The sequence below is a fragment of the Stomoxys calcitrans genome, chromosome 4, assembly GCF_963082655.1.
Source record: "Stomoxys calcitrans chromosome 4, idStoCalc2.1, whole genome shotgun sequence".
NCBI lineage: Eukaryota > Metazoa > Arthropoda > Insecta > Diptera > Muscidae > Stomoxys > Stomoxys calcitrans.
In genome coordinates, this window is record NC_081555.1 from 81,811,993 (window position 1) to 81,884,081 (window position 72,089).

The 72,089-nt window shown below is 37.0% G+C and overlaps 1 protein-coding gene and 1 long non-coding RNA gene across 3 annotated transcripts; one reads left to right on the plus strand and one right to left on the minus strand.

Moving 5' to 3' along the window:
• Positions 1-9,110: 9,110 nt before the first annotated feature.
• LOC106089021 (protein disconnected) lies at positions 9,111-20,206 on the minus strand. Its single transcript, XM_013254764.2, has 2 exons — positions 19,209-20,206; positions 9,111-11,411 (listed from the first exon to the last, which is right to left on the minus strand). Exon 2 carries the CDS (start codon positions 11,354-11,356, stop codon positions 9,926-9,928), a length of 1,431 nt encoding a protein of 476 aa, XP_013110218.2. The 5' UTR covers positions 11,357-11,411; positions 19,209-20,206; the 3' UTR covers positions 9,111-9,925.
• A 29,067-nt stretch (positions 20,207-49,273) lies between these two features.
• Positions 49,274-50,056, plus strand: LOC106089022 (uncharacterized). 2 transcript variants are annotated; one of them, XR_001221545.1, is made up of 3 exons: positions 49,274-49,441; positions 49,502-49,624; positions 49,687-50,056. It is a non-coding gene; the product is annotated as an uncharacterized LOC106089022 (long non-coding RNA). The 2 variants fall into 2 exon arrangements; XR_001221546.1 differs by having other exon boundaries at positions 49,535-49,624.
• Positions 50,057-72,089: the final 22,033 nt, after the last annotated feature.

Below are 72,089 nucleotides of genomic sequence, written 5' to 3' on the forward strand. Positions count from 1 at the left end.
AGTAGAAAACGGATTTGATATCCAATTTTTGAAGATGGTCTCCCCCCATAAACTCCCCCCAAACCAATGGAAACGGTGACTCAAATAAAAGGAATTTCAGAGTAGAGCACGATGCGGATATTTTTTCAGGGTAACTGCATGGTTGGCCACCCCACCCTACATACCCCTCAAACTGGACCTATTTATGGACAATGGTAAAAAGAGGCTCAGATCTAATATTTGTTTTATGGAAAAGTGTTCCAGGGACGCTTCACCTTACACTTATATATCGATTATAGCAAGATGTAGCTCAAATGTGGTTTTTGGGAGTAGAGCATGAATCTGATATCCACTTTCGGGACAAAGGGTTTTGCTACTATAATCCACTACCAAAGCCGAGAGAGTGAATAGATCTAGCACAAAAGATTTAATAGGTGGACAATCCCCTTACCCTTTTTTCAAAAACGCTAGATCTCGGAATGGGGTTATTTAAGCGAAATTTGGTTTGTTTATAATAACTCAAAAATATAAATTTGGTATCCTTATTTATGGTGGGATATCTTCCTCCACCTTCAAAGCCCGTCAAATGGAAATATTGACCATTAATGACAATAAGGGCGTCAAATGAAATGTATTTGAGACTAGAGCACGAACCTGATATATGGGGGTCCGCCTCATCACCAAAAATACCCCAATACCGGACATACTTACCGACCATATAGCAGTATAAGGTTCAAATGAAAGGTATTTATGAGTTGAGCACCAATAAGATATCTACCTTAGGGCGAAATATCTGAAAGGCAGTAGTAGCCCTGCCATAGAGGACTTATTTCTTGACAGTGCCAGTATAGGGCTCTGATAAAATAAGATAGTGAAAGAAGGCGCAGCGGATCGGGTCCTGCCCTGTTAGTAGTTAATAACCCGTTAAAAATTGTTCGGATGTTGGTCTTCAAATGTGAACTTCACATTACAACGTTAACTTCTATGGCCTCAAATTTTAAATTGGGGAGCAGATCAAGGAGTCTATACAAAACTTTAAGCAGTTTATTTGAACGCTATCGTAATTTCGACAGAGGTACAGATATTTCCATAGGGAATCCAAGGGGATCAAATATATTTAAATGTACTTTGAAGGGTTGCAGATCGACTTTAAGAAGACTAGATTATACCCATAATTTAGTTACAATTTTCTATCTGCCAGTGCATTGTTAGCCAAAGACAACTTCTAGCAGTGCGGTAATCCACATATTCTTCTTATACACCCTAAAAACTATTCGAAGTTTAAATCCCTACAGAACCAATTTGTAATGTAATGCAGCATTTTTTTATTCATTTCAGTACATAAGAGATCTGGTCGAAATGTCCACGTAGCAAATGTCTTAATCGGCATACATTTTGATATTGCTGCATTCATCAGCTTTCGAAACGAAAATACATATTGAGGCGACCAAAATTAAAAGTGAACAAAAACAAAATTGTATAAAGAATTTCATTGTTGCTGTCGTTTGGCTTTTGTGCTCTATTAATAAACGTCCTGTATACGTTACAGTTTTTTTTTCTTGGCTTCACTCATTTCGATACTGTTCACATATTTCAATAAATGAAATATTGAAATGAATATGATTTTCAAAAATCTCAACACTTTACATCCATTGATTACTGGACGATCGGTGAAGCAACCGCCCTCCCCCTTATAATTTGGATTGAAATGGAAGGCAGTTCGATTGTTTGGGGGATACTTGTATTGCGGATATGGTGGCATTCGATTCTATTTGATTTCTTTGCTTGGACGTTCTAATTTTATATCGTTTTGTAATTGTGGTGCTTGTGTTTGATATTTCACAGTCCTCGGTTTTAATGGTTGATTGACAATTTGAAAATGTGCACATACATATGTGGCCGAGCATGCACTTTTCCCATGGAAGTTAGTCGGTATTTGACTGCGGATTATTCCGTTTGCAAAGAAATATAAATTCCCTCAAATATAGGTCAATAATTCTTTTCATTCGGACAGTTGGAAAAGAAAAAAGTGTAAATAATTTGTTGAATGTTGCATAGAATGGCATTTTGAATGATTTCCTTTGGTGTCGTAAATGAGATATAATGTGGGTCTTTCAGCTGTTCAGGAAGTTAGTTGAAAGCAATTGACACACTGTATACAAAACTAGCTCTGGAGGCTTCGTTTGTATTTCAGCCAAGATGTTACACTTTACGGCATGCTGACGGTAATGGGCTTCAAAAGGAGCATCGTTGTCAGAGAAGATTCGTCTTTTCCATCAGGTGGTCAGCTCAGATTTTTGGTTTATTGTTTTTCGAACTTGTTAAATCACACCAAATATATACTACGATACACAAAGCGACGGAGCGACATGCAAAAAAAAAAAAAATGGGGACAAGCAAAATACCTTTATAACAAAGTTCTCCTTTTATTGTAACCGAATTAATCGTTAGCCATAAATATAGTATTATTGAACGTAACAAAATTTGTTTATTGTAAACACTTAAGCAGCCCCTTAGCAGCTTCGCTTTCGGTAAAAGGAACTTTCTTTCGTTGTAAAACCAAAAACTCCTTAATTGCAAAAGTGCTTCGAAAGCCGCAAACTATTATTCCTGTACCGGACCAAAAATGTTTCTCTTTTGTCTCTCTTACTAGAGAGAGAGAGAGGGTGAGTATTTGAGCGTATAGACAAGTGGTTGGCAAAAATATTACACTATTGCACATTACTTTGTACGCACAAAGAAAATAATCCCCAGCAAGCCCATTCGCTTGCAAATATTTGCAATTGTTTGCCAGTCACTGGTATAGACATATTCTCAAACACAACACTTTTCCTTTTCATACCCACCGCCATAGGGTAATAATTTTGTCATTGCGTTTGTAACACACCAAAATATCCATTTCCGATCCTACAAAGTATATATATTTCTGATCGTCATCAAATTCTATGACGATTCAATAGTGTCTGCGTGTCTGTCCGTCGGGGTGTCCGTTAGTTGGAATCGCGCTGCAGTCTTTAAAAATTGAGATATTGAGTTGAAATTTTTCACAGACTCGTATTTTTTCTATACGCAGTTAAAGTTCTTGAATGGGCCAAATCGGAGTATGTTTAGGGTCTTAAGCCAGTAAAAGCCGCTTTTTGTCCGATTCCGCTGAAATTTGAAACAAGAAGTTGTACTAGGGGCCTTACTATTCCAACCGAATATGGCCCATATGGGGCCATATTTACATATGGGTGCCATATAGACCGATATGCTTGTTTAGGGTCCTAAGCCCGTAACAGGCGCATTTGTTATCCGATTTTGACGAAATTAAAAAAAAAAAATATGTGTTTTTAAGCCTCCCGACAAAATGTTCAAATCGGTCTATATTCAGATATAGCAGTCATTTAGAGCGATCTGTCGATTGAAGGTTTTGCGCTCATAAAAGCTGCTTTTATAACCTTATTTCGCTGAAACTTGAAAAGTGAGTTGTTTTAAGCCCTTAATCATCACACCTTAATATGGTACAGATCGGAAAATATTTAGAATTAACATATAGACCGATCTGCCGTTATGGGGTCTTAAGCCTATAAAAGCCGCAATTATTATCCAAATTCGCAGAAATTTGAACTAGTGAGTTTATTAAAGCCTACCGATATCCGACTGAATATGAATATTAAGCCTATAAATGCCGCAATTATTATCCAATTTCGCAGAAATTTGAACTAGTGAGTTTATTAAAGCCTACCGATATCCGACTGAATATGGTTCAAATTGGTCTTTATTCAGATATAGCTGTCATATTGACCGATTAAGGGTCTTAAGCTCATAAAAGCTGCATTTATAACGCAATTTCGATGGAACTTGACACCTACCAGCATATGGTCTAGATCAGACTATATTTAGATATGCCTGCTATATAGACCGATCTGGTTTTCATCTTATAAAAAGCGGATGTGTAGCACGATTTCGCTGAAACTGTGACTTGTATAAGAGTTATCGGGACCTAAATCAAATATGATCTAGACCAAGGGTGGTACTATATAGGTACGAAATAGAGTCTGATCTTGACCATATGCTGGTCGGATGACGAAAGTCTTAATACAAGTCACAGTGTCAAATTCCAGCTTAAGACCCTTAATCGGCAGATCGGTCTATATGACAGCTATATCTCAAGAAAGACCAATCTGAACCATATTTGAGTAGGATATTAGGATACTTAAATCACCTCCCAATTAAAAATTTCATCGAAATCGAATAATGTAAATAAGGTCCGATATGGACAGTATTTTATTTCAATATCGGGCCCTTTGGTAAAACTTCTTGTTTTAAATTTCACCGAAATCGGAAAAAAATGCACACGAAAAGTTTCTTTGCGAACAGCTTCTACATTCTAAACTTATTGCTTCTGCGAGGCGAAGCAAGGGCTTTTGGTCATTCATAAAAAGAGTAAAGAGTAAAGGGTAAGCCATCGGCAATTCTAACTCTTGTTAAAATTAACAGCTACTCACTGACCCTGTTGATAGGCTAATCTCTCCGCTTTGTGAGGTTGCGAACGTTCAGCCCATCCACAAAAAGGTGTGAGGCGAACAACAATGCGAATACCGGCCAATTTCGATATGCTCTGCACTATCCACGAATACGAAGAGTATGATTAGCCACCGTCTTATGATATACTTAGAGTCCAACGGACTTCTTAGCGATAGACAGCATGGGTTCCGCAGAAATCGCTCTACGGGAGATTTAATGACATCTCTGTCGCAACGTTGGAGTCGCTCTATTCAACATTTTGATGTGAGCAAAAATTCTTTTTTGGTCCATAGACAGGTTAAGTTCGAAGATGGGCTATATCGGAATATACCTTGATATAGCCCCCATATAGACCAACCTGCGGATTTAAGGCCTTCGTCCCATTAAAACAACATATATTATCCGATTTAGCTGAAATTTGGGACAATTGTGTTATACTTCTCGACATTCTTATTAAATGCGGCCTAGATCGGTCCAGATTTAGATATAGCTGCCATATAAACCGATTTCTCGATTTAAGGTCTTGGGCCCATAAAAGACACTTTTATTGTCCGATTTCGCTTAAATTTGGGACAGTATGTTGTATAAGGCCCTTCGAAATCCTTGTTTGATGTGTCGCATTTCTTGTCCGATTTCACTAAAATTTGGCATATCTAGTTATTTAAGGCCCCTCGACATCTCCGTCCAATACGGCCAAGATCGGTCCAGAGTTGGATATAGCTGTCATATATACCGATCTCCCGATTTAAGGTTTAGAGCCATTAAAAAGCACATTTATTTACCAATTTTGCTGAAATTCGACTCAATGAGTTGCGTTAAGCCCCTCGACATTCGTATCGGGAATGGTTAAGATCGGTCTATATTCCGATATAACTGTTTTCATAAGCGTAGAATGTCTTCTGAGGGTGGGCTAAGCATCTCCAGCAAAATTAGCAAAAAAAAAGTTGTGTAAGGCTCCTCGACATCCCAGCTCAATACGGCCCAGGTCGATCTAGATTTGAATATATCTGCCGTATATACCGATCTCTTGATTTAAGTTCTTGGGCCATAAAAGTTCGTTTAATGGGCTATGTTTATATATAGCTGCCATATAGAAAAACCTCCCGATTTAAGGTCTTGGACCTATAAAAGGTGCATTTATTACACGATTTCGCTGAGATTTGACACAGTGAGCCCATGTTAAACATCATGGGTGAAGACATAGCCAATGATGTGATGTCTTCATACTTCTCATCATGCTCCTCCTTCTCTTCATCCTAAATTTTGGATAAAAATGAAAACTTTAAAAAAGCGCCGTAGTCTACTCCTTAATATCTTTAATTTTGTACACATATTGCATAGGGTTAAAGGGCGTCCAAAATACACAAGATATCGTAGGTCCTTCCCAGGTCGTATTTTTATTTTTTGTTTTTACATATGAGTAATCTAAACGCTAATACATTTCATATTGCCTAGGTTGGGTATGACCCCCATTCTTTAGTGTTGGTTATAAAATATAGCATTTTTAAGTGCCCGGAGCCGACTCCTGAGTCTGAGGCGAGCAATTTGCCTGGAATCGGAGGCGAGTCAAAATTGCTCGAATCCGCTGTCCTGGTTTTAATAAAAATAAATAATTGATATTGTTCACATTTAACTAAAACTGTTTATTTCATCAGACTAAACTGCGGGTAAAACAGGCTTCTAAAAATGAAAGATAGATTGTCGTTTCCATAGGGATCCTCTCTTCGTTGTCGGAGACACCGTCTGTCAAGAGTTATACAAGTAAAATAATCTATATACTTATGTAAAATGAGTCCTAATACATACCAATTTAAGCATTTTGTGTACAAAACCACGAAGTCTAGATACACATGTTTTATCTTCCAAGTCAATAGAATTTTTCCAAGTCAATATAATATCTACACTGATAAAAATAATTTAGAAAAAAACAACTTTTGCCGCAAAAGCGACGACGAATTTTTTTAATTTTCCTGCAACAATTTAGTTTGAATCTCAACGACCCAAAGTACAAATTTGTTGTTGAAAGACACTCGCCTTGCATATAACAACAACAACAACACTATTATTCGAAAGCAAAAAAAAAAACAAGTAAAAAGGCATTAAGTTCGCCCGGGCCGAACTTTGGATACCCACCACCCACCTTTGGATACCCAAAATTGGATAACTTATGGAACCAATATTCGACACGGATATTGAGTGGTGTAATAAGTATAAGTTACTGTTCAATTTTCATTAAAAATTTCAACAAAATCTGGTAGTAAATAAAGCTTTTATGAGCTTCAGATCCTTAATCGGCACATCGGTCTATATGACAGCTATATTTATATAGTTTATACAGTCCGATCTGTACCATATTTGGGTCGGATGGCGGGTGGCCTAAAATTACTAAATGTTTCAAATTTCATCGAAATGAGATAAAAAATAAAGCTTTGATTCGCTTCAGACCCTTTATCGGGATATCGGTCTGTATGGCAGCTATATCTAAATATAGTCCGAGTCGAACCATATTTAGAATGAATTTCGGGAGAACTAAGACTACCCACTGCTTCAAATTTCAGCGAAATCGGGTAATAAATAGAGCTTTAATGGGCTTCAGATCCTTTATCGGCATTCGGTCTATATGGCAGCTATATCTTAATATAGTCCGATCTGAACCACATTTGGCTACTATTTTAGGAGGATTAAAACTACTTAATGTTTCAAATTTCAGCAAAATCGTTTAAAAATAAAAGCTTTTATGGCCTTTAGACCCCTTATCAGGAGATCGGTCTATATGGTAGTTATACCTAAATATAGTCCGATTTGATTGATATTTAGGTCAGATAACAGGAGGCTTAAAATAACCTTCTGTTTAAAATTTCGGCCAAATTGGGTAATAAATAAAACTTTTATGGGCTTCAGACCTTTAATCGACTGATCGGTATATATGGCAGCTATATCTAAATATAGTCCAATCTGAACCATATTCGGTTCCTATGTTAAGAGGCGTAAAACTACTCAATGTTTTAAATTTCAGCGAAATCAGGTAAAAAATAAAGCTTTAATGGGCATTGGACCCTTTATCTGGGAATCGGTCTATATAGCAATGCAAATTGCAAATTTTTCCCATGAACATTCCATTAAGGAACAGGGGCAAACTTCTCACATATCAATGAGTGCAGTCCGATTCAAGTTTTAAGCTCAATGATAAGGGGTCTCCTTTTTATAGCCGAGTCCGAATGGCGTGCCGCAGTGCGACACCTCTTTGGAGAGAAGTTTTACATGGCATTGCACCTCACAAATGTTGCCAGCATTAGGAGAGGAAAACCACCGCTGAAAATTTTTTTCTGATGGTCTCGCCAGGATTTGAAGCCAGGCTTTCAGCGTCATAAGCGGACATGCTAACCTCTGCGCTACGGTGTCCTAACCTAACTATAGTCCACTTGGATCCATATTTAGGTGAGATATCAGGAGATAACTCTCTGTTTCAAATTTCTGCAAAATCGGGTATTAAATAAAGCTTTTATGGGCATCAGACCCTTTATCGACAGATCGGTATATATGGCAGCTTTATATAAATATAGTCCATTAGGGACCATATTTTGGTCAGATGCCGGGTGGCCTAAACTACTCTCTGTTTTGAAATCGGATGAAAAATAAAGCCTTTATGGGCATTTGACCCTTTACCGGAAAATCGGTCTATATAGCAGCTATATCCAAATATATTCCGATCTGGCCCGTTCAAGAACTTAACCAGCGTGCATTAAAAAGACGTATCTGTGCCAAATTTCAGCTCAAAATCTCAATTTTTGAAGGCTATGGAGCGATTACAACAGACGGATTGACAGATGGGCATCGTTAAATCATCTTAGAATTTTACAACGATCCGAAATATATATACTTTGTAGGGTCGGAAATTGATATTTCGATGTGTTGCAAATGGAATGACTAAATGAATGTACACCCTATCTTACAGTGGTGGGTATAAAGACCATTTTACCAACGACACCACACATGTGCTTGATGTGCTGTTCAGCTTTGGTGTATGTGGTTGGTGGTAGTTTTATTTTCTTAGTTCGTCTCGCGCTACTTGCTGTCGTTCGTTTACTGCCGGACTCGGGGTTTTCTCTGCCGCTCTCATTACTTTCTCTTAAAAACAAATATTAATCATTTTGCCTCTGCTGAGGATTGATCTCATTATCTCATGTTTGGCCTGTGTTTGCAAGTCTTGAATGGCATGGGAGTTTGGTGCGCTACAAGGTAGTATGCCTTTTTTACAACTAATTCAATTAATTTTCTGCAATTTTGGTGATTTTAGTTTTAGTTATTCAAGATTATCGTTGTCTTCAAGGATTTCTGGCCAACCCAGAAACAATGTGCGGTGTGCATAGGGAATACCTGTTATACAATAAAAGTGTTTATACATGTAACTGCATGAGAACAGAATAAAGTGGTCCGCGGCAATAATAGGCACATTTGCCAACCCAGGCATCACATTATCCCCAACACAATCCTAACCGTCATTATATTTAGTAAAAAAAAACAACTTTCAAATTAATTTTTTAAATTTATGATTTTTTATAATTTATTTGATTTGATTTTTTATGTAAACAATTTCGTTCTTGTTTAATTTTTTTTTTAATTTTCGTTATTAATTTATAAAATTGGCTAAAATTATTTGTTTTGTTGATTTTTGTTTTTCACAATATTAATAATAATAGTAAAGCATTTGTAATACTAATTTATACTAAAATAAAAACACATTTGCATTTTGTTTTCTTCTTCTTTGTAGAAATTAGCGATTGAACGCATATTCATGTGTATGTGTATTTGTGTTGATGTTAAAACTATTAAACAAATTTTTTAATATATTTTAAATAGAAGATATATGTTACACATTTCAAAAATAATTAGAGGAGGCGCACAATGAAATAACTGAAAGTAATACAGGTGATAATAATAGTAGTGGTAATAATTTACATTAATAAGAGAAATAATATCATGAGTAGAAACATTTTGTTGTTTCTTTTTTTTTTAATTTTGAATAAAAACGTATACACTTTGTTTAAAGGAAAATAAAAGCAAAAACTAGGAAACAATTGTGACAAACATGAGGAAACATAATATACACAAGATATTGCACAAAGGCTATAAAGAGGAAGGGGAATTTACACTTTTTTAATTTAAAGCAAGTTTTGAGAGAACGTAGATTTGTTGCATTTTTGTAAAATATTGCTGAATACTTTCGTAGGTAAAATGATGATTTGGCTTAAATCTAGAGAATTGTTTATGTACACACAAGTATCGCTTAAAGAGTTTTCTTCCTAGCTATTTACAACTATCATTAAGTTTTCGCACACTTTACAACAAATTAACATTTAAGTAATACACATTTGAGGTAACAACCTAAAGCGAGTTTTGTAATCTTCGTCTTGACCACTCATCCGAGCATGTCCATCTACACCGATATCGCATTTGTGGACATTTCATTGTACTGCTGAGCTTGTTGTTGCTGCTGTTGTTGTTGGCTTTTGGCCTGAGAGTTTAAAAGCATAGAGCGGTATACCTCGGAAAGCAAATTCCACATGGGAGGTGGTGAAGTGGCATCAGCACTGACTGAGCTATCGGAAGATTCTATACTTTGGCTTTGTGCTGCGGCGGCCGCCGCTGCTGCCGCAAACATTTGTGATTGCAACAGTCTCAATTGTTGTTCTTCGGCGGTGAGGGGTGAATTTTCAATTTGAGATTTTTTACTAGGCTGCGAGGCGGAGAGATCCAGACAGTTCGATGCTTCTTCATCCTGTTCCATTTTGATGGTCACTGGTGAGGTGTGGCCGCAGGACATTTCAGATTCACTGCAGGATCTTTTGCGTTTACCCAACAAATTGTCCATGGAAAAGCTATGCGAAGTTTTGGCTGCAGTCGAGGTGGAAGACGAGGCGGAAGGGCTGGCCGAAAGTCTTTCGTGGGAGCTATGGATATGGGCGGAACGTTTGTGCAGACTAAAATCTAGCGGCTCATTGGAATCCTCCGAAAACGTAGAGACAGGTTTGACTTCCTCATCTTCAATGGACACTGAGATCAGTTCTTCCTCCTCTTCCTCTACATCGTGCCCTTCTTCATCGACTTCGCGGCAATAATCATCAACATCACTGTGACTACCTTGACTAGCACTGGAGCCTTGCACATCTAGGACGTAGCCCTCATCATCATCATTGTCGGAGTTATTGGAAGCACCGCTTGAATGATAGGCTGGAAGTCTTTCGTTGCCATGGCCCAACATATGCTGGAAGTTTGGAACAGCTGAGGCCGAGGAGAAATCACCAAACATTGCAGAGGGATGAGGAGCACCCGGGAAGGCCGAGGAAGGCATAAGACCTGGGAAGGCTGAAGACATACCCGGTCCTCCAGGTAATAAACCTGCTGGGCCAATGGGGAAGACGGGGAACTGTTGAGCGGTGCGGCCATCATGAGGTGAAATTTTACGCCTGATATGAGGAGAATGTAGCTTGGGATTGGGATTTGCACTGTGCCGATTACGAGAACGTCGCGATGAAAACACCATGTTGCAACCTTCAACGGTGCATTTGTGCATTTCTCTTAAATGGACCGCAGAGAAATGAATCTTCAGAGCTCCTTTATCGCAGAAAGTCTTGAAGCAAATGGAGCATTGTACACGTTTTTTACCGGTGGCGGGATTAATATATTGACCACCCATATTGACGGGAGGCGAACCCCAGCGTTTGGGTTTCATCAACGAGTTGGCTCCCATGGTGGGTGATGTGGCTGGCGAGGTGGTGGCTGAGGATGAGGATAAAGCTGCAGCGGCAGGTGGATGATGACCCAACAAATATGCAGGTGGCATAAAGGCTGTCATTAAATGTTCCATTTTTGGTAGAGTTTTCAAAGGGTGTGAAGTTCCTAAAAGACTGTGTTGAGAATATCTGAAAAACAAAATTAAAAAAAATGGGATTAAAATTTGTTCTATGTTTTGAAAAACAAAAAAACAAGAATAAAAAAAATCAAACCAAGTATATTTCCTTAAACCAGGCAAGTCTTCTATTCAATGTCATAAAACACTGGGAACCTTTTTAAATGACCATAAAAAGTTTCCCCTATAACGCATAAAACCTCAGCTTTTATATCAAACTCAGTAGCTGTAAAACTCCAGATTTAGATTTTCCCTGTTTATTTTTAAAGATTCCCATTCATGTCCATGTCTGCAACTAAACATCAGATAATTAAAATTTACATGCTGACTTGCTGTGCTACAAACATCAAGATGCATGTTGAGGTTCCAGAATCTCGGTATCAGTACGTAAAATAACATGGAAATCAATATAAATGTTAATGATCTACTACTGCGGGATTGTAAACGATAATAAATCATTAAAGTCAAACGATACATAAATGGTCATCTTTATTCTGGGTTTGACAACTACAGAGGCAACAGAGCAGACTGTGCGTCAGTGTGGTAAGGAAAGTAAACGGTTGTCATTAAAGGTGACAAAAAAGACTATGAGCACCCCAAGGCAAGGGAAATGTTTAAGCCACTGTAAAATTTCTTGGGGAGCCATAAAAGTGAGCCTCCAAAAACCCATATACCCCGAAAGGTTTGAGGTCGGCTCTCATTTACAAGGGATTAAAGATTATTTTTCTCAACTCCTGCAGGAAAACGGATTTTTATAACTTTTGATTTAATTACTATTTAGCAACAGTTGAAGATCGATGTTGTTCAGATTTAACGATCAACACGCAAGTGAGCAAAAGAAAAGAAACTGACTGAAGATGATGAAAACGAAGACAGAAAAAAATGTCATTAAATCAAAACGTCACTGGGAACAGGAAATCCATACAACACAATGTGTGAACTTTCAATAAGACGACAAAACACAACAAAATAACGCAACGCACAAAAAAATCATAAATCGAACTATCTTTTTGTCCGTCCACTCCTCTGGCGATCGGTCATATCTTTGGGTGACGGTTACCTGCCTGTCTGCCTGGCTATTTTTCGCTCCAACACGATTTTTTTTTAATAACTATAATTATTGGCCGTTGTATGGGGACGCGCCGTGGAGACATCAACATCTACCAAGTCCATATACCTATATGAAGTAAAAAAAAAATCAAACTTGTTTTCTTCTTTTCATCTCTATCTGTAAAGCAAATGACAATCAATACATCAAGAGGTAAATATAATTACAGCATATCTTTTTGGCCTGCTGCAAGTCTTGGGAGTGTGAGTTGATGTGAAGACAGATATCATAAAAAGCAAAAACCAGACTCTAGACAACAAGCTGAGGGTGAGAGATGCTTTGGGTGGTTGTGAACACGAAACTAAAAATTGAACAGACATTGACATGTCGTGAAAGAGTTGAAGTGAAACCATGTAGAAAAAATGTCCCAACTTTAATGGCCGCATTGTCAATAAAACGTCAAGGAGATTTTTATAATAGCCTTAAGGCCTATATAAATGACACAAGGAGAAAGGCAACATAAAATTTGTAAAGAAATATATTATACATGTTGAATGAGAAGGATTTGTATAAAAATTGAGTTTTTTTTATTAAGGCACTTAAAAAGTAAGGATACTTTTTGAAAATTAAGCTAAACTCAAAAGAAAGGTAAAGGCGAACAAAAAGTTTACATATACACTCAAAATATTTTGTTGATAGCAAATAAGTTTGCTGCGTTGGAACAATCAGTTTTTACCATTATCAGATGTATCCAATATAGCCTAGTCTAGAGCCAGATCAATGAAATTCAAAGTTTGCCACGAACAGGCTAAGAAATGTCTCTTCCCAAGATAGGATAAACATCGAATCCAACGATAAACTGAAATTGAAATGAGACCCCAGCCCAACCACATTGTAATATTTCTACAGAGGCATGTTTAGATCGATCTTAACTTAGACCACAATAATAAAGGGTGATTTTTTAAGAGCTATAGGAAAGTTAAAAAAAGCATATAAGATTCAGAAATATGTATGAAATCTTTAATTGAATTGATAGTACGGTCCATATAATTCAATGTTTGAAGATTGTTTCAAGCAAATGTTCAACGTGACTGCGCCTTAAATGCTCCATCCGCTTAGTCTAATTTTGGCATACTCTTTCCAACATTTCGGTCAGTATCTCACGAATAAATGATTCAATGTTGTCTTCCAATGCATCAATTGAAGCGGGCTTGTCTATATCGCACGATCTAGGCCGCCAATTGACTGGCCCTGAACGTGAAATAAAATGTGTACCGATCTCGCCTCTCAAAAAGTTTATTATTACGCGTGCTGTGTGGCACCATCTTGTTGTAACCACATGTCATGCAAGTCAAGCTCTTCCATTTTGGGTAAAAAAAAGTTGGATATCATCTCACGGTAGCCCTCACCGTTCACAGTTACGTTACGACTCGCATCATCTTTAAAGAAGTACGGTCCAATGAACCCACCACCCCATAGAACGCACCAAACTGTAACTTTTTCTGGATTCATTGGTAGCTCTTGCAATGCTTCTGGCTGATATTCACTCCAAAATGAACAATTCTGCTTATTTACGTACCCATTGAGCCACAAATGAGCTTTGTCGCTGAAGAAGAAGAAGAAGCGGGCAATGAACTTTCTAAGCCAAGCACGCATTTTGATAATAAAATTCAAAAATTTGCAATCGTTGTTAGTTTTTTGACCATTCATGATTAAATTATAGCCCAAACTGAACTGAAACTGAAAATCACCCTTTATTTTGAAAATCATAAGACATATTGGTCCGGAAAAACTGTGAAATTGCAGAAAATGCTATGAATATGTTTATTAAGGATAAACATTGTTGTAAGAATAGCATCATACATGTCATTTTCCAAATTTTCACATTCTATTAAGGGATACTTCTTTCATATCAAAGTATACTAGGACTGCATTTATTGATAAGAAAGATGTATCCCTAGTTCAATAATATTGGTTTAATAATATTGGGTCTCCTTTTTTATGTCGAGTTCTAATGGCGTACCGCTTAGCGACACCACTTGTTAGATATTGGATACCTTACAAATGTCAGCGGCATTTGTAGAGGAATAATCACCGCTACGGAATTTTTTCTCATGTGTACGACTGGATTTGAACCCAGTCCTACGGCGTCATATATGGATTAGCTAACCTCTACGCCACTTTGGCCTCAATATAACATCGCCCATGCACTAATTGGACTCACTGTTTGGTAAACGGTTTTCGTAAAAGTCAAAAAAAAAATTTTAGTGGGGCTCTATGTAATGAAGTCAGAGCGGAAGTTCAAGGGATAACAAATTATATCAGATGATTGAAGTGAATCACATCAAAAAAAAAGTAAATGGATATAATATACCGTTGCCAGACTATTATGGTTTAGCAGAGTATGCATAAAAGACAGACATTTCAATTAGGATGTTCTCATCTGAGCTGCGAATAAACTTTGAAAGTACTTCAGAGTACAACTCGGGCAAGCCACTCAAAATAAGCAGAAGAGACCTAAATAACATGTGTTCTTACGGGGTACTCTTAAACCACACCTAAAGCGCAAATCTCTATTAAGAATAAGTAGTTATAGTAGAACATGTCCTTTGCCACTTTCCGTAGTTTGCTGGGTTAACGTCTAGGTTCCCAACTGAATTATGGGAAACTAATAGGAAACCCCACCCACGGAGGCCACCGTAGCGCAGAAGTTAGCATGTCTGCCTATGACGCTGAACGCCTGTGTTCGAATCTTGGCGAGAATATCAGAAAAATTTTCAGCGGTGGTTATCCCCTCTTAATGCTGGCAACATGTGCGAGGTACTATGCCATGTAAAAACTTCTCCTCAAAAGTGGTGTCGCTCTACGGCAAGCCATTCGGACTCTGCTATAGAGAGGAGGCCCCTTATCATTGAGCTTAAACTTGAATCGCACTGCACTCATTGATTTGTGAGAAGTTTGCCCCTGTTCTTTAATGGAATTTGCATAGGCAAAATTTGCAATTTGCAATAGGAAACCCACTAAGAAATATGCTATGGAAAAAGACTATTATACAGTATCAATAAAAAACCTATGGGCCATTCGAAGGATATGAATCTGTTAATAATGTGTCAATTTCTATTCAACCTAATATTTCAGGTTCTATAGAGTTTTGCAACATCTCAAATTATTGTAACATATTGACGAAAGAAACTAAAGAACAGGGACCTAGCCTCTCGACAACAATCTCGGTTTATCACTGTGGGTTCGATTGCCAATAGAGGTCTGCTATGTTGCTGCAGTGGTACAACAATATAAAATATACACTCCCACTCTTTACTTATCTAACGGAGGATTATTTTCTCTATTTTCCAAACAAACAAATGTATTTGCTCCAATTTTTGGCTCGGATCGGATCATATTTTAAAGGAGTAACCATAAAATCGCCAATCTCTATTTGGCACAAGGGTAGTAGAAGGTTCAACTCATATTAGACTTGGCCAAAAGTTTGCATATTAAGTTTCATTATATCAATTTCAATATCCCTGGCAAATAAAGATCAAATCGTTCTATAACCTGATTATCTCCCATACAAATTGAACTTCTTATTACACTTTCTGACCTCTAGTCGAAGAGCGGGGTTTTCATTCGAAATGTCGAATCGATCCATAGTCGATTTTCCGATAAGACTTATTGAAACCCCGAAGGAGTACATCTTTTCAGATCGAGTTGAAGTGGGGATTGAATTGATTGATTGAATTGATCTTTCCCTTCAACTTTGTTTGGCAACTAGAGGCTTCAATTTTATGTAAACATGATAAGATTTGGCATATGAAGTTCTGTTATGACCTCCCTATACCACGAAATGGTCCTGAGAGGATAGAAAATGCTCAGCATGATATAAGTTATATAAAAACCAGGCAGATCAAAGTTGTTTGTAAAGTCTTAAAAATTTACAAAAAAAGTTAAGCGGTCTTACTGAAAGGACCATATATCGTTATAAGTGTTCCTTATAAAAATATTCTTTTAAGAACAACAATTATGTCTTACACCTTAACAAAACATCGTAAAAACAAATATTTAATAAATAATTGAAGTTGACTTTGGTGTTTGCCTTTTAAACATTGTACTTGCTCTCTTAATGCATTTAGGATGATGTAATATATATTAAATTAATATCACCAAAGCCTGTTAATTATGGCCATAAGAAAACAAGCTATAATAATGTATTATCCCAACAAATTAACATATGTGTTACAAGTTTATAGTACTTATCAATGCAAGTGCACTTATAAATGTCAATCAGGCTTAAAATGCCATCAAACTTAAAACAAAACGAAGAGAGACATGTGCTTATTGTGGAAATGAAAGCGAAAACTCGAAATAAATCATAGTAAACATATTTACTTTAAGAACATTATGACAAAATTAAATCATAAGACATCACTATCGTTCAAGACAAATATGGAGTTACTGATTTATAAACCAGGAAAACAATTTTTCCCCAAAAATTAAATTTCCTTTCACATCTTATAAATGAATTAATTTTCAAAATGTGAGAAAATTCCAAAAAAAAAACAATTGCAAAAAAAAGAAAAGTGTAACAAATCATATTTTTTGTTTATATATTTGTGTTTTTTTTTATAAAATATTTATGGAAATATTAATATCAAGCTTAAGTACCAAGGTCAAAAGTCTTGAAATATGAAATCACCAAAAGCAAAACAAAAAAAAATCCAAAAACAAAATAAATCTCTCAAAAAATGAAAAACAAAACATACAAAATTATGAATATGACTAAAGCCTTAACAACAAGCACAGCCAGCCATAAGAGTTGAGTTGGCTGGTTTTGGTTGAAGAAAAAATGTTTTTCAATAAAGAAGTCAACAATTCAAATACTTAACATGTCAATCATTTGTCAAATTAAAAATCCAAAGTATATTTTTTTGGTTTTTGCTGTTGCTTTTCTGATATTTTCGGAACATATTTCCCAAAGTGTCAACAATCTCTGGGACAAGTTCGCCCCCTCTCCCCCATAACCCATAGCGAAGGAGATGCGGGACCAACAAGTGTGTTTTTTAGGAAGACTTTCAGAGATACAAATGTTAAGATTTCTTGTGGGGTTTCTTGTGTCTGTTGTGAGTTATAAAAGTTGTAATTAAGTAAGCTTGGCTACATGCCTTCTCTCAGTGTGATTTGTATCTGATCTCCAAGCTTGAGTTGTTACTTGTTTCTTGCTGTTGTTGCTTTTTATAACTACTGTAAAGATTTCTAGACTTAATTTACATATGCCATGTGCAGACAAAACGATTTTATGAAATTTTTTTTATTATTGTTTTTTTTAGACTTGGACTATCCACCGCATCCCGTTCACCGTCAAAGGTAAGTTTGGCTTTGAGTTATGTCTTTTGTTGTTTGTTTCGTGTGTGCGGAGCATTTGGGCCACGTTAAGATGGATTATGGTTGTTACTTTGGGCTCATGGTATGTTTGTTGTTGTTCTAGTATGTGAGAGAAAACATGCTGTTCCTTTGTTAATTTTATCTCCCTAATGGGTTCATAAAATCAACTAAATGTTGCGGTATTTTTTGTCTAAAGATTTTTTACGAAGTTTAATTGAGGATGTTTTTGAGAACTATTTTCCTTTTTTTACGAATTACAATATGGATAATTATTTTATATTGTCCAAGAAATGTGCCAATGAAGTAAGCAAATTTACTACATATTTTTAGAATATGCATATATTTCTTTCGATTTAAAGAAGAGCTGCCTAAATTATTAAAAAAAATAAAGAAAGCTGAATATTCTAATGAATTTAGAGGATGGTGAAAATACAACTTACTAAGCATTATTCCATAATTTTGAACTGAAACCATGTTATTAAATATTTTTAGCCAACAAAACAAGAAAAGCAAGATTTCTATATTTAAATGCATTATATACAAGCTGAAAAGCATACAGATTAGCTGGGTTTATAAGTGGATGAGTTACGAAAGTCAAATTGGCTCAAGAGAGTCCAGAAACCAAATCGTCAGACTGTTTATATGCAACTATCGGAATCATAGTTGAAGTAGGTGTTGAATGTCATAAGTGTGTTTTTAATAGCAAACTTCAGCCAAATTTAGAATATCTGTGAATTGGTTTATTAGGGAAATATACAGTTTTAGACCGTATTTTTTGTTAGAATCGAAATGCTTTAAAATACTTTATAAATCAAAGTTAAGCCGAATTGGACAAATAAATTTAAACATGTACGGGCTCAAGAAGATGAAGAATGTAAATTTCATGCCAGAACATATATGGGCTGAAGAAATTAAACTGGACAATCTTTAAATATAGAAGCTATTTATAAATATGCACCGATATGGTCCAATTGCAATCTCCAATGACTGGTAGACAGCTTTTTTCGTGTAAAAAAAAGTTTTATTATTAATAGAAAACCCTACATATCGCATAAAATTTTTAACACCTATGCTAATGGAAGGTACGTAGTCTTCTTTGCGTTAGCTCGTTATGGCCAAGAGGTATTTAATAAGCTTATTATAGATAGTACATAATTTGTTTTTTTTTTTTTTGTTATCTTAAATTGATTTTTTGGCGGTTTAAAAAAGACAAAAACCTTAAACCACCTTCTATTTAAAATGGCTATCGAAAATGGCAGTAGTTCAAATACTTGGTTTGAAATTCTAAAAATATGCCGACGGCCAATATAAAAAAACAATCGTACAAAGCCGACGGAAGGTAAACAAAAATTTTTAATAGGAATATATTAAAAAAATACCTACATTTTGTTGATAGAAAATATATTTCTATTAATTCAGCATCAATAGGAAGTCATATAGAACTTGCAGGAATCCTAGGCAATATACCGCAATCTCGATCTTTTTTAATGTACACACAAAATTCAAGTCAATATCAAATGTTTTAAGTATATCATAAAAATCATAAGTTTTTTTTAATATAGAATTTGTTTTTTTTACAATTTTTGGTTCATTATATTTTTTTCACTTTATAAGTTTTTCTTCTCAGTTTGTTTTTCTTTTTAGTTTAGTTTAAAAACCAGTTTCCTAAAAATTTTGTTGTTACAAATATTCTTCTGTCAATGTTTTTTTTTTTTAATTCGTTTTTCTTGCACTTTTCGAAAGACCACAAAAAAATTGTCCAACAGAAGTCGACGTGGTGTGTATTATGTCCACTTCTTGCGATGTCGTGGGTGACACTGAATGTTAAGTCGTCTACACTGATACACAAGAGCGCTCAATGAAATGATGATGAGGTTGATGTGATATACACTCAGTGGTGTTGTTGCTGCTCTGTGTGTTAATGGTAGCAAATATGGTGGTGGTGGTGGTATTGATGGTGCTTGCGATTTTATTGTTGTTGCTGTTCATGTAGTAGTAGTCCAAAAACAAGCATTTGGTTCTTATTCTTCGTCCTCTATTTTCCGTTTGACACTTTGGCAGATGAGAAAAAAATTTAGACGACAAAAAAGAGTATTCTCATATGGTGGTGGTATTATATCCAATATATACGAGCAGAATAAAAAGAGCACTCTCGTCTTTATACAAATTCTCGATTTTTGTTTGTGTATTTTTCTTTAACTTCTACTTCTTCTCGTTTTTAGTATCCGCCGCACTCCGTATCTTTTGGATTCACAAGATACGCACAAGACGACAAGTTCAACGCAACTGCCCACAAATGTCTCCAGCGAGTGACAAGCAACTTCGGCTCTAAGCGCACAACAGCGACACACATAGCACAATCAGTCAGAGTCACCACACACCAATACCACCATGAAAATTATTCTTCACAGGGGCCTCATGCTACTCACAGCTAACAGCAAGTCTACTGAGCAAGCACAACAACAGGAGTGCGTGTGTTCATTATTTTTGTCTCTTTTGCCTTTAGCACCGTAATGTACCATTATCACCATCACCACTACCATTGCACACTCAACATATTTACATTTATTGAGGGTGGGGGGAGCATACAAACAGAACACCACAGTTCATGTGACTCTCGTTGGGTTTTTAGGCATGAGTTCCCCTCCATTTGTATAGGTTTGTGTGATTATGGGTCGTCTAGAAGAGAGTATGTCGTTGCTGCTATATCCGTTGCTTTGTACCTAACCAATCTCCACGCCATTTGTATAGACGTCTCATGGTAGTGGTAAACAGTTTTTTTTTTCGAGTGACATTACTCACAGCGTGGTTTTCCCTCCCGGTCAAAAGCAAAGCAGAAAAAACGACACCACTTCTAAATGACACACACACACACATACAGTTCAGAAACAAGAAAATATCTCTTACGAAAATGTATAATTCTCTCTTTGTATTTTGAAGAAGCACAGAAAACCCATTCCCTTCTTAATGAAACATTTTTAAAAGAGTGCTAACGAATGCCATGAATGAATTTTAAAATGTCGATAATACAGTGTTTTTGAGCTATTTCATTGCAGAGCAAAATAAAAAGAGTACGCTTGAGTTGAGTATTTTTTTTCTGTATTGTCAGCGCTCATTGATGCTGGTCTGTTTTATATTAACGTCACTTCTCTTTGATAGTTCAACCATATATAATATCAACGATTGCTTTTGTTTATCTTACGTACCAAGAATACTAAAGCTAAAAATTTACATGGCTGCAGGATAAAAATAATCTCAATTGTGGACAAAAATATGTCCCAAAAACAAAAATAAAAAAAAAAAAAAAATGATAACGCCAACATATTTCCATGAAGTGAAAAATTGCTTAGACCGCGGGAAATATTTTTTAATTCTAAAGTTTTGCCGACGGAAAAACACATCCAATTGGATTTTAAATACGACGTGTAGTAAAATTTGTACGAAAACACTAAATTATATATAGGAAATCAATATTTTGATAACTTAAAAATGACAAGAAAGACCACCATTAGTTGGGCTACTCCGGGGGATCCGTCTATGTGGACACTATATATGTTAAATTCAGAACCTATATATCTGGGCGGTAGTTAGTCTGGGTGGTTGGTGTCCATACTTGTACTTCACATACCAAATTTTGGGCTAATCAGGCAAAAACTCAGGCTGTCAAGAGCTTAGGATGTAAAATGTTAGAATCGTTAAAAATTGGGATAATATTTGTTGAACCCAGTTCAACAACAATCTTTGCCGTTCTCCAAAATCTGCCCCATTTTAGTCATAAGAACATGAATTAAATGAAATTATTAAAATATGAACTTTCATGACCCTTAACATAAATACCAATATATGAATTAATATTTGCAATATGGCAACCCTAGCCATGTTAACTATTGTACTAAATTTAAACACACATAGCTGTCTTCTTCTAACTTTAAATTATATTGCTGAAATACATTTTTTAATGTTAACCGATACATTTTATATGATGCCTTGGTTACCTTTGCCACTGCCATTTTTTACTTGTGCAGCAGCAACGATAGAAAGCGGTAAGGGTCATCAGGCTAATAAAACTGTTCATCACTTGGAAACTGAAACTGTGCCTATTTTCTTCATTTTTATTTGGGTTCCTTACACTTCCGGGAGATTTAATTCCATCCAACTACAGTCCACTAGAAGGGTCTACCGGAGTTGTACATGGTCCTTCGAGGAAAACCCCTTCTTCCTACAAAGCGATTAAAAGTGGAGAGGAAAGCTTCAGTCGATAAATCCGAACAGGCCTCTAAGTGAACAGCACGCGTCGATAAGCAAAAGCACCATCTTTGGGTGGATCATCTCTGGAGCTTGCCATTATTAAATTGCATTCCTGCAAGGCGGGCGGCATGTTGAACCCAGTTCAACAACAATCTTTGCCGTTCTCCAAAATCTGCCCCATTTTAGTCATAAGAACATGAATTAAATGAAATTATTAAAATATGAACTTTCATGACCCTTAACATAAATACCAATATATGAATTAATATTTGCAATATGGCAACCCTAGCCATGTTAACTATTGTACTAAATTTAAACACACATAGCTGTCTTCTTCTAACTTTAAATTATATTGCTGAAATACATTTTTTAATGTTAACCGATACATTTTATATGATGCCTTGGTTACCTTTGCCACTGCCATTTTTTACTTGTGCAGCAGCAACGATAGAAAGCGGTAAGGGTCATCAGGCTAATAAAACTGTTCATCACTTGGAAACTGAAACTGTGCCTATTTTCTTCATTTTTATTTGGGTTCCTTACACTTCCGGGAGATTTAATTCCATCCAACTACAGTCCACTAGAAGGGTCTACCGGAGTTGTACAATATTGGTCTATGAACTAATCAGCGCTTATATTATATGTGTGCTAACGCAGCATAGAAACGAGAATTTCTTTCTGTGATGCTAAACGTCTCGGTTCGAATCCTAGTGAGAACATACGGAAACTTTTCACTAATGCCGGCGACATTTTTCAACTAAAACTTAGATCAGGCAATACTCAATCGCATTGGAGGTCTTGAAGGTCCAAGACCTCATGAAGTCAGATAACGTGACGGGTTATATTGGTGTGCACATACTAAATCGGTAAAAGAAACCTTCAAAATAGGTTGGCGACCTGAGATCACAATTTTTTTCCGTCGAGGATGAAAGGTTCCCAATATTATATGCCAAACTGCGCTATATTTAAGACAGCATATTGAAATTTTTTATAAGATTATTTAAGTTTTTGAATGTCTTAGACTTTTCAAATTGATTTGGCAGTAGTTGAGGATTTATTTTTTATAAACCAAAAATAATGTAACAGTCGATGACAAAAAGTGGCTAAGGCGAAATTTCGCCTAAATCAGTATTGTAAAGTCTAAATGCTAATTTCCCCATGAACATTAAGGAACAGAGGCAAACTTTTCAAATTTCATTGATTGTTGCCCGGTTCAAGTTTAAGCTCTAAGATACCTCCATTTTATGGCCTTGGGGAGCAGTTTTTACATTGTGTAAAATTTTATTCTAATGTTCTCGCCAGGATTCGTACCCAGACGTTCAGCCTCATAGTATAACCTCAGCAATACGGTGGCCTCCGTCGTTTATATGTATATAACGGTGCATAAACGAAGTTGTCCTGAGAAAGCCAACCACTTTTGGGGAATCGCTTCATTGACAGGCCATAATCTCATAAATGTTCCGGGGTATAATTTTCTAATTGATAGGGGCAAAGACAAAATATTTTTTAGAACAACTAGACTGTCTAATTGTTATGAATTCCAGATGGCGTTATATGCGGCCACAATCGCCTGAACAACATTGTTAACAACCTTTGCACAAACATTTGAATTTGTTTACAATCTTTGGTGAGAAGCGAAGCATCATCTAAAACTTAGTCCACTCTACGGGCCACGGCACCCGTTAAGAATTGCCGGGCTCAACATTTATCCCAAAAGGATCCTCTCCAATAGTCAAGCTGGAGGACTAAATTCCAGGGGTCTGCTGCGTCTGGGTCTCCTGGCCAATAAAGACTACACTGATAAAAAAAATCCGTCGATCATAGCAAACACTGTTTGCTGACTGTGCAAATTGCAAATTTTGCCCGTGAACGTTCCGCTAAGGAACAGGGGCAAACTTCTCACATATCAATGAGTGCAGTCCGATTCAAGTTCAAACTCAATGAAAAGGAGCCTCCTTTTTATAGCCGAGTGCGAACAGCGTGCCGCAGTACGACACCCCTTTGGAGAAAAGTTTTACATGGCATAGTACCTCACAAATGTTGCTAGCGTTAGGAGGGGAAAACCACCGCTGAAAATTTTTTCTGATGGTCCCGCCAGGATTCGAACGCAGCAAACTAAATTCTGAGGTCGAATTACGTCATACATGATTGAGTGTGCTTTCGTATCGAATAAAACTTCATATCGTATATAATGAATGTTATATCACTTATGGACATTTTAATTAAAATTTTTTTACGAATTATGATCGATTTAAACATTTTTGATCTTAAATTTCAAAAATCTTCATTCAATAAATAAATTATCATTTCACAATAGAGAGATTTCGAACGATTTTACTCGTTCACGTATGCAGTCATTCGGCCCCTGCTGTTTGCTTAAAAATGGCTGCTGCTTGCCTAAAAAGGTAATGTAAACCCAAAAAAATAAGTTTGCTAATTTTATATTAAGAAAATAGTTTAACTTCTAATCGGTAGTTAATGCGTTTCATTTCTACGCCAGCAGAAACGAAGTGTTACCGATCTCGCTGAAATTGAGCACAATGAGTTTTGTAAGGTCTATCACAATTCGTACTGATTGTGGTCAAGATCGGGCGTTATTTATATATAGCTGCCATACCTACCGATCTCCCAATATAAGTTTCTGGGCCTATAAAAGCAGTGAAGCCCGATTTCGCCGAAATTTAGTTCATTGACATGTTCGACATCAATGTTTAATATGCCCCATATTTGAATAAAGCTGCCCTATAGACCAATCTCCCGAATTAAGGTCTTGAACCCTTAATAGACACATTTATTGTCCGATTTCATTGAATTTTGACAGAGTGAGCTAAGTAAGGTTTTTCAACACCTGTGCCCTACATGGTTTGCAAATTGCAAATTTTACCCATGAACATTCCACTAAGGAACAGGGGCAAACTTCTCACATATCAATGAGTGCAGGGGCCTCCTTTTTATAGCCGAGTCCGAACGGCGTGCCGCAGTGCGATACCTCTTTGGAGAGAAGTTTTACATGGCACAGTACCTCACAAATGTTGCCAGCATTAGGAGGGGAAAACCACAGCTGCGCTACGGTGGCATCCCTTTTTGGTTTAGATTGGTCTATATTTGAATATAGCTTCTTTATACATACATATACCGATCTTCCGATTTTAGTTCTTGGACCTATAAAAAGTTGAATTTTTTAACGATTTCGAATTAGAAAAAATCAAAATTTCAGAACATATTCACTTTTCTTCTGTAAATAGCCGATATTTTGGTTCATTCACGGTTCATCCATACTGGCATATTTTTTTTAGTCTTAAACATGACCACTCTGAAATGGCCCAAAAAGAAAATTCCATCGGAATGACATTTGGCGAATTGGACAGGCACTGAGTAGACGATGTAAAGTGAGGAACATGATTTTTTAGCCATTCTTGATGGACACGTCCTTTATGTGACAGTGCCGCGTCATGTCAGTACGTTCATGCACTAAAAAAATGTGTCCCCAATTTTAAGGATCCGAACGAAATATACGCGAAATCAATTTTCCAAATTTTTTAAGGAAACAATTCCTTTGGTAAATGATATTTTCCTTGATTCTAAGGAATTTTGATATTAAATGGTAAATTGTAGATCCTTAAATTTGTGTCTTGTTATTAAAGACAAAAATCGTTCAATGCAAGCACAAATAGGAGCGTCTTTCAATGTTTAGCTTTTTCGGTTAAGATGCAAAGTTTAAAAAATGGATTTTTCAAATCACAACAATTGGACAACTATCTAGGAATTATTGAATAGACGATCAAAATTTGAAACGGATGGTCATGTCCGTAGTAAATAGGAACTTAAATTGAAAAGTAAATAGGAACTGCAATATATTAAAATATATATATATATATATATATATATATATATATATATATATATATATATATATATATTAAATATATATATTATATTATTTGCTTCGTTTTTATACCCTCCACCATAGGATGGGGGGTATACTAATTTCGTCATTCTGTTTGTAACTACTCGAAATATTAGTCTGAGACCCCATAAAGTATATATTCTTAATCGTCGCGACATTTTATGTCGATCTAGCCATGTCCATCCGTCTGTCCTTCCGTCTGTCTGTCGAAAGCACGCTAACTTCCGAAGGAGTAAAGCTAGCCGCTTGAAGTTTTGCACAAATACTTCTTATTAGTGTAGGTCGGTTGGTATTGTAAATGGTCCATGTTTTGATATAGCTGCCATATAAACCGATCTTGGGTCTTGATTTCTTGAGCCTCTTGAGTACGCAATTCTTTTCCGATTGAAATCAAATTTTGCACGACGTGTTTTGGTATAATATCCAACAATTTTGCTAGGTATGGTTCAATTCGGTCCATAACCTGATATAGCTGTCATATAAACCGATCTTGGGTCTTGACTTCTTGAACCTCTGGAGGGCGCAATTCTTATCCGATTTGCCTGAAATTTTGTACGACGGATTCTCTCATGACCGTGTTTATTATGGTCTGAATCGGTCTATAGCCCGATACAGCTCCCATATAAATCGATCTCTCTATTTTACTTCTTGAGCCAAAGGGCGCAATACTTATTCGAATTGGCTGACATTTTTCACAAGTCTCCAACATATAATATAATTGTGGTCCAAACCGGAACATATTTTGATATCGCTCTAATAGCAGAGCAAATCTTTTCTTATATCCTTTTTTTTTTGGCTAAGAAGAGATGCCGGGAAAAGAACTCGACAAATGCGATCCTTGGTGGAGAGTATAAAAGATTCGGCCCGGCCGAACTTAGCACACTTTTACTTGTTCATTTCTTAAATCTTTCGACCGACCATTTTTTTGTATGGTCTACGAGCGAAATGTTTGCGTGCCCCGGCTCTAAAGTAGCTTCCAAAATATTTCAGTTGCGTTTATTTTGACGCAAAATTTGATGAAAACGGTCATAGTTAATGAAATATTCATGGGGGTTAGGTTAGGATGAAAAGAGGATGCAGATATTAATCCACCTCATGCCACTATGGACCTACACCTAAGCCAGTAATCGGCTTGTTGTGGGCTCTAAAAACTATAAAGTAATCTCTCTCTCCTAACTTAAAAAATTTTATGTTAGGAATTTTAAGTTAGGAATTAAGCTCGTAATCCTATGTGTCCCGTTATGATACCAATAGCTATACTGACCTCCTTCTTACTTCCTTTCAGTAATAGCCTCGTCTTCTCACGATCTGGATCCCCCATAGGATTTTCGCGGTTTCATCAGAAATGCGATACACAAACATTTTGTTTACTTTGTGGTGTTTGAGTTTGTCAACAATAGCCGCTTGCAATCACACTATTTTTTCGCAAATATTGAAAGGCGTATCCTGCATTTTGTTCTCTCGATCGCTATAAGAATAGATCGGAGTATTATGGCGATCGGAAGAAATTAACCCGTGTCGACAATACATCCTAAGTTGGATGTAATACGTTCTAAGGAATCCAGTTGAGAATTTCAGGTTTTAGAATGAAATTTGTAAACAAATTTTAAATAGCATTTATGGCTTAAAGATGTTCTCTACCTTGCGCCACTGGTGAGGAAGTAATGCAGTGACCGATTCGTGCTTCCTGATACGGTTTAGCCATGTCCGTCTGTCCGTATATGTTTTTTGTACTGATTGTCCGTTTGTCGTCTTTTTTTTTTTTTTTTTTGGTTAAGGTGGAGATCGTATTTGTTACTACAATAAATTATCACAAAAAATTTCACATTTAACACTCTAGTATTCTGGACATGTATAGAATCTAAACGAATCTAGGAATTGTTGGGCAGCCTTTTTGTAGCCATAAATGGTCCTGGTACCTGGGATCTTTTAGATCCATTGGAACTCATGTAAGGGCTGAGCATTTTCTCTGCGATTGATTTGTAAACAAGACAATTGTGTAGCTTCTGAGCATTTTCTGGACTTAGAAAAGAACTGTCATGCCCTCCTACACAAACAGATGAGTATTAAATGTAATATTCACATCTGTAATACGTATATGAATTAGTAATTACTCCATACCGATTCTAAAAGGACTTAAACCCTGATAACTCCCGTCGAAATGTTGTATTTTCTGTAGAAAAACAACAATCCCAACCAATCAGCAAAACTAGAGTGCCGAGAAATCTTCTGATGCCAAGGATAAAAATCCATAAAGAAATTTTTGTGCATTTAGTTTTTTTTTGTGTTCTCCAAACAAAACCTACATTTGAAATCTACCGATGTAAAACCATTTACTTGTTTTCTTCCAATCATCTTACTACAGAGAAATGTTGTTTCTAATACACATGCAAATACATATATATTCTCAATGATGGTATATACATTTTTATGTCACCAATAAAACTGAATTGTCATTGGTTAATTTGAGAACAATGCTTCGACTTAACGCACACCCAAACATTTATTTGTATAGCCGGGCACACCAACCAAATTCCCATTTACCACCATAGCACAATTCGAGGTGACATCTATGGCAACAGCAATAACAAAAAATGTCGTTCTCCTCCCTACGAATAAATAAATTTATGTTCGTACGTCGTACAACATTCATTCGTTCATGAATACCCTCAAAACGTGCTGCGGTGGCTGCTGGTGCTGTTTGTCTCTGCACACAGAGAATGTCACAATGGATAAAAACAACAAGAAACTCCACCGATACACAGTGCTAGCAGATACACACAAGAGGAAGGAGCAGCATTGTCACACATATGGGAGTAAATGAGATAGCTATAGAACGGAGACATAGATATGAATGACATTTTTTTGTTGTTGTTGCCGTTGGTAAATAAAAAGAGGAAAAAGTCTCACAACATCGTCGACAGTGGACGCAGCTGCTTTGTGATGGAAGCTCTACCAAGTACGGCGGCAACGACATCATGGTAATGCAGTTATAAAACAGGACAAAAACTTCCTAAGAAACCTTACAGAGCAAAATGGTAGGACGGTGGCGCTCTGAGTAGCAAGGCGGTAGCAGCAATACTAACAACAACGCCAGTTGCATTTGTTGGGTGTGGATAAAAGCGACAATTTCGAAATTGCCATTTCATTCGTGTATTCACAGTTTATATTACACACACACACATACACATACACATCTACAGATACTCAATCGAAAGAGCGTAGAATTGGGTTGGGTGTTTTGTGCTGCCCCAAAGTTAATGCTTTAACTCTGTCACACGCAAAGCCATCAGTTGGGGACAAACGAACGACACTTGGCAAAGCTTTTGCTATGTAAACACAAAACCGATTTGTGGGGACCATGACGACGACGTCAACGACGAAGCAATATTAGCTTGAGCACGATTGAACCTTAAAACTGTAACCAAGTGCAAATTCTCTCCCATACGCCAAAGAGACACTCACTGGGGCTGAGAATGTTTGAGAGAGTTTATATTAGACCAGTTGGGGGAGAATTAGGGCATCAACGACACATTACAAGTTTGAAGCTGCGCATCTGAGAGACCTTTTTATGAGAAAAAGAGAAACAGTTTAAGGGGTTTGGGGAGCATACAAACATATAGCCTGAATTCAGCAGGAACAGCATCACAGCAGCAACGGGAATGTCCATGGAACGACACAAATGAATCGGTCACCCAAAAGTCTTCGTCGTCGTAATCGTCTGTCGCATGTCAACCTCATATGGTTATATGGTCCATTGAGTCCTCTATGTACCACAAACGGATATGTGCCACTTACCACTCTGCAGCATACGGTTCTTAAAACTATTCAGACTATATGCAGTCAATGTGCCATACAAACATACATACATACTTCACTAGGTATGCATGCATGTATTTTCAAGTACTTTGGATGACAATGTGTGACGGAGTAAGAAAATATCATTCTCACTTTGGGTGTGTGTAAAGTTGGCCCCATAATGGCAAGAAGGTTAAATAAGGAGAGAATACATTTTTTTATTTCGTATGTGTGAATGTGTTTATGGAAAGGGCACCAAACCCCAAAAAAATTGTAACGTCCCCTTTTTGTTTGTATGTTGTTTGTTGTAAAATATTTTCTTTTTATAACAAAATAATAAGAGAGGTGGAGGAAGAAATACATATGTAGATTTAAAAGGACAAAGGAAGTCATGACAATTGCTGTGCATAGGATTAGAGCGAAAGGAAATCGGTATTGTCTTTACATATTGGAAAACATTTGAATGTGCTGGATCTTCAAGAAATGCAGATGTACATGCAAATCCCAGCATTTTTTAATAACTAACCAGTAAGGAAAGACAAAAGACTATATAATACCCTACAAATTAAGAGCTACATCTAGTTCTGAACAAATTTTGTTAGACCTCGGCGGAGATTTTCAGATGGGTTATAGTATCCGCATCAAATTTCGAGCAAATATGTATGACTTGCAATAACTACGGCACTATAAGTGCAAATAGGGCGATTTATATGGAAGTTAACATTAATCTGAAGAGATTTTTTTAACATCGAAAATGTCAAAAGTTGAAAGATTTTCGTAAAAATCGGTTGACAAATGATAACATTATTGCAAATTACTCAAAATCGGACGAACATATATATGGAAGCTTTATCTAAATCTGAATCGATTTCGCCCAAACATCTTTAAATATTGTGGTAGTTGTATAGGAAAGCGTTGTGTACAATTTTGTGAAGATTGGTCAACAAATGCGCGTGCAAAGGCTCGAGAAGAGAAAATCGCTCGAGAATGAATATAAAAGCTGTATCCAAATCTAAACCAATTTCAATGAAATTAATCAGTAGTGTCATAAATAAATCCTTCCAGTCAAATTTTTAAAGAATCGGTTGACAAATTACCACATTATTGTAATATTGCTTAAACTCGGACAAACATATATATATGAGCTACATCTAAACCTGAACCGATTTCAACCAAAATTCTTGGATATTTTGGTAATTGTCGGCGAAGCGTTGTGCAAAATTTTGGTAATGTTGGTAAATAAATTGCGCTTGCAAAGGCACTAGAAGTGAACATCAGTCGAAAAAAAAATTTGAATTAAATTCATTCTAAACACAAAATTTCACTAAAATTTTCTTGAATGACAAAATTTTGCATTTATAATATTGTACAAAGACAAAAATACGCTTCATATTTTTTTTAACAAAAAAATTAAAATGAAATTCTTACTTAAAACAAAATTTTAATCACATGTTTTCTAAAGACAACATTTCAGCTAAACATTCTGTAGCGACAAAGCTTGAGCCATGGCCCGACCACCCTCAAAATTATTTTTTAAAAGACGAAATTGCATTAAAATTTTTTCTAAAGAGATCATTTTTATAATTTTTTTTCTAAAGATAAAAGAAACATTGCAAAGAAACATCTAAAGATAAAAGAAACATTTTCCTAAAATGTTTTCAAAAGACAAATTCAAATAAATATTTTTTAAAACAAAATAAAAAAAATTAAATCTTCTTTAAGGAGCGAATGGAAAAGTTGTTAATTTAATTTTCACTTAATTTTTGTTTTCTTATTTGAATTAAGATTTAGTTAATAACAAATATGGTTTCCAAAGAATAATTTTTTATATATTATTATAAACCATTTAAATGAATCAGCAATGAAATGAAAAATTTTAAGGTCTCGGAAACACAATTTTAAACCCGAATCGAATGAAATAATTTCGTGTTTTTCTTGGAATTTCACAATTGACAATACACCTAAGCCATCACACCTAATATGGTTGAAAGATTAGAAAACCAAAGACAAAACGCGTCCCATAGTGGTTGGTGTGTGTTGCTATCTTTGGTTTTCCATTTGCATCTCCGATCATTGAGCTCGTCTCGAAAGAGAAACAAGAGAAAATTGTAAAAATTATTAATCTTCGCCATAACAGGCAAAAAACTTGAAAAATTAAAAATTCTGCAGAGCCCGGCCGGGATTTGAACCTGGTCACACGGAGCAACAGCGAGGGCCGTTGCCGTTGTCTAGCGTCCAAAGCCATCAATACAATCAAATACAAAATCATGTGTAGTACGGAAGAAGTGCAATTTGCCGCAGAAAGAAAGTCCGTCATTACACAAAAATACATGCATTGGGAAAAAGTACAGCTAATAGACAGGGTTGTCGAGCGTGGTTAATGTGGTAATTGTATCATAAATGCGTTTTTGCTATTAATACGATTCAAATACAACAACGCACGGCCCTTAAAGCCATCACACCTAATATAGTTGAAAAGTCGTCTATCCAAAGACGAAGCGCGTCCCATAGTGGTTGGAATGTGTGTTGCTATCTTTGGCTTTCCTTTTCCATTTCCATATCCGATCATTGAGCTCGTCTCGAAAGAGAAACAAACAAAAGTAGACAACACAGTATTTTGGGAAATTGATATAGAGCTCATAGTGATTAAATGTCGAAATCTTTTAGTCAATTGCAAGCATCGTTGATTCTTAATGCAATTAGTCAGCAGAATTTTTTCTATGATACATCATGCAAACTATAAGCATATTCGGCAATAGTTGGATGCATTTTTCAACGGACATCTTTTCGAAAACAGATTTTCAATTGATTTTAATAAAGTTCGAAGGAAAATTTGCCGACATCATTTAAGCAGAATGTACACATAAAAAAAATAAACATTTCAGACCTTTTAATGACAAACAAAATACTTTTATCACGAAGTTTTTCTTTTATTGCAACCGTGTAATATTTCACTTCAATATATCAAACGTGGAATTGTGGAACGTAACTAGATTTGTTTATTGTAAACCCTTGAGCAGCTTCGCCTATTGTAAAGGGACCTTTCTTCTGTTGTAATACCAAACTATTTTTAATTACAAAAGTGGGTCAATAGCCGCAAACAATTATTCGTGTACCGGATCAATAATTTTCTCTTATGTTCCTCTTACTAGAGAGAAAGGGTGAGTATTTGAGCTTATTGATATATTGGTGGGCAAAAATAATCACACTATTGCATATTAATTAGTACGTATAAAAGAAAATAATTCCAAGCAGGCCCGTGGGCTTCCAAATAATTGCAATTTGGTGCTCGTCACTGGTATGGACACATTTTCACACATAAAATTTTTTTTCTTTTTTATTTTGACTGATCAATCAACAGTTAGTATATTGAGAAGCTTGGTAAGCTCGAAAAGTGAAAATTTTTAAAGTTTCGTCTGAGGTACAAAAGTACTGGTAAATATTTCCAAAGACAAAAATCATTAGAGCGACACACAAAAGAATTTCTATGGCACATACACTGTTTGGTAATATTCACTTAGTAAAGATCCACTCCAAAAGTGGCATTTTAATGTGCGAAAACAACAACTCCCATAAGTAGTTTTTGTTTCATTTATAGCATGACAAATACATAATACAAACCCATAATAGAGTTGTACGAAGAGTTTGAATTACCAAATGAGATCTGCTTACCATTGGTAAAATCATTTGAGTTTAAATTAAGCTACAGTATTTAATTTTCGATAAGCACAATTTATTTTAAAATTAACAAGTAAAAGCGTGATAAGTTCGACCTGGCCGAATCTGGGGAACCCACCACCATTGGTTCTGCTTAAAATTTATACAAAACAAATTTATTCTGCATAATTTTATTCTACATACCAAACTTCTGTCAAACCAGCAAAGATTAAAGCTTTTATGAACTGAACAAGGATGATCGAGAGACCGGTTTATTTGGGAGCTTTATCAGGTTATAAATTGTTTTGGACCCTACTTGGCACAGTTGTTAAAAGTCATAACAAAGCACTACATGCTCAATTTCTGCCAAATCGGACAGAAATTTCAGCTTGTAAGGGCTCAAGAAGTCAAATCGGGAGATTGGTTTATATGGGAGCTATACCAGGTTATAGATAGATTTGGACCGCACTTGCACAGTTGTTAGAAGTAAAAATATAACACTACCTGCAAAATTTTAGCCATTCGGACAAAAATGTGGCTTCCAGGAGCTCAAGAAGTTAAATCGGAAGATCGGCTTATATGGGAGCTATATCAGGTTATAGACCCATTTGGACCGTATTTTACAAAGTTATTGAAAGTTTTAACAGAATACTATCTGCAAAATTTGAGCCAGGACAAAATTTGCGGCTTCCAGGGGCTTAAGAAGTCAAATCGGGAGATCGGTTTACATGGGAGCTATATCAGGTTATAGACCAATTTAGATCGTACTTAACACAGTTGTTGGAAGTCATAACAGAATACTACATGCTAAATTTCAGCCAAATCGGACAAAAAATGCAGCTTGTAAGAGCTCAAGAAGTCATATCGGGAGATCGGTTTATATGGGAGCTTTATCAGGTTATAGACTCATTTTGACCGTACATGGCACAAATGTTGGAAGTCATAACAGAACACAACATGCAAAATTTCATCCAAATCGGACAAAAATTGCGGTTTCCAAGGGCTCAAGAAGGTTATAGACCGATTTAGATCGTACTTTTCACTATTGTTGGAAGTAATAAAAAAACACCGCATACAAAATTTCAGCCAAATCGGACAAAAATTGCGGCTTGGGAGGCCTCAAAAAATCATATTTATAGATCGGTTTATGTGGGAGCTATATCAGGTTATGGACCGATTTCGACCGTACTTGCCAAAGTTGTTGGAAGTCATAACAGAAGACTACGTGCAAATTTCAGTCAAATCTGACAAAAATTGCGATTTCCAGGGCCTTAAGAAGTCAAATCGGGAGATCGGTTTATATGGGAGCTATATCTAGATCTGATCCGATATAGCTCATTTGCAATCCCCAATGACCTACATTAATATAAAGTCACTGTGCCAAATTTCAATCGGCTAGCTTTATGCGTTCGACCTCTATCGTGATTTCGACAGACGGACGGACATGACTAGATCGACTCAGAACGTCGAGACCATCAAGAATATATATATACTTTATGTCTTAGACGAATATGTCGAAGCTCATTTTTGGCTCAATGGGTACATAAATAAGCAGAAGTTTCAATTTTGTAGTGAAAATCAGCCAGAAGCATTGCAAAAGCTACTAATGCACCCAGAAAAAGTCACAGTTTGGTGCGGTTTATGGGCTGGTGGCATCATTGGACGGTACTTCTTCAAAGATAATACGAATCGTATTGTAACTGTGAATAGTGAGCGCTATCGTGAGATGATATCCAACTATTTTTTTTGCTCAAAATGTGAGAAGTTGACTTGCATGACATGTGGTTTCAACAAGACGGTGCCACATGTCACACAGCACATATAAAAATGGACTTATTGAGAGGCGAGTTCGGTGAACATTTTATTTCACGTTCGTTGCCGGTCAAGTGGCCGCCTAGATCGTGCGATTTAACGCCTTTAGACACATCCCGCTTCAATTGACGCATTGGAAGACAACATTGAAGCATTTGTTCGTGAGATACTGGCCGAAAGGTAGGAAAGAGTAAGCCCAAATTGACCTAGATGAAATCGAGGAATAAAAAGAAATCATTCGGTGACAAGTCAGGACTATACGGCAGATTACTCATCAAATCGTTGTTTTGAGTGCTCTAAAATGCAGTTGTTTCGTATTTTTGGATCATTTCTTTCGACCAATCGACACTTTGCTGTTTTTTTTTTGAGCGATTGACTAATTGCGTGGGATTCAACGCGAACAAATTTTTTGACGGTCAAATGTTCATGCAATATTGATTGTATGCTGGTCGCACTTCTTCGACACCTGAAGAAGCGGTTATACAATTTTTACGCATCTCGATGACAAAATTTTTACAAAAACGTTCATAGGCTTACACAAAACCTGATATATTGGAAGAAAACCCATGAACCCATGAACATTCCATTTAGGAACAGGGGCAACTTAACACATATCAATGAGTGCTCTCTGATTCTAGTTTAAGCTTTCTACACCTTCTGCTTCAATTCGAACTACCTGGTAAAGCAACGAAGATGTTCTTTCGTACTTTCTATAGGAGAATTGTATTCATCGATCTCCGTGTCAAGTGCCAGCTAGTTAATATGTCGGATTGATCAAAAGCCATAGAAAATTGTTATGATTCTAAAATTATCGTTTATTTCAGCCTTAGGTGCAGGGTACAATATAAGACTTTGGTTTCAAAAAACTCTTCTGACAAAAAAAAAACTGTAAGATATTAATGACATGATTTTTTGATTAAAAATCTATTTTTCTTAAAGCACCACAATCAAATCATTAGAAAAAATCACAGCACACAGTGTTTTTTACAAACCGACAAGTCTCAAGACAAAATGTCTAAAGGAATCGACATAGACTTGACACCAGGCAATAAAGGCTAGAGCGCTTCGACAGTCTATCTAAAGTATAACAATGGCATAGAAAAGGATGATTAATTACTTTTAAATCATGAAAGCAATGAAAATAAAAAAAACTATTTAGAAATCGATCGGGAAGCATTCAAATGTAGAAAAAAACCAAAAAAGCAATTCAAATGATATGCGATAATGATTAATGACTTCATTTGTCTTTCCTATATTTGCGTAATTATTTAGCAAAGGAATGACATTAAAGAAATTTGATAAAATTCCATTCTTTGTTGCAAACAAAAGACAATTTGCCGTAAACCTCTATAATGTGCATCCAATCAAATGCGGCATGAATGCCAACAGTAGCAGAATTCCTCAAATGAATTCCTCTGATGCTTGAAGTCAATGAGGGGAATAAGAATGACGACCAAGTCAAAGTCGATGTTGTTGCTGACGACGATGATGACGATGATGCTGCATTAGTAAGTGAGACTTATTATGGCCTTTAAGTGTTTTAATTAAACTTTACATTTATGCCATTGAAGAGCATCTCTTTTTTTACTTTCCCGTCTTGCAGCAGCTCCCTACCCTTCTTCTGCATGTCTGATGCAATATGAAAATTGTTTTCAAATGTTCAGAAATTGAAGCAGACAACTTGAAAAGGTTCATGTCTGCTTGCTAATGAAGAAGTATGTGCCATAACTTTTTTTGAATCAAAGCATTTCATTCGCTCGTTAAAATAATACCTTTATATCAGTTTATGACTTATTCTTAGCAATTGTCAAATAAAAGAATATATGCATTTATTTAACACTCATAGAAATTTGTTAGTGAAAACAGCAAAAATGTTTTCTGAAACAGCAGAGTCTGCTGAAAATGGGGCAGCAGTAATTTGTTGCAAAAATGTTCTGTTGTTTTCAAATTTTGAAAATTAAAAAAAGCTCAAAAATGTCATAAATATTTAAAAAAATTGTTTATTACTTCTTATTTCTCAATGCTACAAGCTGTAGTTCAAATTTTCTATAATTTGCTATTTTTAGATCAAATTTAAATAATAGCAAACAAAATAGCTACTACTTTATAATATAAGCTTTGTAACAAAAAAATTCACCTCTAATATTGCCAATTTTTTTTACTTATATATAACGAATGCCTAAATTGTTATTTCGAAGTTAAAAACTTTTGAATAGATTTGTTCAAAAGGTGAAAATTTAAAATTTAATATCAGCAGACAGTGTTTGCTGATATCAGCAAACTAATTCTTTCTATTCTGGGTGAAAGAATACACTTATAGAAAGAAGTTTGCTGAAAATAGCAAACACTGTCTGCTGAATATTAGTATTTAATTTTGTTATTATTGTAGCAGTAGTTTTGCTATTACAGCAGAAGTTCTGTAATTTCAGAGCAGCAGGCTTACTGCTGAAAAGTCTGTTGTTTGCTGAAAATGACTGCTGCTTAATTATGAATGCGAAGTTAGAAGAGAAAATAAAATACAAATGTAACTGTGTGTCTCAGTGGATGTTTATAATCACCACTGAATGTATGATTTCCATAATCTTTTTGCTTTAAATTTAGAAACAAAGGGCCACGTCAGTCATGTATACATAAGTAGAGTAATAACAAACAAGTAAAGGCGTGCTAAGTTCGGATTCTGCTAAAAATTTATACAAACTAAATTTAGTTGAAGGGAATAATTTTATTCTACATACCAAACTTCTGTGAAATCAACAAAATTTAAAGCTTCTAGGAAGCGAACAAGGATGATCGAGAGACCGGTTTACTTGGGAGCTATATCAGGTTATAGACTATTTTGGACCGTACTTGGCACAACTATTGAAAGTCAAAATAGAACACTACATGTAAAATTTCTGCCAAATCGGACAAAAATTGTGGCTTGCAAGGGCTCAAGAATTCAGATCGGGCGATCGGTTTATATGGTTTATACGGTTTATCTATCTCAGGTTATAGACAAATTTATATCGTTCTTATCACTGTTGTTGGAAGACATAACAGAACATTCATGCAAAATTTCAGCCAAATCGGACTAAAATTGCGGCTTGCAGTGGCTCTAGAAGTCAAATCGGGAGGTCGGTTTATAAGGGAGCTATATCAGGTTATAGACCGATTCGCACCGTACTAAGAAATGTTGTTGGCAGTCCTTACAGAACACTACTTGCCAAATTTCAGCCAAAACGGTCCAATATTGCGTCTTCCAAAGGCTCAATAAGTCAAATCGGGAGATTGGTTTATATGGGAGCTATATCTATATCTGCCCAACGACCTTCATCGATACTAAGTATCTGCGACAAATTTCAAGCTGCTAGCTTTTCGCGTTCGACCTCTATTGTAATTTCGACGGACGGACGGCCGTGGCTAGATCGATTCAGAATGTCGAGACGTGCAAGAATATATATACTTTATGGTGTCTTAGACGAATATTTCGAGGTGTAACAAACGGATTGTCTAGATTAGTATACCCCCATTCAATGATGGTGGGTATAAAAATATTATGGAAAGTATGCATTCAGTGGTAATTATAAACATCCACTAAGACACACATTTACAACTCAAAGAACTTGACAAATGCGATCCATTGTGGAGGGTGTATAAGATTCGACCCGGCCGATCTTAACACGCTTTTACTTTTTTTCTTCTAACATCGCCTTCATAATTAAGGAGCGGTAATTTTTAACAACAGACTTTTCAGCAGTAAGCCTGATGCTTTGAAATCGAAGAACTACTGCTATAATAGCAGAAGCACTGCTACAATAGCAGCAAAATTTTGTAATTTTTAATTTGTAATTTATTTATTTACACCCGCACAACAAGAATATAAAATTCTTATAATTAAATTGCGGGTAATATCGCCAACCCGCTCTTTAATAGTCAGCTGAAAGTGTTGGCTGTTTTCAGCAAACTTTTCCTATGAGTGTGGGTTTATAAAAGCTTAACTTTGGGTTTGTTATTTAAAACAAAAATCTAAAATTAAGGTCAAAATATCGTTGATAGTTAAGAAATTGACCATGCCAAACTGCTAAATCTAAAAAAAAAATATTTTTCAAAAAATAATAATTGGACAGTCATCTATAAAGCTAAATAAGAATCAATCAACGATCAAAATTTGATGGTTATGTTCGTTAGGAAATCTCAACAACAGTACATCGATGAACTTTATTCAATTTTTGGCCATGAAGCTCCATCATGGGCCAGTATTTATCGATGGTATGGTGAATTCAACCGAGGTCGTAGTTCACTCCAAGACGTATTTCGTGAAGGTCGTCCATATTAGTTGTTGTTCCAAAACCCATTGATGCTGTGTGCCAACTGATATTGCAAGATCGTCATGTGACCTATCGTGAGATTGAGCCAACCTTAGGTATTAGTGGGAACATTCAATATTGCATGAACATGTGACCGTCCAAAAAAATTTTTTCGCGTTGGATCCACACATGTTGTCAATCGCTCAAAAAAGAGCTTGTGTCGATTGGTCGAAAGAAATGCTCCAAAAATACGATCGCGGTGCTTCGGAACATGTCTATGACGTCGTGACAGGTGATGAATGGTGGAGTTAAGCGAATGAGCTCGAAAGTAAACAGCAGTCGACTGTTGCTCGTGCACAAAACACTTCCAAGCAAATGATCGCCTGTTTTTTCGGAAAAACTGGACATGTCGCATGAGTGGTACACAACCATTTGTTTGCCAGTTGTCTTCCAAGAAATCGGGAAAACCAACCACCCTAGACGTATCACTCACTTAGGTTGAAATGAGGGTGCAGATATTAAACCGCCCCATGCCACTATGGACATACACCTAAGCCAGTAATCGGCTTGTTGTGCGCTCTAAAAAATATAAAGTAACCTCTAAAAAGAAAATTTTAAGTTAGGAATTTGGTGATACTTACAAAATCCTTAATTGTTTTCAATGCCACTCCTCTAAGTTGGTTCATGTCTGATATTGTGTCCTCACCTAAGTACCGGTATCTGTTGGACGCGTAAGCCGGGCAATGACAAAGGAAATTCTCCAACGTCTCATCATCTTCCCCGCATGCCCTACACATGCTATCACTTGCCGCACCGATTTTACATAAGCTCGTAGTCCTATGTGTCCCGTTATGATACCAATAGCTATACTGAACTCCTTCTTGCTTCCTTTTAGTAATAGCTTTGTCTTCCCGTCGATCCGAAAGGCTTCGGGTTAACCAAGTTTATTGACGGCAGTCCTCTGGCCTTCACCGCAATATCGTCTACCCTTTCATTTCCCCTTACTCCGTTATGGCCCGGCACCCAAACGATGCGGATTTTGCCATCCTCAGAGAAGACGTTAATCTCCTTCTTACACTGCAAGACTGCGCGTGACCTTACCGTCCTGGTTGTTATTGCCCTTATGGCAATTTTACTGTCGGTAAAGATGTTCATACTCGTGGTCCTCGCGATAGCACCACACCACTTCACGCATTCCGTGATCGCCCGGATCTCCGCCTGCAAGACCGTATTATGGTCAGGCAGTCTAAAACAGATCTCAGTCCCTGGGTTTTCAACGTAAACCCCCAGGTCCACTCTGTCCTCTAGGTTTGATCCATCCGTGTAACATGATCTTCCAGATGGCAATACTAGAGTTCCGTCAATCCAAGACTGTGCCGATGGCAGCAGTTCCCCGCACTCGACTTCAAGGTTCATCTCAGGTATCCGATCGGAAACCTCTTCCCTTCTTTCCAGGTATCCTATCGTCGCCTAGATTATACCGCGATGGTATGCTGTTCCCATCCTCAATCCATTCTCCCATCGCCTTAAGTCTCATAGCAGTAGTCGCTGCCTCACACTTAATCTGTATGTCAGTGGGTCGGATATCTAGAATAGTCTCCAGTGCCCTAGTGGGCGTAGTTCTCATCGCTCCGCCTATGCCAAGACAACATGTTCTCTGAACCTGTTGTTGTTATTAAAAACTTACAAAAAAATGCATTACGGCAGGTTTGGTATCTGTGAATGTAAAAAGATGGGTCAGCAGAGAAAACTCCTCAAGGAGGTGTACTGTCTCCTCTAGTTTGGAATATAGCCATTAACAATATATTATGATCTCTGGAAGAAAAAAGTGTAAAAGTGATTGCGTGTGCTGATGACGTGGCAATTGCGGTTAGGGAAAAGTTTTGGCACTCTAAGAAATGTATGTTTGGAAGGTCTGCTTGCAACAGTGGGCTGCCGAAAGTGGTATAGGTATAAATCTGTCCAAGAAAGAAGTAGTTTTTTTCAGCATGAGATACAAATAAGCTACAGTTGCACCTGTCTCCTTGGGAGGAGAGAATGTTTGGCAACCCTATGCCTGAGTAGAAGTGTGCGTTTGACAGCTGATCATTCTTTTTTAAAATTCTCTATTATACTGTTCTTCAGTTGAAGTATTTTTTCGCGCTTTACATTAAACAAACTGCAGGCTTTTGGAATTTTATCAAGTTTTCCTGTAAATTGGCCGAATCTACAGAGAATCATATTCTCCCAAGCTGGTGTTGAGTTGCATAACCATCGTTGCCGTTGTTATTGCATTGCTATTGCTGAATTCCTAACTGGATATTTTGATATTTTTGTATTCCTCTTTGCGTGCTGTTGTTGTTGCTGTTGTGTTTGCTGCTTTATTATTTTTGAGCTATGCCGGGAAACAAATCTCTAAAATGCGGTTGCTGCGAGGAGCCAATAAATAAATCTGGGAGTGTGATGTGCAGACTGTGCTCCCGCTGGTTCCATGCCAACTGCGTCAAACTATCGGAGAAAGATTTACTTGCGCTGAGGTCTGTGAAATCAAGCGCCTTTATATGTAACTCGTGTGAAAATAATATTGGCACAAATGGTTTTTTTACTGACATATGCAGTTTAGAAAGAAAGCTGGATGATTTCATCACAAAGAATAATAGTGACCAAATGGCGATTAAAGATGCTTTGGATGATATAAAAACAGAGATGTCTACATGTATGAGTGGCATTAGAGCAGACATTGTTGAATGTAATAAAAAAATAATATCTGTGGAAACTTCAACATCTCTTAGGATTTCCAAGTTGGAAATGGAAAATAACATGTTACATCGACGTCTTAATCGTGGGGACATAATCATTGGTGGCCTACCCGGTGGAATTACTGATTTAGTTGGCACTGTTGTCTCATTAGGTGCTTTCTTCAAGGTTGACATTACTAAGCAAGACATAAACCATGTTTGCTACATAAGTAACCGAAAGTTTATTCTGCTTAAATTAAATAATGTAATGATTCGAGATGCTATTATGAGCGAATACTGGAAAACACGGTCGTTGAGGGTGTGTGACTTTTTTAATGGTGCTGGCAATGATGTTGAACGCCGGGTATATTTAAACGATCACTATTCTCCTGCAGCAAGCCACTTCAACATGATTTGCAAGCAACTACTTCGAAAACAACTGGCTGTTAAATACAGAATCTTGCACGGTGACAATTTGAGGGTCAAGTTATCGTTACATGATGGAAGCGAAGTTATTCGTGGTGTTGATGAGTGCGTTGCGCTTCTTGAGTCGTCTGGTGGCGAAACATCATAATCCGTTCTACACGTACGTTTATTGTAATTCTTAGAGATTTGATTAACAATTTTTTTGGTAAATTTTTCTATTTTCGAAAATTTTTGAATAATTTGAATATTTTTGTATTTTTTTTTTCTCTATTTCTGAACAAATGTGTAAATACTTCGATTGATTATGTATGTATATAACAAATAATTTGTTAGTTTTTTTTATGGATCTCATAATTTATAATGATCAGCTGCTTAGCAGTAATTTGAATTTAATATATTATATGAATTTAAATTTAATATATTATATGGGTTTTAGGATTTTCTTCGTTATGATTACAAATAGACCTAGTTTACTAATATTTCTCAATTTTTGGCTCCCCGCAACAGAAGATTCTTATACCTTTGATGTCTTCTAACTTAAACCTTGGTCCTGTTGTTAGCAACAACAATTTTATAAACTCAATATTGAGAGAATGTAATGACAAATTAAATGTAGCCCATTTAAATTGCCAGAGCATGAGACCTTCAGCTTACTCATCTAAATTTGATGAACTTAAATCGATTTTATATGAATCTAAGCTTGATGTTGTAGGAATTTCTGAGACCTGGCTTAAATCCCCTGTTTCTTCACGCTCTGTTAATGTTCCAGGATATACTTTACATAGAAATGACCGCAAGAATTCTAGGGGCGGTGGCGTAGGCATATATATTTCATCGAACCTTAAACATAAGTTGGTTTTTAAAAGTTCCATTTTGGGGATGTGTGAGTCTCTCTTTATTGAACTTTATTCTGGTTCGGCTAAGATATTATTTGGGGTTGTATACTTGCCTCCTCCAGGTGATTTTGCCACGTTTGAGGAAACTCATCGTGATCTTTTCATACAGTTTTCCAATATAATAGTTGTTGGTGACTTCAATTGCAACTTGTTCAATATTTCTTCTTCTTCTTTAGTTCGTTCGACCTGCTGTAGATTATGTTTATCCGTTTTGCACAATTCTAGGCCCACACACTTTGATGCAGTGCATGGCACCACAACCTTGTTAGACTTTATGCTCCTGAGTTCTAATTTAAGTGAACATTTATCGGACCAGGTTCAATGCCCTGCGATTTCTCGCCATGCATTGATATTTGCGGCTTTTGATTTTCGCATGAGTAGGACAGATCCCTTTGTGGAATTTTATGACTACAATAACATTGATATGTCTGGAGTTCTTAATTTTTTGGACAGTTTTAATTTCTCTGATATGTACATGTCTTCAGATGTAAATGAAAAGTGTACTATTCTGACAAACCTATTTGAAAGTCTTTTTTCTTTTGTTCCTGTTTTGAGGAAAAGAGTCGTTTTGTTTGGTGATGAGTGGATGAACTCCAACGATATTGTTTTCACTAAGTCTTTGAGGGATATGGCTTACTCTGAGTACCAATTGAACAGAACACCAGAAAACTGGCGAACTTTTTGCAGATATAGAAATAAAACTAAATCTCTAATTCGGAGAGAGAGACGGAAGTATTTTGTAAGACGTTTCGGTGGGCTTAATGCGGATGGTTTATGGAAAGTGCTTCGTGGTTCTGGTTGCATTGGTGATGATGCTTTCGTGTACAATGGCGACATAGATGACGTCAATGAATTCTTTGCGCATGGCGCGCAATCTAATTTGCATGATATTATTGATATCAATACTTTTTCTTTTAGTGAAGATGGATTTTCTTTTGATTGCATTGGTATTGATGATATTGCTGTTGCTATATCTAAGATTAAGTCGAAAGCAATTGGAGTTGATGGAGTTTCTGTGCAGTTCTTAAATATTCTTTTTCCTCATCTATCTGGTGTCATATTGGATTTGGTAAATGCAATTCTGACTTCCTCTGTTTTTCCTACTGCATGGAAAACAGCTCGTGTAGTTCCTATTCCGAAGAGAGCTTCGGTCAATAGCCTGGAAGATCTGAGACCTATTTCCATTCTGCCTGTTTTGTCGAAGGTTTGCGAACATATTATGAAAGATCAGATTCTTTTACAATTTACAAATAGAATTTTTCAAAACCAGCATGGATTTCGTAAAGGCCATAGTACAACCACTTTACTCCTTCAGCTTACGGACTCTATAAGAATGAATAACAATTTGGATAGATTTAGTGTTTTGGTTTCCCTTGATTTGACTAAGGCATTTAATTCCATATCTTACAAGATTTTAGTAGAGAAACTTTGTTCAAAATTCAATTTTTCTAATTCTGCATGCAGACTTATTTTATCCTACTTAGGTGGTAGGTCTCAATTTGTTAGCTTGAATGGCAATGTTTCCTCTATTCTTCCTCTGGCCTCTGGTGTTCCCCAAGGTTCGGTCTTGGGGCCCTTGCTATTTCTTCTATACATAAATGATTTACCTGAATGCTTAGATCTATCTATTTGCACAGTTTTCTTATATGCAGATGATGTTCTACTTCTTTTTAATGGCCAACGTGATTGTCCTGATGCTTTGGAGATTGGAATTAATCGTTGTTTGGGTCAAGTTTGTCGATGGACCAGTACTAATGCCTTCACAATTATCCCGTTAAAGACTAAAGCCTTGTTGTTTGGAAATAATGTGTTTGATTTTCATCTTTTGTTGGGATATGATGAGGTTAGCTTTGTGGATGAGCTTAAGTGTCTTGGGTTGGTACTTGATAAGAATCTAAATTTTGGGGCTCATATTGACCATGTACATAGTAGAGTGTACTATACCCTGCGTAGGATATATTCTACAAACATTTATTTGCCTCTATGGGTTAGAAAACGATTGGCCCATGCATTGTTAATGCCTTCTATTAGATATGGTCTTGAGGTTGTGTCTGGTACTACCATAGGCAACATTCAGAGGTTAAGGCGTATTATTAATATCATTGTTCGATTTGTATTTAGTGTCCGCAGGCGTGAACATGTAACAGAATTCGTCAGAGAGTTTCTTGGTGTTTCCTTCGAGAACTATATCAATTGTACTAACCTGCTGTTGTTTCATAAAATAATTAAAAATGGTGTACCTTTTCCTTTACGCGATTTATTTACCTTCTCCCGTTCGGTTAGAAATACTCAAATTGTTATTGCTAGGATATCATGTTCTTCATACGAAAAGTCTTTCGCTGTACGTATTGCTCGGTGCTGGAATTTTTTACCTATTGATTTGAGAATTTTTTCTCATTCAAACAATGCTTTTCGATTGAAAATTACAGGTTACTTTAACTTTGAGGAATCCTGATTTCTGCTTTTTGTCCCTTTTTTAATTGACTTATTTTTTTCTTTTTCCATATGCTTTTGCTGCCGCTTCTGAACATGTGCCATTTTCTACGCTTGTAGTATTCTTTTTTTTTCCTCTTTCATGAATGTTGTTGCTAACATCATAGGATTAGATGCTTTTCATTATTCCTGTTTTGTTTTTAATTGGCTGGGGAGCCTATAATAACCATTTCTTTTTTTTTTTTTTTGTAATCAAATAAGAATAGTTCATAATTTAGATTTTAGTGAGAGTTAAGTTTTATTTTTGTACTTAGGCATATTGTTACATATGCAATGCGAATTTTTGGCCAAATAGGCTTAGTGTTGCAAAGATGCGAATAAATAAATAAATAAAAATAAATAAGTTACAGAAAGCGTTAAATATCTGGGTTATTATTTTCTGGACAGGAAATTGATCAAATCCAACATTTTGGAAAGGGCAAGAAAGGCAACTCTTGCTCTATGCAGCTGGCAGAGACCCATTGGCAAAAGTTGGGGATTAATACCGCACGTCATGCATTGGGTATATACTGCAGTTGTCAGACCTATAATGCTATATGGTGTTGTTATCTGGTGGACGGAGCTTCCAAAGTCCACCTACTGTTAAATACTCAACTGGATCCAAAGGAACACAGCCGCACTGAGAACGAAACCATCTGACTTATGTAATGAATCTGAACTTTGTGGCTAGACAAATTGCTACGACAACTGTCGTAGCTCATGTGGTGGTTACGGACACTGTATTATCCTTAATACAATATCCGATGTTCCAGGCAGTGTGGATAACACCCTACCTGATCCAGCACTTGATAAAAGTGCTGCAGCAATATTCCTAAAAGAACAGCTTGGAACTACGATATTCCTGGTAATAGAAGTTTCATAGACTTCTATACGGATGGTTGGAAACTAGGCGACCAGGTGAGTTTTGGAGTGTACTCTAGAGATCTGGAAGTGGTCATATCGAACAGATTACCCGACCACTGCAGTATCAAGCGGAGATCCTTGCAATTAAAGAAGTGGCCGAATGGCTAAGAGACAATGTCATATCGATGATTGGCATCTATATCTTCTCAGACAGCCAGGCAGCCATTAAATCCCTGGAGAACGTATTTCTCAAAAAAATTCACCTATTCTGGGTGCCGGACCACAGAGATATTCCAAGGAATTGTAAAGCGGACGAGCTTGCAAGTCTAGGAACTACCTCACACATCTCAAGTAAACTGGAATCTGTGAATATGACTCTAGCGACATGTAAGCAAAGTTTTCACGAATGATAGATTGTCACAAAGTGGGGGCTGTGAGCATTCCAAAGCTATGTGACCTTGAAGAGGTCAACCGCTTTGCTGTCACTGGCTAGAACAGACGTCTCAGACATTGTGTCCGTCATGACAGGTCACTGTCTAATCGGAAAACATGCTGACAGACTGAAGCTGTAAGGAGTTCCAAAACAAGGACCGATTTGGCCCGTTTACAATCCCAACCGACCTACACTAATAAGAAGTATTTGTGCAGAATTTCAAGCGGCTAGCTCTACTCCATCGAAAATGAGAGTGCTATCGACAGACAGACGGACGGACGGACATGGCTAGTTCGACTTAAAATGTAACGACGATCAAGACTATATATACTTTATGGAGTCTTAGACGCACATTTCGAGGTGTTTCAAACAGAATGACGAAATTAGTATACCCCCATCCTATGGTGGAGGGTATAAAAATTAACGTTTTTAAAGTTTTTTTAATTACGACTAGTTGTATAACTTTGAACTGAATAATCAGATAGGGACAATATTTGTGACAAACTCGTTGTAAATTTTGTTTCAAATCTATATCAAGCAAAACCAGTAAGGAAAGGCGAAAGTCGGGCCGTGGCGACTTTATAATACCCTACATCTACCCTATAAAAACAAAAGGGGGCTACATCTAATTCTGAACCAATTTTGATGGACCCCGACGGATGTATCCAAAAAGATTATTAAAATTCCTGTATCAAATTTCGACCAAACCAAAAATATTCAAAATGTGATAACTACGGTTGACAAATGACAACAAATTACCCAAAATCAGAGGAACATATACATGGGAGCTATATCTAAATATGAACCGATTTCGATTAAACTTTATGGATATTATGGAAGTCGTCGAGGAAACCGTTGTACTAAATTTTGGGAAGATTGGTCAATAAATGCGTTTGCAGTGGGTATGGGAGTAAAAATCGGGCGATATATATATGAGACTTATATCTAAATCTGAACCGATTTCTATGAAATTCACCAGTAATATCGAGAGTCATAAAATCCTTTCTGCCAAATTTCCAGAGAATCGGTTCACAAATAACCATTTTATTGCTGTATTGCTGCAAATCGGACGAACATATATATGGGAGCTATATCCAAATCCGAACAGATTTCATAGAAATAATATCGAGTGTCATAAGAAAATCCTTCCTGCCAAATTTCGAGAGAATCGGTTAACAAATGGCCATTTTATTGCTGTATTACTGCAAATCGTACGAACATATATGTGGGAGCTATATCCAATTCTGAACCGATTTTTTCCAATTTCAATAGGCTTCGTCTCTAGGCCGAAAAACACGCCCATACCAAATTTGAAGACGATCGGATGAAAATTGCGACCTGTACTTTGCACACAAATTAACATGGACAGACAGACGGACATAGCTAAATCGAATCGGAAAGTTATTCTGAGTCGATCGGTATACTTATCAATGGGTCTATCTCTCTTCCTTTTGGGTGTTAGAAACAAACTCGCTAAGTCATAATACCCTGTACCACAGTAGTGGTGTAGGGTATAAAAATTAAATTCGTAAATTGCAAAATACATAGCCAAACTCGGCCAAAATTTCAACAAATGAAAATTAAAACTCAAATATTTCCGAAACCAGTGAAGATATTATATACCTCAAGCGAATTTTTTTGTTGGGTGTCTTGATCACTATTCAGCAAATAAAGGATTTTGAAATTTGACAGCCCGAACAATTTTTCGAAATGCCAAAGCGGTTTGCCAAGAGGCGCCCGGATTTTTTGCACATGATCTCGATTACACCTCAGCATTCACCATTTAAAATGTCAAAGAGTTATCTCTTTCCGTTCTCAAATGACATATTTCTTACTAGTTTTTCGATTTTCTCCCACTTTGTGATGATTGGTATAGGAAGGAAGCGAAAACAATTTTTGCAAGAACCGGAGCGGAGTGGAAGAAATGTGATTTCATAGAGCAACAAAGCTTAAAAGAAGAAACAAATTAGGTGAGAGTCTCTAGTTGAAATCCAAAGATAGTGAAAGAGATGAAGGATTAAGGCAGCTGATCAAGGTCCTGTGTGTCTGCCAATTTCTTTTCTTTTGGCTCTCTCCACTTTTGGAGCCAAATAGTGTAAAGTAGGTGAAATTATTCCTATTATTCAATAATTAAACTACATATAAATCCAATCCCTCCAGATTCATGTTACAATAGTTATTTAACATTCCTAGAACATCTTACATAATGTCAAGTTTTATTTTGTCTAATGTCCAAGATTAATTGAATGCTGCACATCCTTTGTGAAACAACAATAAATGTGTGTAAGTACACATTTTCCATATTTAAGTTAACATTGTTCAATGTATTCTTGGCAATTTTGTAGTCCAATTCAATCTTTAAGAACAATAATTGGCCGAGGGCAAATCTAGTCTGAGTGATGCCAAAAACATTTCTCTCAACACGCACACAAAACCAGCAACAATCAAGAAAATCTCAAAGGCCAATTCGCAGCTGTTTCTTTACACATTATTTACCAAAACAAATGAAGCTTTAAGGTATGTAGGAGAAATAACGCAAATACTGACGTTGCAAAATTTAAAGTAAAGTACAAAATTCACGGAACATTGTCGCTGGACTGCAAAATATATTAGCCGCCCCCGAATTAACTTCTTATACCGCATTGTATAAACAACTTTAAAAAAAGTATTTTAAATTTAGAAATAAATATGTAACCAGCAGGTAATGAAACTAATTCCTGCAGCATTATAAATTTTTCGTATTTATACTAAAAATAAATGAGCGATTTAAAAGTCTAGACAGGAGCATTTATCCAAATGGTGCACGTATTATATACATAACCCTCCTATTTTAACACCTACCACCGACGGATGGGGGTATATTCATTTTGTCATTCCGTTTGCAACACATCGAAATTTCAATTTCCGGCCCTAAGAAGTATATATATTCTTGATAGTTGAAAAAATCTAAGACGATTTAACCGGTCCGTCTGTCCGTCCCTCTAAATGTTGAAAAAACGCTAGTCTTTAAAAACAGAGATATTGAACTGAAGCGTTGATCATATCCTTTTTTATACCCACCACTATGTGATAGGGGGTTTTTCATTTAATCATTTCGTTTGAAACACATCGAAATATCAATTTCCGACCCTTCAAAGTATATATATTTCGGATCGTCCTAAAATTCTAAGACGATTTAACGATGTGTCCATGTGTCTGTCCGTCCGTCCGTCTCTCCATCTGTCCGTCCATCTGTTGTAATCACTCTACAGCCTTCAAAAATTGAGATATTGGCACAGATACGTCTTTTTTATGCACGCTGGTAAAGTTCTTGAACGGGCCAAATCGGTCCATATTCGGATATAGCTACTATATAGACCGATTTTCCGATAAAGGGTCTGAAGCCGATAAAAGCTTTATTTTTTTTTTCCGATTTCGCTGAAAATTGAAACAGTGAGTTATCCTAAGCCTCCCGACATCTGACCTAAATATGGTATTATATCCACCACCGAAGGATGGGGGTATATTCATTTTGTCATTCCGTTTGCTACACACCGAAATATCCATTTCCGACCCTATAAAGAATATATATTCTTGATCTGCGTAAAAATCTAAGACGATCTAGACATGTCCGTCTGTCCGTCCGTCTGTTGAAATCACGCTACAGTCTTTAAAAATAAAGATATTGAGCTGATTCTTTTTTTGTCCATAAGCAGGTTACGTTCGAAGATGGGCTATATCGGACTATATCTTGATATAGCCCCCATATAGACCGATCCGCCGATTTAGGGTCTTTGGCCCATAAAAGCCACATTTATTATTCGATTTTGATGAAATTCGGGACAGTGAATTCTGTTAGGCCCGTCGACATCCTTCGTCAATTTGGCCCAGATCGGTCTAGATAGGGATATAGCTGCTATATAGACCGATGCTCATTTATTGTCCGATGTCGCTGAAATTTAGGACAGTGAGTTAAGCCCCTTGACATACTTCTGCAATATCGCACAGATCGGTCCAGATTTGGATATAGCTGTCATATAGACCGATATCTATGTTTTATGTTTTGGGGCAATAATAGACGCATTTATTGTCCGATGTCGCTGAAAGTTGAGACAGTGCTTTGTGTTAGGGTCTTCGACATTTTGGTTGCAACTTGGCCCTAATCGGTCCAGATTTGGATATAGCTGCCATGTAGACCGATATCTCGATTTGAAGTCTTGGCCCCATAAAAGGCGCATTTATAATCCAATTTCACAGAAATTTGATACAGTGACTAATGTTAGGCTTTTCGACATCCGTGTCGTATATGGTTCCGATCGGTTTTTTTTAGATATAGCTACTGTACTTATAAGTATTTAGTCCAAATCGGAACATATTTTGATATAACTGATATGATAAGGTATGAAATTTTCACCGAATTTTGATGAAAGGTGGTTTACATATATACCCGAGGTGGTGGGTATCCAAAGTTCGGCCCGGCAGCACTTAACGCCTTTTTACTTGTTTTTTTTTTTTTAATTTTACACTTCTCCGTTCAGCTAAAAGTAAATAAGCTATTACGTACTTTTTGGTACATAAATGTATGATTTGTTAAAAAATCACTTACGTCAGCCAACATATATTTCTTGGTAAAATCTACATGTTAAATATCAGAGCTTTAGTACAATCCGTAAAGAGAGTAAGTTTCTTCCATTTCCATTACTATTTTTCATATTGTTTTTTATCTACCCCCTTTATTTCAAAATTTCATATTTCGATGATCTAGCTCTTCCCGTTCGCCCTATGCAATTTCGCCGATTTCTTAAATCTTTTGGTACTTTTTTGTTCCTTAATGCCAAAAATCCCAAAAACTCACTAGGCATCCCAATTAGGGTTGGCATAGTGTATCCAAATTTCAAAGCTCTAGCTTAATTAACAAACAAGATACCAAAAAGTACCAATTACGGTACTAAAGGTACCATTTTTCCCACTCAATTCCAAAATCTTATTTTTTCGAGATGCTGTTTAATCATCAATTCAGCACCATCCGTTCGCGCTGGGTGAAAAGTCACCATTTCGTACTTTTTAGTACCTAAACGTACGAATAACACAAAACCCCGTCTTATCGCGCGCCTATGACCCAAGACCCACGTTCGTGCTAAATTTCATGACTCTATCTTCAGCCAATCAGTCAATCACGTGTCTCTTTTATATATAGAGATAAAATTTCATCAAAATCGAATAACGGAATCAAGGTCAGCCGTAATGGGTCAAAATTTTTACTTTTAAAATATTTATTGAAATTTGTCTATGGACAAAATTTTAGGAAAATATTGTTTGGCACAGATAAATTTAAATTATTTAAAAAATAATCTCGATGTTAGGTTGTCTTAAAAGAGTTTTTCGCTGAAAGTTAGTCCTTAAAAAATCATTAATATGTAGTTTTTAGAAAAAATTTAAAAATATATTTTTTAAAAAATTTTGTCTTTAGAAAAAATTTTAAAGAAATTTTGTCTTTAATAAATAATTTCGAGGGGTATCCGGTCCGTGCTGAGGTTTTATCATTAGAGAATATTACGACGAAACTTTAAAATTTTTTAGAAAAGATTTCATAAAAATTTTGTTTTTACTAAGAATATCATTACAATTTTTCCTTAAGAAAAATTATGTTAAGGCAGCCTTGGCTTCAGCAAAGTGTCATCTTTGTAAAATATTGTAAGTATAAAATTTTGTCATTATAAGAAAAGTTCATGAAATTTTTAGTTTAGAAAAAATTTAAGTTAAATTTTTTCTTTAGACAAAACCCGAGGGCCCCCCTGACTACGTCCCTGGCTGCCATGTAGACCGATCTGCCTATAAAGGGTATGAAGCCCATAAAAACTTTATTTATTACCCAATTTTGCTGAATTTTGAAACAGTGAGTTATTTTAATCCTCTCGACATCTGACCTAAACATGGTTTAGTTCGGACTATATTTCGATATAGCTGCCATATAGACCGATCTCCCGATAATGGGTCTGAAGCCCATAAAAGCTTCATTTATTACCCGATTTCGCTGAAATTTGAAAAAGTGAATAGCTCTAGGCCACCTAAATATGGTTCGGATCGGACTATATTTAGATATAGCTGCCATATAGACCGATGGCCGATAAGGGGTCTGAAGCCCATAAAAGGGGTCTGAAGCCCATAAAAGGGGTCTGAAGCCCATAAAAGGGGTCTGAAGCCCATAAAAATTTGACCCAATGACTTATGTTAGGCTTTTCGACATCCGTATATGGTTCAGATCGGTTTATATTTGGGTATAGCTACCAAAAAGACCAATATTTTGTTTTACAAGATTGAACAGTGACTTATATATATTAGACCACTCAATGTCCGTGCCGAATTTGAGTGCATAAGTTATCAAATTTTGGATATAGCTCTGACAAATAGACCGATCTCCCGATTTACGGTCTAAGTCCCAGTGATCTATGTAAGGCTTATCGACATCCGTGCCCTATATGGTTCCGATCGGTTCATATTTGGATAAAGCTGCCATATACACTGATCTGTCGATTTTAGTCCTTGGCCTATATAAAAAGCAGCGATTGTTACACGATGTCGTCGAAATTTGGCACAGTGATTTATTTTGGGCCCTTCGACATCCCCGTTTAAAATTTCCCCCTTCGGTCTATGTTTGGATATAGCTGCAATAGAGGCCGATCTCTCGATTTAAAGCATTGAACCCATTAAGGGTGCATATTTTCTTATATATAAGAAGTAAAAGCGCGGTAAGTTCGGCCAGGCCGAATTTTTGGAACCTATCATCTGCTAAAAATGTATACAAAATAAATTAAAGTCATTACTTTATTCCACATACCAAACTTCTGTCAAAACAGAAAAATTAAAGCTTCGAGCAACCGAACAAGGATAAATAAGAAACGGGTTTTATGGAGGCTATACCAGGTTATAGACCGATTTGGGTAGTACTTAGCGCAATTGTTGGAAAATGTGCAAAATTTTAATTTAATCGGACGAAAATTGCGGCTTCCATGGGCAAAAGATGTCAAATCAAGAGAACAGTTTATATGGGAGCTATATCAGGTTATAGGCCGATTTAAACGGTACTTAGCACAGTTGTCGGAAGTCGTAACAGAACACTCTGTGTAAAGTTTTAGCCAAATCGGACAAAAACTCGTTATCCTAAATTTTGGATAAAAATGCAAATTAAAAAAAAAACATCGTAGTCTACTCCTTAATACCTTTCATTTGGTACCCATATTGCCTAGGGCTAAAGGGGGTTCAAAATTCTCAAGATCCCAAATCCCAGATCCAATTTTTATTTTTTGTTTTTAAATACTCGTTATCTACTCGCTAATACATTTCATTTGATACCCATATTCCCTAGGTTAGGTTAGTCATAACAAAACACTAAGTGCAAAAATTCAAACAAATTGGATAAGAATTGTGCTCTTTAATCGTTCCACCGGATCCAAAGGATGGCTTGTTTCTGCCGCATTGAGGACGACACCATCTGATGCACTGAATTTAATGCTACATCTTATGCATGTGGACATTGTAGCTACCCAAATTGCAGCGACCACTGCCGTGAGGTTAAGGGAGCTTTCTCATTGGTCATGTGGCGGCCACGGACACTACATTATACTTGATACAATATCCGATGTTCCAGGCAGTGTGGATTACACCCTACCTGAGCCGCTTTTTGATAAAAATTACTGTACCACTCCTGATAGAACCGATTGGAACTATGATATCCCTGGGAACAGAAGTTACATTGACTTCTAGCAGTAAGTCGTTCAGTTTGGATGGTTCCAAACTAAACGACCATGTGGGCTTTGGGGTGTTCTCTAAAAATCTAGAACTGGTCATATCGAAGAGGTTACCCGACCACTGCAGTTTGTATCAAGCAGAGATCTTTACGATTAGGGAAGTGGTGGAATGGCTAAGATATAATGTCATAACGACGCTTGGCATAAATATCTTCTCAGACAGCCAGGTAGCCATTCAATCCCTGGAGAAAGTATTTCTGAACACAAAAACCGCCCTCGACTGTCGCAGATCTCTCAACGAGATGGCTGAACAGTTCACCTGTTCTGGGTGCCGAGCCACAGAGATATCCCAAGGAATTCTAAAGCAGACGAGCTTGCGAGACTACGAACTACCTTATACACACCAGGGACACTGGAATCTGTGGATATGCCTCTAGCGGCATGTGAGCTAAGTTTTCAGGCAACGAATGATAGATGGTCTCAAAGTGCGGTCTGTGAGCATTCCAAAACGATGTTGCCTAATTTAGATTTGAAGAGGTCTACTGCTTTGCTGTCATTGGCTAGAACAGATGTCTCAGTCATTGTGTCCGTCATGACAGGTCACTGTCTAGTCGGAAAACATGCTGACAGACTGAAGGTTGCCGGCAACGACTTTTGCAGAAGTTGTAGGGACATCGTGGAAGAAGAGACTATAGAACACCTTCTGTGTGTGTCCCGCACTAGCAGTTAGAAGGAGAACCTGTCTGATTTAGCGGATATGAACATTGGCAAGTTATTGGGCTTTTTAAAGCGATCTGTTCTATACAAAGCGATCAACGGTAGGATCTAGTAGGCATCTTCCTTCTCCTGTTCCTGTGGTATCACAATGGACGAAAGCGTCAATGTGAGTCTGCCACTTAAAGTCAAATCGGAAGCCCATGACAATAATAGTTACACCATGTTATAGATCGATTTGAACCATACTTGGCATATATATTAGAAATCCAAAGGAAATACTACTTGCAAAATGTTTGAGGAATATCGGTTTGTATGGAAACTATATCAAAACATGGACCGATTCGTACCATTTACAATCGCAACAACCCTACAACAATAAGTAAATAGAATTTGTGCAAAACTTCGTAAACGTGATTTCAACAGACAGACAGACGAATGGGCATGGCTAAATCGTCGTAGAAAGTCAAAACGATCAAAAATATATACTGTGTTCGGTCTCACATCCATATTTTGATTTCTTACAAAAGGAATGATGAAATTAATATGCCCCAAACCAAAGGAGGGTACACAAATCGATGAAACCACTCATATTTACCATGCATTTCTTATAATTGGAACTAAATGGATTTTATTGTAAATCGTTATTCTCCACTGAAATTTTATCAACACATTATTTTCCAAGATTAAATCAAATTTTCAAATCATACCACATTTTCCAACTAACTCTAAATAGTTCCTGGAAGTTTAATAGCTGTTTGAATAAAATTACCCAAAACTAGTACAACTTGCTCATAAAAACCATGTCGCCAAGAAATATTTATGACAATTTCCTTGAATGAAATATCATATTGCAAAATAAAGCACAATAACGAAATCGACTATCTATCAATGACAGGTAACGAAGGATATTGTGACATACAGAAAATTGTAGGGCTGGTCTTGGAACACAAATGCTATGAAATACTACGAAACCTGAACAACCCATTTGAAATTAGAGCATTGAGAACAATAGAGGAAAAATATGAATAATAAAATGTGAAATAGCAAACATTAACCCTTTCATTGCAACCACCATAATAGGTACATATACACAAGTAATTTAAAGGAGTAAAAGGATAGTCATAAGTGTGCGCAGAAGAAGCACAATGATAATGTATGGCAATGTTCAGTTCGCTAATGGGCGGTTGTAAAATAATAATAAAATATGTGAGCTAACATGTTCAGCAGACACTTAAGTTTTCGGAATTTATTCAGAGCAAATATCCCAAACACAGGTAAAATACTGAGGGCAGAGAGCAAGAAAAACTAGAGCACTAGGAAACTTCCCTGATCATAAAATAAAAAAAAGGACATAGTTTAAGCCATAAAACATTGGTGAAAGGGTTGCAAACAGGCTTATGAAAATAATTAGAGCAAAACGCGTAGAAAACAAAGTGACGACAAATTTCGTAGATTTACTTCAACACATGGAAGATAGGAGTTGTTTTTAGCCAACACGTATGGATGTGCAAACATACTCTATGCAAGAAGTATGAATTTCATGCCATGGCGTATCAGTTTGCAGGTAGTGACCAAGTCTATTGGTACCTCCCTCAAGCAGCTGACATAAACGGACTAAGGACGGATTAGTAGACCACACAATGTCTAATAAATCCCAAAACAGATAAGGCGCACAATAGGCTTGAAATCCAATCATCGTTGCCACACGCATACATATATTGTGCAAACAACCTGAAATAACTGTCGGAAAATGTGGAATGCGTAAAATAAATGTCTTCTTGGATGAAATGAGGAGAGTGGAAACGAGGAATGTTTTGTACAACACAACAAATCGATTGAACAACCAACATATCGGGAATATCCACCAAGACAATAACGGTTAAAAAATTAACAAAAAAATCTGTAAAATCAAATTATCCAACAAAACAAGTAAGAAGGCGTTAAGTTCGGCCGGGCCGAACTTTGGATACCATCAACGTAAACCACCTTTCGTCAAAATCCGGTGAAAAATGTATACCTTATGTATTGGTCTTTTGGTAGCTATATCCAAAACTAAACCGATCTGAACGATATACCATACGGATGTCGAAAAGCCTAACATAAGTCACTGTGTCAAATTTCTGTGAAATCGGATTATAAATGCGCCTTTTATGTGGCCAAGACTTTAAGTCGAGATAGCAGTCTATATGGCAGCTATATCCAAATCAGGACCGATTTGGGCTCTGATGTCCCCAATTTCGGCGACATCGGACAATAAATGCGCCAATTATGGGCCCACAACCCTTAAATCGAGAGATCGGTCTAAATGGCTGCTATATTCAAATGTGAACCAATCTGGGCCAAATTGAAGATGACGAAGGTCCTTACACAACTCACTGTCCCAAATTTCGGAGACATTAGACAATAAATGAGCCTTTTATGGGTGCAAGACCTTAAATCGAGAGATCGATCTATATGGCAGCTATATCCAAATCTGGACCGATCTGGCCCAAATTGCAGAATTATATCGACGGGCTTAACATAACTCACTGTCTCAAATTTCGGCGACATCGGACAATAAATGCGCCTTTTATGGGTCCAAAACCTTAAATCGAGAGATCGGTCTATATGGCAGCTATATCCAAATCTGGACCGATCTGGCCTAAATTGAAGAAGGATGTTGAAGAGCCTGACACAACTCACTGTCCCAAATTTTGGCAAAATCTGACAATGAATTTGCCTTTTATGGGCGCAAGACCTTAAATCGAGAGATCGGTCTATATGGCAGCTATATCCAAATCTGGACCGATCTAGGCCAAATTGAAGAAAGATGTCGAGTGGCCTAACACAACACACTGTCCCAAATTTCAGCAAAATCGGATAATAAATGTGGCTTTTATGGGCCTAAGATCCTAAATCGGCGGATCGGTCTATATGACAGTTATATCCAAATGTAGACCGATCTGGGCCAAATTGGAGAAGGATCTCGAAGAGTCTAACACAACTCACTGTCCCGAATTTCAGCAAAATCGGATAATAAATATGGCTTTTATGGGCCTAAGACCCTAAATCGGCGGATCGGTCTATATGGGAGCTATATCAAGATATAGTCCGATATAGCTCATCTTCGAACGTAACCTTATGAACAAAAAAAGAATCTGAGCAAAGTTTCAGTCCAATATCTCTATTTTTAAAGACTGTTGCGTGATTTCAACGGACAGACGGACGGACATGGCTAGATCGTCTTAGGTTTTTACTTTGATCATGGGTCGGGTTATAGGGTCGGAAATGGATATTTCAATGTGTTGGAAACGGACTGACAAAATGAATATACCCCCATCCTTCGGTGGTGAGTATAACAAATCAAATGTGCTGTCGATTTGGATGTGGACAAAAACAACTATCTTTTAAAACAGATTGCGAAATTATCCCGAATCGCCCTGGAATATTCTGCTGGATATTTTTGGTCGATTTATTCAAGATTTACTATTTGAACATTAATGATTCTATAAATATGACGCATTTATCCCTAGATATCCTTTATCCTATCCTAGATATCCTGTTGCCATATAGCAACAACAAATGTTACAAATGAGAATTTGTAAGAGCTGTCAAATGTGACGCCAAGTATTTTGGGACACTTGAATCATTTCTCCATAGACTTCCACTTTCAGCTCAGTATTCAACTCACGCGTATTTGTTGCGAACAATATGGCCGAAGATTTGGTGGCAGATATTTTCAGATCTCTTGCAGCTACAATAAATATGAGGCAAGTTCGTTGAGGTAGACGTTCAACCTATCGCAGGTGTCATCAATGGGTGGCGGCCTGATGCCTTGATTGAACGATCGTCCGCATATAATACGGTCTCTATGCCATCTAGGGGAGTGGAATGGAGGATAGGTAGAGTTTAAACAGTTCCGGAGATATAAGATATCTACCCGCCTTGGGGAACTCCCTGTTTCACACTTCGTTGCTTCGACTTCTTATCCCTGAATTCCATAAATGATTTGCGACTACACAGATAATTCGCGACCCAGCGTTTCTGGTCTGGCTGGAGGGTCGTGTTGGCGATGTCCTCAAATAGTTTGGCATAGCTGACCCAGCGTGTCGAATGCCTTCGATAGGTCCAGTGCCACGAGGACCTTCCTATCACATGGCCTGGGCTGATTGAAGACACGGTAAAAGGGTGCGGTGATGGCATGCAAAGCTGTTGTTGTGTTATGCAGTCTTCGAAACTGCTCTCCGCTAAACTCGGGTCCTTTCCAGGCTCCAGTAGCGGGATTAGAATGTTCAAAGACAGGTTGAGGACTGTAGTAAGGTACTCAACTACAGGTAGATCCAGATTCTTTACCATCAGTGTAGAGATTCGGTCGGGGCCAATGCCTTGGATGATTTGGCGCCACGGATGACATTGTGTCCATCGGCTTGGAGACCACTGATACGACAAATGGCTCTTCTCCTTGCACTGTCATTTTCGGGATGCCCAATTAACTGGGCAATTTGGCGCATCTATTCGGATTAGTCACGGTTACGTCGCCAAAAGTAACTGATGTCGCGTCATCCCGTCTACCGGGGTTCGAGAATAACTTAGCAGTAGACCCCAGCTTGCCTAAACCGGTGGCTAAGATACATTGCTCCAAGTGTTTCAGCAATAAATTCCGCATATGTTCGTATACTACCCTGTTTATTTCCAGATTTAGCTCGCTGATTCTGGGGTTAGTTGGGTCCGTATAATAAATCCCATCACGCTCGTCTGCGAGTACCATTTCCTGCGCCGGGAAATTGGGCCGCACATGGCGTATTCGACCGGCAGGTATAAATCGAGCGGCTGCTGCGTTAATGATGTCTCAGATTTTTTTCTCCGCAACTAGCACATTAGATGGGGATGTCAGTATTGGAAATGCTTCTATATATGTGGAATTGAGTTAATAAGAACACACACATGTATAATACATTGAAAATCAATGCTATCTATGTGAATATAATAAAAGAAATAAAAAAGTTAATTATACAAAGTCGATTGATACTCCAACAGTCAGTTCACTGAAGCGGCGATTAGTACACCTATCGCCGCCAACCCAATCGGCCTTCTTCTGATTGATAAACGTCCGGCGTTCAGAGGCTATAAAGTCGGGTGAAGTTCGTCACGCAGGAGATGCAACGGAAATGACTGGTGAGCTGCTACACATCCTCCTAGTGTGGTCATCCTCATTCACCGTGCGAAACGTGGCGTCTTCAATCTGCTCTGAAAATGTCATAAAATGTGATGCGCCTTAATGTCTCCTAGAACCAAACGATTATGGCGAGATAGGAGCCCACTTATGTCTTGCTTGCAAGCCTGGACCTTAATTGGGACTCAGCCGCCAATCGGCGGTATGTACACGTTGTATGGCTCTATTTCGGCAGTACCAGACCTGACTGCTATCCCCATGCGCTCACACCATGTCTAATGAGTACAAGTCATTGTTCAACTTTGTAGAACAAAATATTAGCCTTTTTGGAATGTATATCCAAATATAGACCGATCTGAACCATATTAGATACGGAAGTCGAAAAGCCTAGCATAAGTCACTGTGTCAAATTTCAGCGAAATCGGATTATAAATGCGCCTTTTATGGGGCCAAGACTTTAAATCGAGAGATCGGTCTATATGACAGCTATATTCATATCTGGACCGATCTGAGCCAAATTGCAAAAAGATGTCGTAGACCCTAACACAACTCACTGTCCCAAATATCCGCGAAATCGGATAATAAATGTGGCTTTTTTGGGCCTAAGACCCTAAAGAGGCGAATCGGTCTATATGGGGGCTATATCAAGATATAGTGCGTTATAATCTATCTTCGAACTTAACGTGCTTATGGACAAAAAAGTGTCTGTGCAAAATTGCAGGTCAATATCTCTATTTTTAAAGACTGAATTTTTTCACATAGTCCGACGACGAGGATGCAAAAGGCGAATACGACGCTTGTCGTGCTGTCTATGTTCGCACAGTACCTTGCAACATATTCAGTGTGACTATACTCTCGTAGTGACGTAAGGTACCCACTGCACTATACCCATGCACCGGTTACACCTCACCGACCGATAATGGAGGTGGTTCTGGCAAACCAAACAGACCCAGGGTCCGGCGTTCTTTTCAATCCCGGCACGAACCAGAAGCGTGCAGAGAAAGCACTCCGACATATGCCTCTCATAATGAAAAAAGGACGAACACGTACATTGAAGCGGCAGCCCTTGGCGATGAAGATTCCATTGGGTCAATCTGGTGCGTTCAACCGAACTTATCATGCCTGTGGCCAAAAATGCACATTCATACATTAAGTTTCACCTAGGTATTCTTGCTGTTAAAGTCTGCAGTCTTCGAAAAGAAAGATGGACAGATACATAAATTTTAATTTACCTATCGTGGTCGAGCTAATGACTACGAGAACGCTATTGCAATTATTTTGTGAGTTGAGGAAAAAAGGAAGTTAACAGACATTCAGGGCATATATAGACAAATATATGACAAAGTTTCTATAAAAATGGTCTTTCAAATTAATATAAAAATTTTAGAGTGTTTTTAAATACATAATACACATTATCTATCTCTATCAATACTTCATACCGCAACATATGTCACGCTTTGTATGAGACTAAGTGTCCCAAAGAGATCATGTAAACCTACAGAATAGCGAACAAAACATCGATAACAATGATGTAATCATAAACAATACTAATTATGTGGCAGATATAATGACTATAGGGGTTCTCCCTCTGCATACATTGTCGTGCCTGTAAGGTGGTTATTCTCCTTTGCTTGACACTGGCTGAGCAATTGTTCAACACACCTTCTTAGGTTCCACCTATTTTTCGCATTTCTCTCTATATGGGAATTGCCTAATTCAATAATTCCATAGAAAATTCGGATTTTCATAAGAAAAGCGCCGTCCTGTCTTTTGTTTCCAATAGCCTTTTTGTGTGGTTTTTCTAAACGCAATTGCTTGCTGTGCTTGTTGTCAAAATGCGTTAAAATGTCCTCTCCGTAGGTGTGTTAATGCCTTTGTCCGCCCAAGTGCACGAATGAAAATGAAAGGACAGATATGCCTAGACTTGCTTAGCGTAAGAGTTTCCCTTGGATTTTCATTGTTTCGTGGTCCCATCCCTGGTAATTGTCTCTTTTTCATATTTTATTGTTATCTAATTAGTCGCATGTCATATTGTTGTCCTCTTTTGTGATCGAAAGAGTCCTTTGTTCAATTTGCTGTGTGTTTTGTAACTCTCACGCTAACAATACATAGCCGATAAGGAACATGTGTCGACCGCATGTCTCTTCGCTTTCGTTTGATTTTTCTTTGAGTTCTGTTTAGAATTTCTTTGAAGTTGCGATTATCGTTTTTTGTCATGGGATTTGTCCGGTTGTCAACGCCTTAATGTGGTTTACAAATTTATGATATTGTATTCTTTCAGCCAAAATTCGTTATGATCTGTATATTCTTTTGTGGTTTTTATAATATATGATTGTAATGGGAAAGTAAAGGCTTGCATAAGAGATGAGTAACGATTGGTTTAAAGTTAGAATTTCAAAAAAACATATTTCAGAATGCGTCTTTAAAAATCCATTGTAAATTCAAGAAGAGAATAAATGTGCGTTTGTGTTGCACGAGAACCTGCATTGAGGACGACACCATCTGACGCAATGAATTAAATGCAACACCTAACGCATCTAGACATTGTGGTTAGACAAATTGCTGCGAACGCTGCTGTGAGGCTAAGGGAGCTTTCTCTTTGGTTATGCGACGGCTGCGGACACTATATTATTTCTAGTACAAAGCCCGATATTCCAGGGCGTGTGGATAACATATTGCCTGGGCGGCTTTTTAATAAAAATTACTGTACCACAATTCCTGATAGAACTGATTGGAATTACAATATCCTTAGTAAAGAAGTTACAAAGACTTATATACGAATGGTTTCAAATTAGACGACTAAGTGAGCCTTGTGTTGTACTCTGAAGAACTAGGACTGGTCATATCGAGAAGATTACCTGACAATGTCGCAGATGCTGTTGCTGGCTAGAACAGGCGCCACACAGTGTCACGAGCGTGGCCAAAAATAACCAACAAACAAGTAAATGCGTGAAATGTTCAGCCAGCCCGAATTTTATATACTCTTCAATATGGCTCGCATTTGTCAAGTTCTTTGCAACAAAGAATAATGGATAAGAAATGATATGCTATCGAAGTTATAACAAGTTATAAGCCGATTGGGGTCATAATTTGTTTGGCTGTTGGGGACCAAAGTGGAAGTCATTGTGCAAAATTTCAGCCAAATTAAGATAAGAATTGCATGCTCTACAGGCTCAAGAAGTATAATCGGGAGTTCGGTTTTTATGGGAGTTATATCAGGTTATTCACCGATTTAGACCATACTTGGCACAGATTTGGGAGTCATAACAAACCACTTCATGCAAAATTTCAGCCAAATCAGGTAATAAATGCGCCCTGTAGCGGTTCAAGAAGTCGAGATCCCAGATCGGTTTGTTTGAGAGCTATATCAGATAATGAATCGATGAAGACCATATTTAGCACGGTTGTTGGAAATTAAAATAAAACACTTTGTGCAAAACTTTAGCCAAATCCGATAGTAATTGAGCTATAGCGGCTAAAGAAGTCAATATATGAAATCGGTTTATATGACAGCTATATCAGGTTATGAACCGATGGACCAAACTTGCCACACTTGTTGGAAGTCGGTTTATATGGCAGCTATATTAAAACATGGATCGATATGGCCCAATTACAATCCCAACCGACCTACACTAATAGGTAGTATTTATGCAAAATTTCAAACTTCTGGCTTTACCTCATCGAAAGTGAGCGTGCTTCCGACAGACAGACGGACACACATGGCTAGATCGACGTAAAATGTCATATCGATCAAGAATATATATACTTTTCGGGTTCTTAGACAAATATTTCGAGGTGCTACAAACGGAATGACGAAATTAGTATGGTGGCGGGTATAATAATCCTATGGTGGCGGGTATAAGAGTCAATTTGCGAGAGAATGTTTAAATTACTGTGAATGTGAGTTTTGGTTTAAATATGTCAATTAGTTTTGTCTATATAGGGGATAAAATCCAATATATTTTGGCAATGCCTTTTTTAAACCCACAACTTTGTACTTAACGGACATGTAACCATATTTCAATTTTCAGATTCATACTCTACTTCTAAAACCCACGCATAGAGTGCAACCTTGTCATGATCGGGGGTTTTAGAGGTTGGGATGATGCCTTCAATCTTATATGGAGGACATGTACTCTTATATGAACATACAAAAATAGAGAAATTGCTTTTTAAGATAATAGAGATAGAGATATGAGCCTATCACATAATGGGGAATATTGCATCCTCTTCCTTACTTTTTTAACTGTCCACCAATTATTTCGTTCTTTGAGTGCATAGTATAGCCACATAATTAGTTACTTTGAGCAGAATCGTCATAACTGGGAATCTTCATAATTTTCACTTCTATGTTTAAATACAATAAGTGCTGGGTGTGTGGGTCACCCACTCCACATTGCATACTGTATTTATAAGATTCGTTGTCTTATTGTGCGGGGTCGCTTTAAATATAAAGGATCATTTTTTAGCTATTAACTTTTTGGAAATACTGGTTTAATACAGCTCACGCACGCAGCAATACAGCTCACCTAGGGCCCTCAAAAAAGTCACATACATTTTCTGGAACCATGTATTGCTTGTTTTAAAGATATTTCCTTCAAAGTCGTATCTGATTCATTTTTCATATCTATGATCTTATCATCGGACAAAGCAGTAATCTGAGCTTTCTTTCCATATCCTTAATGGTAACATTGTTCATTATTCGATAATGGCTTTTAAAGTTCCATATTGCATCCTAGCCCATCGACAGGTATCTATTTGTACTGTTGTCTTGTCATAACTTTCAACGATATTTTGACTTTCTTTTGAAATTTTTATCTCTCATTATCTCATTTAATATAAAAAATCCTTAATGTCAAGACAAATATCCTTAACCAAAGGAAATGTTTCCTTAAAAAGTTGGAAGTTCTATAATCTCTGCATAAAGTTTGTTTATCTCTGGCTAGAATCTTTAAAATGTCCCCATTTTTAACATTTTTTCAGTTTAGACATATTAAACAAATCTTACAAGGGCTCACATATTCTTTCACTATCCACCTCAACTTCAACTGTGGTACACGATATTATAACTTAGTGAGTACATTTGTAACTCCTAAAAGAAGAGGAGTTAGACCCATTGTTAAGCAAAATCGATTCAGAATCATTTCCCGATTCGATGTTCTTTTTTTCTTGAAATTTGGCATAGAATTCTTTCTTGGCCTTTTAAAGTCTTCTAAAATATGTATTTTCGTCCGATACTGACCAATATTGCAATTATCGGAAAAACATTGGCAGTATATTTCTTCTCTGAAGACAAGTTTGATCGATATCAGGGTTTCACTAAAGACGTATCGATCGATTTATGTGCAATTGTAAGGACAAAGTGACGAAATTTGGTGAGGATTATTATACCCTCCACCATGGGATGGGGGTATACTAATTTCCTCATTCTGTTTGTTACACCTCGAAATATGCGTCTAAGACCCCATAGAGTATGTATATTCTTGATCGTCACGTCATTTTAAGTCGAACTAGCCATGTCTGTCCTCTGTCTGTCGAAAGCACGCTAACATTTGAAGGAGTAAAGCTACTCACTTGAAATTTTTCACAAATACTTTTAATTAGTGTAGGTCGGTTGGAATTGTAAATGGGCCATATCGGTTCATGTTTTGATATAGCTGCCATATAAACCGATCTTGGGTCTTGACTTCTTCAGCTTTTAGAGAACGCAATACTATACGATTTGGATGTAATTTAGCGCGTAGTGTTTTGGTATCAATTTCAACAACTGTGCTAAGTATGATTCAAATCGGTTAATAGCCTGGTATAGCTGTCATATAAACCGATCTTGGATCTTGACTTCTTGAGTTATGACTTCCAATTACTATACTTAGTATGGCGCAAATCGGTACATAACATAAATTTCTTATTCATTATTCATTGTTTGCCTAAAAAAGATACCGCGCACAGAACTCGACATAAGCCATCCATGGCGGAGGGTATATAAGATTCGGCCCGGCCGAACTTAGCACGTTCTTACTTTTTTTTTGTCTCTGGTAGAGACTCTGAGCTAATTTCTTACTTTTTATACCCACCACCGAAAGATGGGGGTATATTCATTTTATCATTCCGTTTGCAACACATCGAAATATCCATTTGCGACCATATAAAGTATATATATTCTTGATCAGCGGAAAAATCGAAGACGATCTAGAAATGACATCACGCTACAGTCTTTAAAAATAGAGATATTAAGCTGAAATTTTGCACAGATTCTTTTTTTGTCCATAAGCAGGTTAAGTTCGAAGATGGGCTATATCGGACTATATCTTGATATAGCCCCCATATAGACCGATCCGCCGATTTAGGGTCTTAGGCCCATAAAAGCCACATTTATTATCCGATTTTGTTGAAATTTGAGGCAGTGAGTTGTGTTAGGCCCTTCGATATCCTTCGTCAATTTGCCTCAGATCGGTCCAGATTTGGATATAGCTGCCATATAGACCGATCCTCCGATTTAGGATCTAAGGCCCATAAAAGCCACATTTATTATCCGATTTCGCTGAAATTTGGGACAGTGAGTTGTCTTAGGCCCTTAGGCCATATAGACCGATCCTCCGGTTAAGGGTCTTAGGCCCACAAAAACCACATTTATTATCCGATTTTGATGAAATTCGGGACAGTGAATTGTGTAAGGCCCATCGACATCCTTCGTTAATTTGGCTCAGATCGGTCCAGATTTGGATTTAGCTGCCATATAGATCGATCCACCGATTTATGGTGTAAGCCCCATAAAAGCCACATTCATTATCCGATTTTACTGAAATTTGGGACAGTGAGTTGTTTTAAGCCCTTTGACATATTTCTTCAATTTGGTCCAGATCGGTTCAGATTTAGATATAGCTGCCATATAGACCGATTTCTTGATTTATGGTTTTGGGCCCATAAAATGCTCATTTATTGTCCGATGTTACCGAAATTTGGAACAGTGAGTTAAGTTATGCCCATTGACATGGTTCTGCAATATCGCACAGATCGGTCCAGATTTGCATATAGCTGCCATATAGACCGATCTCTCGATTCAAGGTTTAGGGCCCATAAAAGAGGCATTTATTGTCCGATTTCGCCGAAATTTGGGACAGTGCTTTGTGTTAGGCTTTTCGACATGTTTATGCAACTTGGCCCAAATCGGTCCAGATTTGGATATAGCTGACATATAGACCGATATCGCGATTTAAAGTCTTGGCCCCATAAAAGGCGCATTTATAATCCGATTTCACTGAAATTTGACACAGCGACTAATGATCGGCTTTTCGACATCCGTGTCGTATATAGTTCAGATTTTCATCGAATTTTGATGAAAAGTGGTTTACATATATACCCGAGGTGGTGGGTATCCAAAGTTCAGCCCGGCCGAACTTAACGCCTTTTTACTTGTTTTCATAAAAATCGGTTCAGTTTTCGATATAGCCATCACCTGGTTATAAGACGCTGGAGACAACAAGAGCCCGATGTACATAAATATTTTGCAATTCGTAATAAATAATCCTCCTTTCACCGATTCAATGATCAACGCTATATTCAACTCCATTAAAATTTTTGAATAACCTAAAATTTTTCAGTCATGGCTGTTTAAATTTTTAAATTAATGCAAAGTTTCGTGCTGGCAAAATATTTTGAAACAACCCTTTCACTTTTCTAGACTAATGAGAATTTCTATCCTAAAAATATTTAATAAATTGCTATATATACATAGTATCTTTGTTCGTATTAGTTTATATACCGGCTTATATTGCGATTCACTTCATGTTCGTAGACTTTCACACACACACACACACACACACATATGCATTTAAGTACATCTACTTTCGGAAAAGTATATAAATTATGATGCTATGAAAATATTTGCAATAGAAATTTTTGCACTAAATGAAAGGAAATTCACGGTTTTATTGACGACAGACGGACACGCTGCCTGGCAGACAGACGAGCAGACAATGAGCCAAGCAGCAAACAGATAGACAGACAACAAGGGCAGACAAACAAAATATTTTTATTTATAGTTTTTTTTTTTTATTTGGGCTTTGGGGGTTTGAATCCGGTACTTTTGTGGGAAATATCTGACTAGAATGAGCAATTTTGGCGTTTTGGAGTTAAGTACATAAAATAATGTAAGTATGTATGACTACATAGACGTAAAATGGTTGAATGAATGAATGAATGCCGGCATGCTGTACGTATGGATGCGGAAAACGTTTTGTAGACATTGGGATAGACAAAGTTTTTCCTGGAATATAAACAAAACGGTTTAATGAACGCAAAGTTATGTATAAACGTTGCCAACAATTGGGAGGACGAACATAAGTTACTACCGCAAAATGTATAACTGAAGCTGAGCAACCAAAAATGGCCAAGAACAATAACCCAAAGTAATGGAAGATTCTATAAATATAAATATTGGGAAATATTGTACCAACTCCTTCGATGGATGTTGTCATGACATCGTGATTGCACTGTTTAAAGAGAATGAAAGGGTTAAGGGCGTCTGGAAATGGTGATGACAAAAAATCTAAAGGTGTGTTATATTATAATTAAACAGGCCGAACATTGTTGGGGCCTTCATATAAAAACGAACAAAGAAGACCCATAATCCGGAGATCAGTCTATATGGCAATGCAAATGCAATTCGCCTATGAACATTCCACTAAGGAACAGGTTCAAACTTCCCACATATGCTGTCCGATACAAGTTTAAGCTCAATGACAAGGGACCTCCTTTTTATAGCCGAGTCCGAACGGCTTGCCGCAGTGCGACACCTCTTTGAGGAAAAGTCTAACAAATTTCGCCAGCATTAGGAGGGGAAAAGCACTGCTGCTAATTTGTTTTCTGATGTTCTTGCCAAATATGACCCCATTGATACCATTCGCTATGGATGTCAAGGGCTCTTATTCACTAACTGTTTATGCGCATTTTATGGCCCTAAAAACATGAATCAGTAGATCGATCAACATGACAGCAATATGTACATAGTTCGATCTGCATCACATTTGACGAAAATATCGAGAGGTCTAATATAACTCACTCAGCGGAATTGGGCCTTTTATAGGCATTAGGCGGTAGATCTATATATATAAAAGAGTTGCGTGACTGACTGATTGCGGACTGACAGACTGATCATCGCCTAGCCCAAACGGCTAAAACTAGGATCATGAAATTTTGCTTGAATGTTGGTCATGGGTCGTAGGCACGAGATAAGGCTAGCTTTGGTGATATTCGTACATTAAGGTACTAAAATGTAGCAAAAAGTACGTATTTCTACGAATTGGAAAATCGTACCAAAATGGGAGACACTGCAAATGGTACTTTCCTTGTAAATTGAACTAGAGCTCTGAATTTAGGAACTTAGGTACACTATGGGTAACTGTAAGAGTTTTTGGGAACTTGTACATTTAGGTACTAAAAAAAGTACCAAAAAGGAACGAAGTGGGTAAATTTTGTACAGGGCGGATGGATAGAGGTAGGATTTTGAAATTTGACTTAAAAGACATATGGTGCAAAACGATTATGGGGAAAATAAACAAGTAAAAAGGCGTTAAGTTCGGCCGGGCCAAACTTTGGATACCCACCACCTCGGGTATATATGTAAACCACCTTTCATCAAAATCCGGTGTAAATTGCATACCTTATGTCCCATAGCAGTTATATTGAAATATGTTCCGATTTGGACCAAATATTAATCGGTACAAGTCATTGTTCAATTGTGTATAACAAAATACTGACCTTTCTAGTAGCTATATCTAAAAATAAACCTATCTGAACCATATACGACACGGATGTCGAAAAGCCCCTCATAAGTAACTGTGTCAAATTTAAATCGGATTATAAATGTGCCTTTTTTGGGGCCAACACTTTAAAACGAGATACCGCTCTACATAGGGTCGGAAATGGATATTTCGATGTGTTGCAAACGGAATGACAAAATTAATATACCCCCATTCTTCGGTGGTGGGTATAAAAATTAGAAAATCGTACCGAAAGTAAAAGACATAGTACGTTTAGTTCCGCAATTGGTACTATTTGGTACTTTATTTGTAACTTGAACTAGAGCTCTGAATTTTGGAACTTAGGTACACTATGGCAACCTTAATTGGGAAACTATAGGAGTTTTTGGAAATTTGTACATTTAGGTACTATAAAAAGTACCATAAATGTACGAAATGAATGAACTTTTTACAGGGCTGATGGATACATGTAGAACTTTGAAATTTAACTTAAAATACATCTGGCGCAAAGCGATGAGGTACTTTGGTACTTTCTTTACTGATGGAACTAGAGGCCTGAAATTTGTCATGTAGGTACAACTAGAAAGTATATGATGGGTGGCAAAAGAATCTATTCAATATTCGTACATTTTGGTACCAAAATTGGTACCGTTTGGTACTTTATTTACCTATGGAGCTAGAGGTCTGAAATTTAGCATTCAGGTGCAACTAGGAAAAATATGATGAGTGACTATGATCTTTCTATCGATGTATCAATATTGATACTTTCTGTGCAGATTGAGCTAGAGTTCTGAAATTTGGCACGTTAGAAATATACGATGGGTGACTAAATGTTTTTTTCACAATGCAAACATTTTGGTACCAAAATTGGTACCATTTTGTACTTTCTGTTCAGATCGAGTTAGAGGTCCGAAACTTGGCATGTATGTACAACTAGGAAATAAATTATGGATGACTAAATGATCTTTTAAAAATTTTTGCATTTTGGTACCAAAATTGGTACCATTTGGTACTTTCTTTACCGATGGAGCTAGAGGTCTGAAATTTAGCAGTCAGGTACAACTAGGAAAAATATAATGAGTAACCATGATCTTTTTATCAATGTATTAATATTGGTACCATTTGGTACTTTCTGTGCAGATTGAGCTAGAGTTCTGAAAATTGGCATGTAGGTAAACGTTAGAAATATATGATGGGCGACTAAATGACAATTCGATCATTTTGGTACCATTTTGTACTTTCTGTTCAGATAGAGTTTGAGGCCTGAAATTTGGCATGTAGGTAAGACTAAGAAATATATGATGGATGACTAAACGATCTATTCAAAATTCATGCATTTTGGTACCAAAATTGGTACCGTTTTGTACTTTCTGTTCAGATAGAGTTTGAGG

Excerpts from the sequence above, each read along its gene's own strand:
- LOC106089021 (XM_013254764.2), bottom strand. The coding sequence starts at position 11,356 with ATGGAACATTTAATGACAGCCTTTATGCCACCTGCATATTTGTTGGGT.